The sequence below is a fragment of the Apium graveolens genome, chromosome 3, assembly GCF_009905375.1.
Source record: "Apium graveolens cultivar Ventura chromosome 3, ASM990537v1, whole genome shotgun sequence".
NCBI classification, from domain to species: Eukaryota; Viridiplantae; Streptophyta; class Magnoliopsida; order Apiales; family Apiaceae; genus Apium; species Apium graveolens.
This window is the reverse complement of record NC_133649.1, coordinates 182,207,065-182,279,153: the sequence shown is the minus strand read 5'-3', so window position 1 is coordinate 182,279,153 and position 72,089 is coordinate 182,207,065. Positions and strand designations below refer to the sequence as shown.

General features: G+C 37.4%; 1 protein-coding gene and 1 non-coding gene across 2 annotated transcripts; both read left to right on the top strand.

Moving 5' to 3' along the window:
* Window positions 1-31,074: 31,074 nt before the first annotated feature.
* LOC141712966 (eukaryotic translation initiation factor 3 subunit A-like) lies at window positions 31,075-38,687 on the top strand. Its single transcript, XM_074516120.1, has 14 exons — window positions 31,075-31,205; window positions 31,702-31,765; window positions 31,851-32,332; window positions 34,118-34,333; window positions 34,457-34,825; window positions 34,934-34,963; window positions 35,345-35,572; window positions 35,681-35,842; window positions 36,051-36,272; window positions 36,356-36,562; window positions 36,639-36,845; window positions 37,128-37,208; window positions 37,425-37,626; window positions 37,876-38,687. Exons 2-14 carry the CDS (start codon window positions 31,720-31,722, stop codon window positions 38,370-38,372), a joined length of 2,949 nt encoding a protein of 982 aa, XP_074372221.1. The 5' UTR covers window positions 31,075-31,205; window positions 31,702-31,719; the 3' UTR covers window positions 38,373-38,687.
* A 32,362-nt stretch (window positions 38,688-71,049) lies between these two features.
* On the top strand, window positions 71,050-71,156 carry LOC141716382 (small nucleolar RNA R71). The gene has a single exon (XR_012573094.1). It is a non-coding gene; the product is annotated as a small nucleolar RNA R71 (small nucleolar RNA).
* The last annotated feature ends 933 nt before the right edge of the window (window positions 71,157-72,089 follow it).

Below are 72,089 nucleotides of genomic sequence, written 5' to 3'. Positions count from 1 at the left end.
AGACCTTCAACGGATAAGAAATAAAGCTTCAACGGATGTCTCTAATGCTTCAACGGATAATATCCATCAACGGATAAGTGCTTCAACGGATAAAAGACTTCAACTGATAATGTATCAACGGATAAAAGCTTCAACGGATAAAGCCTCGACGGATAAGGCATCAACGGATGAAAGCTTCAACGGATGCTTAGTTCATTAGCAGTTAACAGTGCAATTCACAAGCTGACAGAGGCACATGGGTTGACAGAGACAAACTGGAATGTGGAAGACTCTAGGAGGAATCAAGAAAATGCAGCATTTCCATTCTGATGCAAACAAGGAAGTATTCAAAGATCTACAGCCAAGCCTAAATTGCATTTGATAGAGAAATGAAGAAGACACATGTGAAGAATCTTTTTAATTGTATTTTACAGTTTTGTCTTCACTTGTAAACTTGGTGATATATAAACCAAGTAGCAGCTAGTAATTAGATATGAATTTTTAAGAGCTGTTTAGAAATATCCAGAGAGAAAATCATCTAGTTTGTACTAGGAAGCAGCTGTGATTTAATTCTTTGAATCACAGATTTTCTGAAATAACACATCTCTGGTGGAACAACAAATCCACCAGAAAAGTTTTTAAGTTCTTTGTGTTCTTTACATTTGTGTTTAAATATATATATGTCTGTATCAGCTTCAAGCAATTCACACACATTTGTTTACTTAAACACTTAGCCTTAGAAACTGCTCAAAACTTGAAAAAGTTTTGAGATTTACATTCAACCCCATTCTATAAATCTCATTGTTAGTCCATTGGGAATAACATCAACAACTAGCTGAGAAAATAGTTAGAGTCTGGGTTGTAATTCTAAGAGAAGTAAGAACCTGCTATGAAGATGGATCCTTCATATTTTTAGGTTGTACCTTAATGGACACTCTATATCCCATATAAATTAAAACAGTGATAAGCCTACTCAAGGATAAGAATACTGCTACAAGAGCATGGAGATCTGTTTTAGCTGAATGGTTGATTGAAATGGAGGAAAGAAGAGCAAGGAATAAAGTTGAATCTGAGGAGAGGATAAGGAAATACAATGAGGAGATTGAAATGTACATGAAAAGGTCAGAAGAACTCAAGGCCAAATAAATAAGCAGAATTTCTAAAGATGGAAAATTTTTAAACTTCAAAGCTGGCAAATTTACAAGATTTAGGATTGATTTGCTAAATGGTTATCCAAAGACAGATAGACTCAAACTTGTAGAAGCTCTAAGTGAGACACCAATCATAGAAGAACTTGAAATTCTTTTTTACTTAAAGGATCTCATTAGAGAAGAAACAGAAGCAAAAATTGTCTTTACCTAAATGTTGTAACTGTTTAAACTCAAGAAATCTCCTAATGTATAAATGTTGTAATTGTGTCAATTTTTATGTATTAATCTTATTTTCCATTGAAGCTCGGGGTTAGTCTTGTTAACAGGCATGAATTTGTGATAAGCAATCTTCTCACAAATTGTGGGAGATTGTTGTGCAAGACATGTCTGTACTATAACAAGACTAAGTCAAATTGACAACCCTATGTAAGTTGTATTGTAATCTTAGTTTGCATTTTGTATTGTAACATTTAAAGTCTGTAAAAATGTCAAAGAGTAGACTAGAGTCTTTTTCTGTAAACAGTATCAAGCCTAAAAATTCTATATGGAAGAAGATCAAGAAGATCATACCTCGGAAGAATTATGAAGAAGCTTGGAGTTGAATAAATTTGTTTTGAGAAAAATGTTCTAAGTCAAGATCTCTACAAGTCACAGATTTATTGTTATAGAGAAGTCATTCGAGAACTTCATAAATGACTTATAGAGAAGTCAAGAAAGCTACTAGAGAACTCAGAGATATCGACAAGTTAAATTAAAGACATGAAGATTGGAGATATCGACAAGTCATTTCTTCACTAGAGAACTCAGAGATATCGACAAATCAAATATCAATAGAGAACTCTAAGATATCGACAATTAAATATCACTAGAGAACTCTGAGATATCGACAAGTCAACTAGTCACTAGAGAACTCAGAGATATCGATAAGCCAAAGTGAAGACATGATGATGAGATATCTCGACAAGCTAAATTCTCTTATAGAGAACTTAGAGACCTCTACAAGTTAAAATAATTATAGAGTAATGAGAGATCTTGATAAGCCATTATACTTTTCGAGATGTCAAGTTCTCTATATACCAAACTGGAGATCTTGAGGTAAAACTCAAAGTACAAAGTGCAGACCAGTTCAATATCCAAGATTAACAATCAACAAACAATCCAATCAGTTGGATTGACAAGTCTACAAAAAGCAGCTTGAAGAGTACAAGATCAAAGGCCAAGATTAACTGATAGAGTAAAGTCACAGGCGTGCAAGATTATAAAAGATACACTAAGCCAGAAATAGAAAAAATTGATTATCTAAAAATAGGGTTTAGTACATGCTGTTGCATGTTGTGTAATAACCAGTGTTTACTGTTCTATTATCCGCAACTTTTGATTTCTTTTTACAATTTAGAAAGTAAACACTGGATGCTTTGTTTAACAATTTAGATCAGAAAAATCTTGTATTCTCTCAAGAAAGAAGCTAAGCTCTTTATCAAAAAAGAGCCTAGAATATTTTTAGCAAAACATTCTTAATTTTAATATAAAATTAAGTGAGTTTTGAAAGATATGTGTTCTTTACTGTTACTTGTTTAATTTTAGTTTTAACACATTTCACTACAAGGTTTAATTTACTTTGTTCACCATCATAAAACAAATCAAGAAAAGCAGAAAAACACTAAAACACATTCACCCCCCTCTCTGTGTTATTTATTACCTAACAACCCGCTCTACTTTAAAGCACTCCTCTTTATCCGTGGGTAACTTTATTGCCTTGAACACATTAAAAGTGACCTTCTAATCTTGAACCTTCATCGTAAGCTCTCCTTTTTGCACATCGATGATAGTTCAGCCTGTAGCCAAGAATGGTCTTCCCAAGATGATGGAAATCTTCTCATCTTCCTCGAAATCCAGAATTACAAAATCAGCAGGGAAGATGAATGTGTCCACCTTGACCAAGACATCCTCCACTATACCTCGTGGATAAGTGATGGTCCGATCGGCCAACTATAAGGACATGTTTGTCGGTTTTGGCTCAGGCAAACCAAGTTTCTTGAAGACAGATAAGGGCATCAGATTTTTGCTAGCTCCCAAGTCACATAAACACTTTTTGAAAGACAAGTTTCTAATAGTGCAAGGAATAGTGAAGCTTCCAGGATCTTTAAGCTTCGAAGGTAATTTCTGTTATAGCACAACACTGCACTCTTCCATTAGAGCAACGATTTCCAACTCCTCAAGCTTCAACTTCCGAGATAGAATACCCTTCATAAACTTAGCATAGCTCGACATTCATTCTAGAGCTTCTACAAAAGGTATATTGATATGTAGCTTCTTGAAAACCTCCAAAAACTTGGCAAATTGCTTGTCGAACTTATGTTTTTGAAGCCTTTTAAAAAATGGGGGAGGCATATAGCCTTGTTTCTCCCATGAATTCTGCTCAAGAGTAGTGTTTGTAACACCCCCAAATCCGGGGTCGGGGATTCGGGTTGTCACGAGTTCCATTTCCCTTATCAATACTTAATCTTAACAGTCAACCAACTACTGCGTACTGTGACCCCACAATATACACACACACCACAAGTTATAGTCTCAGAGATGAATACCAAAAATAACACAAGTTATTTTATTCCACAATTATAAGTCATTACACCTCAAAAGGGTTTCTGAATAATTTACATATTCCTTGCCATTATTACAATTAATAATATACATAAGTCTGGTTCTTCAATAGTTGAAAACCTAGCCTATTGGTGGTTCCTACCTCAGCTACGGCGGCATCAACGCCTACAGGAAACTGCGAAACGTTTCCTATCCGCTCGCGAATTGGGAGCTTGATCATGTTCATCTTGTCTAGTTGTTGTTGTGTGATGAAAGAAGAAAGCAAGGGTGAGCAACAAGCCCACCAAAATAATATGTATAATGATTAACAATATTTGAGCATTCTCATAGCACTCATGAAAGTCTTGGTCAAGAAGAATTGGACCAAGTTTGACCTCTTAATGCGACCAAGTCGCATTAATATTTAGTATATATGTATATATACTTTTCAAAATCTTTGAAATCCTCGGCCATGCATAGTATACACAGAGTTCCAGTTTATAACTGTATAAAAATATCGTTGCAAGGTGATCTCATATATCTAACCTTGTCTCAACATTTTTCTCATATATAAGATAATCATTAACCAGATATAAGTTGAAAAGGTGAAGTTACGAGATACTCCAATATACTTATATCTTTTCCGAATACTACTTGAACTACCACCGTTCAAGGTATAATCTGTTTCAAAAGTTCATCACATAGATGAGACTACAAGATAAGATTTGAATAGATTCAATCCTTGAAATATCATTATAAATAATGAAGTTACGAGATAATTCATTAAGTCCCGATATATATATACACCTATATATATACATTTCATACACTCCTTGAAAACCTCTGTTATGAAAATTATAAACAGAGTTGTAATATCCAATGAATTTGGAAAGGAGAAAACCTTGGCATAAACCTGATATCTTGCTGATCAGGAAAAGATACCAATAAGTAACCTTTTCTACTAGTAGATGGACGAATTCCCCACTGGTCATCACCCTGGCCGCATTTGGACCTATGCTGGACTGCCACTCAGCCACTTACGCATTGATGGACTCCCACTGAGCCACTTACACTTTCATGGACGCCCACTGAGCCCATGTTGCTTATGCCGACTCAAATAGATGGACTTACTTTCCGAATGTTGGGCAAGTAATCAAGATGTTTTCTCAAAATAGCAACCTCGTTGCGAATATAAAATACACCACAGAGCCGGATCCCTCAGGTTTTGAGCGAGTATTTAAATCCCCTTCGAAAGGAAGATCTTAAATATAAAAATGAGTTTTGGGATCCGCTCTAACTTTTAAAATCATTTTGAAGACTCGAAAACATTTTTAAGAACGTTTGGAGTAATGCTGATTTAATGAAATAAATCAGTCCCGATACATTAGAAAATATCTGAATATTATTATTTAAATAATATTCCCATAAGGATAATCCTTATAAAAATAATTGAAGTAGAAGTTTTAAAACTCATACTTGAAATGAAAAATAAATAATCAAAGATATACTTATACGAAAATACGATCTTTATTTGAATGCTCGAAAATAAGTTTGAAATATCGAAACATTATTCTTTAATAAAATAAAGAATATTATTTAATAAAATAAGCGGAGTCATAAGTGCTCAAATGAATATTCAAAATAATATTCATTAAATAAAATAAGCGGATTCATAAGTCCTCGAATGAATATTCAAAATAATATTCATTAAATAAAATAAGCTGAGTCATAAGTCCTCAAATGAATATTCAAAATAATATTCATTAAATAAAATAAAGTTATCGAATAAACCTTATTCGATTAATAGTTTTGAAAACTATATCCATATATATATAAATATATATATATATATATTATACTCGGGAACATCGACTCCCGGTTTAGAAATATGTTAACCTTTGGGTCCCATATACTAAGGGTATACGCAACTACTGCTTATCTCTAGCATAGGTATTATGCAACTTATAAGCATTTGAATCAACAATTAGATATCAAGATTACGAAACAGACATGCATATATACCATATCACATGCTCCAATATATCGCAAGATTTGCTAATAACAATCATGCACTTATCACAAGATAATGCATATACATATATTTACATCACAACAACAGTATAACGGGTAGAAAACTTGCCTGAGCGACTGGGGGTGGTAAAAGGCCTGGGACGAGTCTGGTAACCTATAAACAACATATAAGTTGGAATTAAACCAAAGTCGCTTAAGAATCTAGACTTTAACCAATTAGACCCTAACGTTCACTTTTGCGCTTAACGATTCACTTAAGTCGCTCGAGTACCCTCGGCTCCACCATTTTTAATAAATTAACCGTTACAAATTTTAAGGCGACGCTTTCTCGAATACCCTACCAACTGCCTAGTACACTTTACATAATTGTTTCATACTCCAATTAGTCATTTAAGGGCCTTAACCAAGGTTTCAAAGTAAGGCGAGGGGTAATGGTTCGTTCGCGAAACGCCGTTACTTAAAACGGTCGTTTCTCCTTAACCGTACATCGGATTCAAGCGAACCACATATCAATACGAAGCTCGTAACATGAACTATCTAAACATGGCAATGGTCAGAATCTAACAGTGAGTGCACGGGTCCTGAAGTTAAGAACAAAAACAGTCTAAGGAAAATTGGGCATTACGACGGCTATAACTTAGCAATTCCCAAATTTTTACCCAATCAATTCAATATTAAATCACCACCAATCAACACCATTCCACCATCATTCAACCACAAATCAACCATACAACCAAACTTCATCCAAATCCTATTAAATCAGTCCATTACTTCATGTTTTATCCATCTTATTCAATCACAACAAGAGCTACTAACTATACTTAAGGTTCATTAACCACTAACCAAGATTTACAACCCAAACTCATTACAAATCCAACCAAACTCTAAATATACATGAATCATGCTCTCATGAACTATAATCAACAAAACCGAACCTAATACTCAAAGTAAAGCTAGGGTTTGGAGGGGTTATACCTTCCTTGGAGTGATTAAAGTAGCTAGGAAGCCTTAAGAAGCCTTGAGATAGCTTAGGAATGCTTGGATCTTAAATGAAATCAAAGAAAATAAAGTTAGTAATCTTGAAAACACTATTCATCATCTTCTTCCTAGATTTATTGGAAGAGATTCATGAAGAATTGGAGGCTTAAACTTCTAGGATAGCCATAACTAATCATATGGAACCTTTGGTAATTACCTTGCAAATTAACAAAGCTTGGATCTTGATTTTTGGAATTTTTCTTCTTAAAAATAGTGAAGAAGCCGAGAGCAATGTTCTTGGGAGGGTTTGTTATTTGTTGAATGTATTTGTGGTGGAAAAATGAAGTGAATAGGATATTTGGATGATATGTTGGTTGATTAAAGTGAGTGGAGTATGACTAAGCATGACATCATCCTAGTGCTTCATCTTTTGCCACTTCTCATCACTTGGTGGTGGAAGCATCTTTTATGCTAATCCTTGCTTAGTTGCTTGATTATCATCCTTCATCCTTGCATTAATCTCTCTTGCATTACCTGTCGTTTAATTGTTTTACGACTCGTTTATCGTTTGAGGGATCATACCCGGGATCTCATTACTTAGGTTCCCTTAAACCTTTCTCAATATTTTATATTCCGTTTATGATCCTCTCTTATAATCCTTGAATTAAAATCCTTTTAATCATGTTACCTTATACTTAATTCTTTCTGTATCTGGTGGGTTTTCGGGAAAAATCAAAGTGTTCTAATTTGGATTCTGACGATCTTTACATACACTTATATACCATATAGAGTACTAATAAGATCTCAGAATATCAATAAAAGAACCCCTACATAGTGTGGCATGAAAAGTTTTCTTATTCAGCATAATCAACAAAATCACTATTCATAAGGGTTACAAAAAGTTCAAAATTTTTGGGGTTATTACAGTCTCACCTCCTTAAAAGGATTCCGTCCCGGAATCAGATAGAAAATGAATAGGGATACTCTCTTAGCATTGCACTTTCTAACTCTCGAGTAAATTTTCCCACATTGTGGTTCTACCATCAAACTCTGACTAGTTTGATAACCCTTCTCCTAAGCACTTGTTCCTTTTCAATCTATAACCCTTTTTGGTTGCTCCATATAGGTTACGTCTGGTAGCATGTCTATGCGCTCATATGCCCCTATTTGTCTGGAATCCGAATTACACTTCCTTAACATTGATACGTGGAACACGTTATGAACTTGCTACATGTACGGGGGTAGGGCTAGCTCATATGCTAACTTCCCAATACGTCTTAATATCTCCAAGGGTCCAACACTTCGAGGGCTTAGCTTTCCTTTCTTTCTGAACCACATCCATCTTTTCCAAGGGGATACCTATAACAGCACTAGGTCCCCTACTTCCTATTCCTTGTCCTTTCGTGTCAATTCAACATACTTCTCATGTCCATCTTGGGCTACTACCAGCCATCTTCTGATTAGATCTATTATATCCCTGGTCCTTTGGACCACTGCTGGTCCGAGCATCTTGCGCTCTGCAACTTCATCCTAACATAAGGGAGATCGACATTGTCTTCCCTCAAGGATCTCATAAGGCGACATCTCAATAATGACATATGATCTATTGTCGTAAGAAAACTCAATCCGCGTTAAGTGATCATTCCAAATTCTTTCAAGTCTATTGCACAGACTCCCAACATAGCTTTTAGTATTATAGCTTTTGCATCTCAATACTCCTTCTTTTCTGGTTCGTAAGCGTTACTATCTTCTGTATAGAATACTATTCTAGATATACCTTTACTCGCTAGAGTTTTGTAACCTTTTAATAAATGTGTCAACCTTAGTATCACGAATACGTTTTCATTCCGAATACCACCATACTTGGTACCACTTCATCTCTAGCTGCCTCCATCTTCGAAAGCTTGGTCCTTCGTGTAGAAGTAAAAGAATTTATTGAGAGATCACTATGATCATGAACACTTGTTCTATTGCATAGTTAGTACAGAAGGTGGCCAGCCTTTACTACTTGACAAGCAATTAAACAACATGTGGTATCCTACTAGGCATCTATCACACAGATAGATAGTCATTCGGCAATACCTCCCCTTCTGGAAGGGTTGTTCTTCTCAGCTTATACAAAATGAAAAGAAAAGAACGAATTGAAGAGAATTATATATATGAAAAAAAATATACTGCCATAAAATATCTGGCTTGGAGTCTACCTCTGAACTATAGAGGTTTGTCATAGGAGAACAAAACATATATGTATATATATCAACATCAAGTATTATAGCATCGCATTTCACGTGCTTAAAGATTTTTTTGCTATTCCGTCCATCATTCTACGGACCCATGCTCTTGCTCGAGCTCATAAACACTCACCTTTGAAACTCCCTCGACATCAAAACTCGAATAAGGGATTTTATTCTAGACATCATTGTTACTAGAATTCTATGCTTGCACCGCAACCTTCCTCGTATAGCAATACGACTCTCTATTGGAAAGAAGGAATAAGTATTCAATAGGTAGATAATCGACTTAATTAGCCTATCAATGATAACTTATACACCACCACGACCCGATTAGTGGTACTCACTCTCAACATCCATTCCAATACAACTCTCGCGGTTGTAAGTAATCGGCTCATTACTCGCAGAATCATTCCTTCATTACTATGGCCCACCGTTGACCTACTGTAGTCATTCGTTTTCCATAAAGTTTTAATAGCTAACCATACAGAGTCCATTCATATCATATCGAATCCTTCTAAGGAGGTAACACAATCACCATTCATGATTCGTGAAGAACATTCCAGATCCTGACGTACATACATGACATGAAGCAGATAAAATTGCAGAAGAGTTTCAATCAAAGCAACGATAGCAGGCTAATACCATTATTAACCATATTTCTTTACTGGGAGACATGGAGCTCAAAGGTTCATTTAGTCCTTTCGTAACATGCTCTTGGCTAATCTCAAGATAGGACCTTCTAAGATAGAAAGCCCGCTCACGGCGATTACATGAATTAAATCGTTACCAAACTACTATTACGGTTGAGTACCGCACAGTCATCAGATGGAATATCAATCTTTCACACCATAATACAACCTTCACGGAATTAACCATTATCACTGTATTCCTCTGGCACGAGCGCCGATAATTGTCCTCTTACACTTAAAGTGTTGGCCACCTCTTTGGCCTTTCTTGATAGTAAAATTTCCTTACAATCAATGTCATTTTAACCACCTCCAACTAAATTTTCTACCTCATTTTAATCATTGCTTATGTGAAAATGCTTCTCTTAAGTCCTGGTGAGAAAAAAATCACCATTTTTCCATAAGTTATTGCCTTAGTCTTTAGATGTGAACATTGCCATGACTGACTCTCGATCATACTTAGGACGTCTCTTATCTTGGGTCATTCTTGTTTTCACCAATCTCGACCCACATTGGATCGATCTATACTTTCTTATGGTTCAACACGTGCCCCACATGGCATTATTATAATTACGTCATATTTCCTTCATCAAAATTTCTATTCTTGAGAACTTTGAATATTACCTTTCTCCTTGTAAAACCTCTAAGGTTATCCTTAAATCCTTCATCAGGTACACCCTAGGCACAGGACATATCAAGATACCATTTACTAATACCAGAATCATTGTCTATATACTTCTGAAAAATTTCTCTACTGATCTTTAAAGGTTGTTGTTACCTTAGTCCTTCGTTCCATACTACCCAACTCATAATGTCCCTATTCAGGGTGATATACCAACCTTTATGCATTCCTCTATGGTTCATCTCAAGTTATCGAGGTTCCATCCTTAATTCCGCCTTTTTTTAAAAAGGTACTTGCATCCTTCCATAAATAAATCAAGTCATGTATCCCTGATAAGGGTGTCTTATTCAATCATTCCCATCTTGATAGTATATGCCTAATTTCACAATAACATCTGTATTCAAAATGAGGTCAATCAATATGGCCTCCAAAAGATAACAACGGTTATCCGCTTTTCTTGCCTGATTTAGTAATGATAACAGGGATGTTCTAGAAGATATTGGTCGTGTTCAACATGAACTTCTTCTTAATAAATCCTTATTTACTTTTGTTGTTTATCTCAACAGTCATCTCAATGTTGGGATATCTTTCATACCTGGCGTCTCCCTTTATGGGTATCAAGCCACCGGTCTTTCACTTCACATTTTTGAAGGTCACTTCCTTCATCAAATTTTCCTAATTTCTTACTTTCTTGTCTCCTCAGTCTATCCGTGTCTCCTTGTTTATCCTTCGGACTATCTCAAGGTTTACTCAAATCCTCCCAACTTAAAGGGGATAAAATATATGTATCTTTCATGCCTTCATCCATCGGCTTTAACTCATGGTGAATCACTCTCATCCTGATGATTACATACTTTTCTATTTCTATTGCTACGAGTCTTTAGGGTTTCCTCGTATCTAACTCCCTTATCATTCCTCCAACTCTATTTCCTTTATATTCCTTTCCACTTCAGTTTTTTTTTATCTACCTCTCTCTTGCAATCATTTCACGAACCCACTAATCATTGACTTCAAACATCACGTCGTTTTGGGATTCTAGTCCTCAGAACAAATCTTGACAACTTTTACAATCTTAGATTCATAATTTATCATACTCGTCCGCCTTTGTTTCGGCTCTAAAGCTTCTACACTATTTCCATAACCTTGGGAAGTACTTTCCCGAAACAATTGACTGAACTTTAATCAGTTTATTATAACCTCTGGCTCCGTGCCTTTCTTGGTCTTTCACCAGCGGGTGGCCTCTCTCTTAGGAGGGTAAGTGACAAAAACAGACTTTTGTGATTCGTCCATCATTTAGAATCTCAAATGATTCCTATATTTCCTTTAGCCAGGCTCTCGCCTCTACTGGGTTAGCTTGTTCCTTGGAACTCTGAGAGCTTAGCGACTTAAAGGTCCTGAAAGAATTTCTCACCGCATTATTTCCTCAGGGTGGTGGTTGGGGATAATAGTCTAAGTTCTGTCTAGAAAGGTCCATAAATTGTCGTATAGGAGTACCGTCTCGGGTCTCCTTTCCTTACTCGACTTCTGTTTCCTTAGTCTGAACGTTCCCTCCTCCTCCCCATAATCGGGGTCATCCTACATGTTTTAAATCCTCATTTTCCACTTCATTATGTTATGGGTTCCTTCTATCTTGATGGCGACCTCCCTGACTATCACGTTCAGGGTTTGCTCTAAATCTTATTCCTCAAACTAGCTTTCATCTAAGATCTCATCTTTAAGCTCTTGAACATTTGGAACCCAAATTCTGTAGGAATACCTCATTATTCCCTTATCATCTTTCTCGGTATTAATCTCTTATCTATTTGTTGGCTCTCTGCCTTCATTCATCACTTTTTCTGGCATAATATATTCTTTTCCAATAATTTGGGTTGTATTGCAATCTCAAGCAGCTTTTCGGTACCGGCTCCGGTTACCCACTTCTATTTCCATTTTCTCAAAATCTCTTATCAACTCTCCATAAGACATTTTCATCTTGAGTCTCTCCTTTATACTAAGGGCATTAGCCACCATTTTGGCTTTCCCTGGATGATAAAGAATCTCATAATCGTAATCCTTGATTAGCTCTAACCACCTCCTCTGGCACATGTTGAGCTCTTTCTGCGTGAAAATGCATTAGAGCACTTATGGCTTGTGTAAATCTCGCACTTCTCTCCATACAAGTAGTGCCTCCAATCTTTAGGGCAAAACTATTGCCACGAGCCCAAGCTCATGGGTGGGGATATCGAATTTTATATTCCCTTAATTGTCTTGACGTGTACGCGATTACCTTGTTGTGCTGTATAAGAAGCACCCTAATTCATTATGCGAAGCGTCACTACAAATCACAAAATCTCCTTTTCCATCCGGCGACGCCAACATAGGAGTCGTCACCAACCTTTGCTTCAGTTCTTGAAAGCTGTTCTCGCATTTCTCTATCCATTTGAACTTCTCAGTCTTATGAGTAAGCCGCGTTAAAGGGGATACTATCTTTACGAACTTGAACGAACCTCCTGTAGTGACCGGCCAATCCTACCTCTGGTAGTCTCCCTAACCATGGTCATCAATTCCTCAGTGGTCCTTTATTCATTCTTGTCAGGATCCTTCACGGGATCCTTCTCAGCGATAATCCCTTCTAGGACAACATCCTCAACCGCTACATCCTCAATATGAACATCATCTGGTCCCGTGTTAGGACGCTCTATCGGATCCACAATCTGATCTCCAATAACTAATAAAACATCATCGCGTTGTTGCTCCTCAACCTCAGGGTTCGGAGTCCCGCTACCATATACGATAACGAACTACGCTCCTATCATGATATTCATAAGGGTTCCCATAAGGGTTTTAACTGTCAGTACTACGTTAGGTAGTCCGACTATGAACTTGGCAAGAGTTCTTATTTATCTTAGTGAACTTATTATTTTAACGTCACTTCATCTCTGAGGTTTATAACGCTTAGCTCTGATACCATTTCTGTAACACCCCAAAATTCGGGGTCGGGGATTCGGGTTATCACGAGTTCCATTTCCCTTATCAATACTTAATCTTAACAGTCAACCAACTACTGCGTACTGTGACCCCACAATATACACACACACCACAAGTTATAGTCTCAGATATGAATACCAAAAATAACACAAGTTATTTTATTCCACAATTATAAGTCATTACACCTCAAAAGGGTTTCTGAATAATTTACATATTCCTTGCCATTATTACAATTCATAATATACATAAGTCTGGTTCTTCAATAGTTGAAAACCTAGCCTATTGGTAGTTCCTACCTCAGCTACGGCGGCATCAACGCCTATAGGAAACTGCGAAACGTTTCTTATCCGCTCGCGAATTGGGAGCTTGATCTTGTTCATCTTGTCTAGCTGTTGTTGTGTGATGAAAGAAGAAAGCAAGGGTGAGTAACAAGCCCACCAAAATATATGTATAATGATTAACAATATTTGAGCATTCTCATAGCACTCATGAAAGTCTTGGTCAAGAAGAATTGAACCAAGTTTGACCTCTTAATGCGACCAAGTCACATTAATATTTAGTATATATGTATATATACTTTTCAAAATCTTTGAAATCCTCGGCCATGCATAATATACACAGAGTTCCAGTTTATAACTGTATAAAAATATTGTTGCAAGGTGATCTCATATATCTAACCTTGTCTCAACGTTTTTCTCATATATAAGATAATCATTAACCAGATATAAGTTGAAAAGGTGATGTAACACCCCCAGATCCGGGGTCGGGGATCCGGGTCGTCACGGTCTTTCTTTCCATAATATCACTTCACTTAATTAATAATAAATAACCTTATACTGTGACCCCACACTAACACACACCACAACCCGTTATAGTCTCAGAGATGAAATTTAAATAAGTACAAGTCTTTGAATCCACAATTTAAAAGTTATTACAACCCAAAATGAATACTTGATAAATTTACAGTTAATTGCCATTATCTGCCACAAGTTATAATTATACATAATTGATTCTCAAAAGTAGATGGTCTGATCTACAATAGATCTACCTCTGCAGATATAGCAGCTACAACATCAACGGGAAGACGCGGGACGCTTCCCACGCGCTTGCGCTGGGTCTGCTGGAGTCTGGCCATCTTTCCTAACTGTTGTTGTGTGATGAAAGAAGAAAGCAAGGGTGAGCAGCAAGCCCACCAAAATAATATGTATAATTATTTACAATATATGAGCCTACTCATAATACTCATGAAAGTCTTGGTCAAAAGAAATGAACCAAGTTGATAACTTAATGCGATGAAGTCGCAAAATATTCAGTATATATACATATATACTTTTCAAAATATTGGAAGTCCTCTTCCATGCATAATATACACAAAGTCCTAGTGTGTAACTGTATGAAAAAAATATCGTTGCAAGGTGATCTCATATATCTAACCTTGTCTCAACGTTTTTCTGAAAATCTTTGTCATACATAAGACAATTATTAATTAGATATAAGTTTAAAAGATGAGGTTACCAAATACCCCAATATACTTATATCTTTCCCAATACTACTTGAACTACCACCGTTCAAGTTATAATCAGTTTCAAAAGTTCATCACATAGATGAGACTACAAGACAAGATTTGAATAGATTCAATCTTTGAAATATTATTGAATGAAATAAAGTTACGAGATACTTTATTTAGTCCCGATATATATATCCACATATATATATCTCTTAAACATTTCCTGGAACCTCTGTTATGTAAAGTATGAACAGAGTTTGAAACATCCAATGAATTTTGGAAAGGAAAAGAATTTTGGCATAAACCAGATATCTTGTTGATCAGGCAAAGATACCAATAAGTAACCTTTTCTACTGTAGATGGATGAATTCCTCACCGGTCATCACCCTGGCCGCATTAGGACCTCGCGCTAGACCGTTACCCGGCCCCTCACGCGTTGATGGACTGCCACCCAGCCACTTACACATTCATAGACCGTACCCCGGCCTGTCGCTTATGCCGACTCAATTAGATGGGATTACTTCCCGAACGTTGGGCAAGTAATCAATTCATTTACCAAAACTGCAACCTCGTTGCGAATATAAAATACACCACAGAGCCGGATTCCCCAGGTTTTGAGCGAGTATTTAAATCCCCTTAAAAAGGAAGATCTTAAATATAAAAATGCGTTTTGGGATCCGCTCTGACTTTAAAAATCATTTTGAAGACTCGAAAACACTTTAAAGAGTGTTTGGAGTAAAGCTGATTTAATGAAGTAAATCAGTCCCCAGAATATTTAGAAAATGACTGAATATTATTATTTAAATAATATTCCCATAAAGAATAATCTTTTATAAAAATAATTGAAGTAGAAGTATTAAAACTTATACTTGAAACGAGTATTAAATAACCAAAGATATACTTATATGAAAGTATTATCTTTATTTGAATAATCGAAAATAAGTTTGATTATTAACAGTTTATTCTCTAATGAAATAAAGAATATATTTCAGCAAATAATCGGAGTCATAGATCCTCAAATGAATATTCAAATAATATTCATTAAATAATATAAACTGAGTCATAAGCCCTCGAATGAATATTCAAATAATATTCAATAATAATATATAAAAGAGTCATAAGCCCTCGAATGAATATTCAAATAATATTCAATATAAAAGAGTCATAAGCCCTCGAATGAATATTCAAATAATATTCAATAATAATATAAAAGAGTCATAAGCCCTCGAATAATATTCGAAATAATATTCAAATAAATAAATAAAGTTAAAGTTATGGAATAAACCTTATTCGATTAATAGTTTGGAAAACTATAACCATATATATATATAAATATATATATATATATATCCATTTCCATATATACAAAATCTACTCGGGATCCTCGACTCCCGGTTTTAGAAAATATTTTCACCTTTGGGTCCCTATACTAAGGGTATATGCAAGTTAGCGCTATCCTCTAGCATAGGTATTATCAACTGAACCAACAGATATATTTCAAGAATATGAAACAGGCATGCATATATACCATATCACATGCTACAATATATCGCAAGAATTTTCTAAATAACCAATATGCATTTATCGCAAGATCATGCATATACAAATGTATACATCACAACAACAGTATAACGGATAGAATACTTGCCTGAGCGACTGGGGGTTACGAATGGCTCGGGACGAGTCTGGTAACCTATAAACAACAAGTAAGTTGGAATTAAACCAAAATCACTTGTAATTCTATACTTTAACTAACTTAGACTCTAACGCTTGTTTTGCGCTCACTGATTTGCTTAAGTCGCTCGGGTACCCTCAGCTCCACCATTTTTAATAATTTAACCTTTACGAGTTTTAAAGCGATTCCTTCGCGAGTGTCTTACCAACTGCCTAACACACTTACCATAAATGTTTCATACATTAATTAACCCTTTTTGGTCTTTAACCTATGTTTCAAAGTAAGGCGAGGGGAAAAGTTTCATTCGCGAAACGCCGTTACTTGAAACGGTCGTTTCTCCTAAACCGTGCATCGGAATCGAACGAACTACATATCAAAACGAAGCTCGTAACATGAGCTATCTAAACATCGCAGTGGTCATAATCTAGCAGGGGGTTCTCGGGTCCTAATGTTATGCACAAAAACAGTCCAAAGAAAATCGGACGTTACGACGGCTATGTTTACGCGATTACCAATGTTTAAACTACTCCAATTAACCACCAACCAACTCATAACCATCAATACAACAAAACTTCACCTAAACCATACCACATCAGTCCATAATCTCCAAGGTTTTCAACTCAAACAACCACAATCAAGACCTATGAACTATAATCAAGCTTCAATTACCAAAACACTTCCAAATCAAACCAAACTACTAATAATCACAATCCATGCTTCTCATTTCACAACACCAACCATTAAACTTACTAACAAATAAAGTAAAGGCTAGGGTTTGAAGTTTATACCTTCCTTGGGAGGTGTTAAGTTGCTAGGAAGCCTTAGGGAGCCTCCTACAAGCTTGATCTTTCCAAAGAAATCAAGAACACAAAGTTAGGCTTTGAAGTTTCTAAAAGTCCTATTTAAAGAACTGTAAAAATGAGGGTCTTACCATGATTATTTGGACGAGACTTGTGAACAAGAGTTGTAGGCCATCTCAATACCTTTCCAATGAGCTATAGAACACAATATTTGAGTGAGAAATGAAGGAGATACAGCAGTTTTAGTGTTCTGATTCTGTTTTGGCCGAGAGCATGAAGAACAATGCCTTGGTTTCTTTTTGATTTTGATGAAAAATGATTTGCTTGGCTTGGTTGCTTGGTTTTTGTGCTTGCTTTAGTCAATTACCTTCTTGCCCTTGAATTTGTGTGGTTACAAAGCCACCACACCTCCTTCCTTCCCATGTCATGCTTATATCACCTTGCACATGTCATAATGCTCCCACTTGTCCACACCTTGTGGTTTGATGATGTCACAATCCCTGGCTTCTTGTACAAGCTTGTCTCTTGGTCACTTATTTGTTTTACGGTTCGCTTATCTTTCGTTCTCGTTTATCGTTTGAGGGATCATACCCGGGATCTTATTACTTAGGTTCCCTTAACCTTTCTCAATATATTATATTCCTTTTATGATCCTCTCCTATAATCCTTTAATTTAAATCCTTTTTATCCTGTTACCTTATACTCAATTCTCTCCGTATCTTGTGAATTTCCGGGAAAAATCAAAGTGTTCGGATTTGGATTCTGACGATCTTTACATACACTTATATCCCATATAAAGTACTAATAAAATCTCAGAATATCCATATCAGAACCCCTACATAGTGTGGCATGAAAAGTTTTCTCATTCAGCAAAAATACTATTCATAAGGATTTCAAAAATTTCCCAAAAATTGGGGTTATTACAGTCTCCCCTCCTTAAAAGGATTCCGTCCCGGAATCAGATAGAAAGTGAATAGGGATACTCTCTTAGCATTGCACTTTCTAACTCTCGAGTAAATTTTCCCACATTATGGTTCTACCATCAAACTCTTACTAGTTTGATAACCCTTCTCCTAAGCACTCGTTCCTTTTTACTCTATACCCTTCCTGGTTGCTCCATATAGGTTACGTCTGGTTGCATGTCTATGCGCTCATATGCCCCTATTTGTCTGGCATCCGAATTACACTTCCATAACATTGATACGTGGAACACGTTATGAACTTGCTACAGGTTCGGGGGTAGGGCTAGCTCCTATGCTAACTTCCCAAACGTCTTAATATATCCAAGGGTCCAACAAATTGTAGACTTAGCTTTCCTTTCTTTCCGAACCTCATCAATCCTTTTCAAGGGTTTCCAAGGGGATACCTATAACATTACTAGGCCCCCTATTTCATACTCTTTGTCCTTTTTTGAGTCAAATCAGCATACCTCTTATGTCCATCTTGGGTTACTACCAGCCGTCCTCTGATTAGATCTATTATATCCCTGGTCCTTTGGACTACTGCGGGTCCGAGCATCTTGCGCTCTACAACTTCATCCTAACATAAGGGAGATCGACATTATCTTCCCTCAAGGATCTCATAAGGTGACACCTCGATAATGACATATGATCTATTGTCGTGATATAACTAAATCCGCGTTAAGTGATCATTCCAAATTCTTTCAAGTCTATTGCACAGACTCTCATTATAGCGTTTAGCATTAGAGCTTTTGCTTCTTAATACCCATTCTTTTCTAGTTCGTAATCGCTACAACCTTCCGTTCCTAATATTATACTAGTTATACTTTTGCTCGTTAGCGTTCTATAACCTTTTAATGACCACGACAACCTTAGTATCACGAATGTGTTTCCATTCCGCATACTACCACTACTTTATTACTCCTTTTTCAGTTGTTTCTATTTTCCAAAATTTGATCAATCAAATAGAAGTAAAGGAATTTGTTGAGAGATCACTATGATCATGAACACTTGTTATATTGCATAGTTAGTACAGAAGGTGGCCAGCCTTTAGTACTTGACAAGCAATTAAACAATAGATGGTATCCTACTAGGCTTCTATCACACAGATAGATAGTCATTCGGCAATACCTCCCCTTCTGGAAGGGTTGTTCTTCTCAGATTACATGAAATGAAAAGAAGAGAAAAGAACGAACTGAAGAGAATTGTATATATATAAAATATATATATATACTGCCACAAAATATCTGGCTTGGAACCTACCTCTGAATTATAGAGGTTTGTCATAGGAGAACAAAACATAAACGTATTTATATCAGCATCAAGTATTATAGCATCGTATTTCCCATGCCTAAATATTTCTATTCCGTCCATCATTCTATGGACCCATGCTCTTCTTCGAGCTTATACACAATCACCTTTGAAACTCCCTCGATATCGAAAATCGAATCTGGGATCTCATTCTAGACCTCATCGTTACTAGAATCCATTTCTATACCGCAACCTTCTTCGTATGGGTAATACTACTCTTTATCGATAAGAAGGAATAAATATATCATAGGTAGATAATTGACTTAATTAGTCTATCAATGATAACTTATACACCACCACGACCCGATTAGTGGTACTTACTCTCAACATCCATTCCAATACAACTCTCACGGTTGTAAGTAATCAGCTCATTACTCTCAGAATCATTCCTACATTACTATGGCCCACCGTTGACCTACTGTAGTCATTCGTTTTCCATGAAGTTTTAATAGCTAACCATACGGAGTCCATTCATATCATATCGAATTCTTCTAAGGAGGTAACATGATCACCGTTCTTGATTCATGAAGAACACTCCTGATCCTGACGTACATTCATGACGTGAAGCAGATAAAATTGCAGAAGAGTTTCAATCAAAGCAACGATAGCAGGTTAATACCATTCTTAATCATATGCCTTAAATAGAAGACTTAACTCAAAGGTTCGTCTAGTCCTTTTGGAAACATGGTCCTGGCTTATCCCAAGATAGGACCTCCTAAGATAGATAGCCCGTTCATGGCGATTACACGAATTAAACTTTTACCAACTACTATTACGGTTGGGTATTGCACAGTCATCAGAAGGAATGTCAATCTTCCAAACCATAATACAACCTTCACAGTTTTAACCATCATCACTGTATTCCTCTGGCACAAGCGCCTATAATTATCCTCTTACCTTTAAAGTGTCGGCCACCTCTTTGGCCTTTCCTGATATTAAAATTTCCTTATAGTCAATGTCATTTTAACCACCTCCAAATAAATTTTCTACCTTATTTCAATCACTGCTTTTGTGAAGATGTATTCCTTAAAATCTGATGAGTAAAAAAAAATATCACCATTTTTCCATAAGTTATTGCCTCAGTCGTTAGAGGTTAATCACTGTCACGACTGACTCTCAATCATACTTAGAACATCTTTTATCTTAAGTCTTAATTGCCCTGAATAATTTCGACCTTTACTGGTTCGATCCATACTTTCTCGTGGTTTAACACGTGCCCCACTTGGCATCATTATAATTATGTCATATTTCCTTTATCAACATTTTTATTCTTGAGAATTTCGAATATTTCCTTTCTCCTTGTAAAACCTCTAAGGTTATCCTTCAATCGTTCCTCCTGTATTCCCTATATACAGGGCATATCAAAATACCATTTACTGATACTAGAACCATTGTCTATATACTTCTGAAAAATTTCTCCACTGATCCTTAAAGGTTATTATTACCTTAATCCTTTCCAATTCATACTGTCAAAACTCATACTATCCCTATTAAGGGTGAAATGCCAACCTTTATGCATTCCCCTAGGATTCATTTTAAGTTACCGATGTTCTATCCTTAATTCCACCTTTAAAAAGGTACAAGCATCCTTCCATGGATAAATAAAGTCATATATCCCTGATAAGGGTATCTTATTCAATCATTTCCACCTCGATAGTCTATACCGAATTTCACAATAGCATCCTTATTCAAGTTAAGGTCAATCCACATGGCCTCCAAAAGATAAAAATGGTTATCCGCTTTTCTTTCCTGATTTGGTAATGATCACATGGATGATCTGGAAGATATTGGTCGTGTTCAACGTGAACTTCTTCTTAATAAATCCTTATTTACTTTTGTTGTTTATCTCAACAGTCATCTCAATGTTGGGATATCTTTCATACCTGGCGTCTCCCTTCCTGGGTATCAAGCCACCGGTCTTACACTTCACATTCTTGAAGGTCACTTCCTTCATCCAATTTTCTTGATTTCTTACTTTCTTGTCTCCTCAGTCTATCCGCGTCTCATTATTTATCCTTCGAACTATCTCAAGGTTTCTTCGAATCCTCCCAACTTACAGGGGATAATATATATGTATCTCTTATGCCCTCAACCATCAATTTTAACTCATGGTGAATCACCCTCATCCTGACGATTACTTACTTTTCTATTTCTATTACTACGAGTCTTTAGGGTTTCCTCATACCCAACTTCCTTATCATTATTTCATGAACTAACACAACATAAGCATTGATTTCAAACATCCCGTCATTCTGGATTCGTATCCTCAGAACGAATCTTGACAACTTTTACAACTTAGATTCATAATTTATCATACTCGTCTGCCTTTGTTCTGACTCTAAAGCTTTTACACTATCTCCTTATCTTTGGGAATTACTTTCCCGAAAACAATTGACTGGACTTAAATCAGTTTATTATAATCTCTTGCTCCGTGCCTTCCTTGGCCTTTCACCAGCAGGTGGTCTCTCTCTTAGGAGGGTGAGTGATAAAAACAGTCTTTTGTGATTCGTCAATCATTTAGAATCTCAAATGATTCCTATATTTCCTTTAGCCAGGCTCTTGCCTCGACTAGGTCAACATGTTCCTTGGAACTCTGAGAGCTTAACGATTTAAAGGTCATGAAAGAATTTCCTGCCGCATTGTCCCCTCAGGGTGGTGGTTGGGGATAATAGTCTAAGTTATGTCTAGACAGGTCCATAAATTGCCATATAGGAGTACCGTCTCGGGTCTCCTTTCCTTACTCGACTTTCTGTTTCCTTAGTATGAAATGTTTCAACCTTCTCCCATAATCGGGGTTATCTTATACATTAAAAACCTTGTTTTCCACTCTATTATGTTATGGGTTCTTTCTTTCTTGATGGCAACCTCCCTGACTATCACACTCTGGGTTTGCCCTAAATCCTATTCCTCAAACTATGGCTCTCATCTAAGTTCTCATCCTTAAGCTCTTGAACTTTCGGAACCCAAATTCTATAGGAATACCTCATTATTCCCTTATCATCTTTCTCAGTATTAATCTCATATTTATTTGTTGGCTCTCTGCCTTCATTCATCACCTTTTTCTGGCACAATATGCTCTTTTCCAATAATTCGGTCTCTATTACAATCTCAAACAGCTTTTCGGTACCGGCTCCGGTTACCTTCACTACTATTTCCATTTTCTCAAAATCTCTTATCAACTCTCCCAAAGACATTATCATCTTGAGTCTCTCCTTTTTACTAATGGCATCAGCCACCATATTGGCTTTCCCCGAATGATAAAGAATCTCCCAATCATAATTCTTGATTAGCTCTAACCGCCTCCTCTGGCGTATGTTGAGCTCTTTCTACGTAAGAATGTACTAGAGCACTTATGGCTTAGGTAATTCTCGCACTTCTCTCCATACAATTAGTGCCTCCAATCTTTAGGGTAAAACTATTGCCACGAGCCTAAGCTCATGGGCGGGGATATCGAATTTCATATTACCTTAATTGTCTTGACGCAGACGCGATTATCTTGCTGTGCTAAGAAGCACCCTAATTCCTTATGCGAAGCGTCACTTACAAATCACAAAATCTCCTTTTTCCATCCGGCAACGCCAACATAGGGGCCGTCACCAACCTTTGCTTCAGTTCTTAAAAGCTGTTCTCGCATTTCTCTGTCTATTCGAACTTCTCAGTCTTGTGAGTAAGCCACGTTAAAGGGGCTACTATCTTTACAAACTTGAACGAACCTCTGGTAGTGACCGGCCAATCCTACCTCTGGTAGTCGACCCAACCAGGGTCATCAATTCATCAGTGGTCCTTTATCCAATCTCGTCAGAATCCTCCATGGGATCCTCCTCAGCAACTATCCCTTCTAGGACAACATCCTCAACCGCTACATCCTCAATATCAACATCATCCGGTCCTGCGTTAGGACGCTCTATTGGATCCACAATCTGATCTCCAATTAGTAATAAAACATCATCGCGTTGATGTTCCTCAACTTCAGGGTTCGGAGTCTCGCTACCATATACGATAACGAACTACGCTTCTATCGCTACATTTATAAGGGTTCCCATAAGGGTTTTAACTGTCAGTACTACGTTAGGTAGTCCGACTATGAACTTGGAAAGAGTTCTTATTATCTTAGTGAACTTATTATCTTAACGTCCCATCATCTCTGAGGTTTATAACGCTTAGCTCTGATACCATTTCTGTAACACCCCCAGATCCGGGGTCGGGGATCCGGGTCGTCACGGTCTTTCTTTCCACAATATCACTTCACTTAATTAATAATAAATAACCTTATGCTGTGACCCCACACTAACACACACCACAACCCGTTATAGTCTCAGAGATGAAATTTAAATAAGTACAAGTCTTTGAATCCACAATTTAAAAGTTATTACAACCCAAAATGATTACTTGATAAATTTACAGTTAATTGCCATTATCTGCCACAAGTTATAATTATACATAATTGATTCTCAAAAGTAGATGGTCTGATCTACAATAGATCTACCTCTGCAGATATAGCAGCTACAACATCAACGGGAAGACGCGGGACGCTTCCCACGCGCTTGCGCTGGGTCTGCTGGAGTCTGGCCATCTTTCCTAACTGTTGTTGTGTGATGAAAGAAGAAAGCAAGGGTGAGCAGCAAGCCCACCAAAATAATATGTATAATTATTTACAATATATGAGCCTACTCATAATACTCATGAAAGTCTTGGTCAAAAGAAATGAACCAAGTTGATAACTTAATGCGATGAAGTCACAAAATATTCAGTATATATACATATATACTTTTCAAAATATTGGAAGTCCTCTTCCATGCATAATATACACAAAGTCCTAGTGTGTAACTGTATGAAAAAAATATCGTTGCAAGGTGATCTCATATATCTAACCTTGTCTCAACGTTTTTCTGAAAATCTTTGTCATACATAAGACAATTATTAATTAGATATAAGTTTAAAAGATGAGGTTACCAAATACCCCAATATACTTATATCTTTCCCAATACTACTTGAACTACCACCGTTCAAGTTATAATCAGTTTCAAAAGTTCATCACATAGATGAGACTACAAGACAAGATTTGAATAGATTCAATCTTTGAAATATTATTGAATGAAATAAAGTTACGAGATACTTTATTTAGTCCCGATATATATATATCCACATATATATATATCTCTTAAACATTTCCTGGAACCTCTGTTATGTAAAGTATGAACAGAGTTTGAAACATCCAATGAATTTTGGAAAGGAAAAGAATTTTGGCATAAACCAGATATCTTGCTGATCAGGCAAAGATACCAATAAGTAACCTTTTCTACTGTAGATGGATGAATTCCTCACCGGTCATCACCCTGGCCGCATTAGGACCTCGCGCTAGACCGTTACCCGGCCCCTCACGCGTTGATGGACTGCCACCCAGCCACTTACACATTCATAGACCGTACCCCGGCCTGTCGCTTATGCCGACTCAATTAGATGGGATTACTTCCCGAACGTTGGGCAAGTAATCAATTCATTTACCAAAACTGCAACCTCGTTGCGAATATAAAATACACCACAGAGCCGGATTCCCCAGGTTTTGAGCGAGTATTTAAATCCCCTTAAAAAGGAAGATCTTAAATATAAAAATGCGTTTTGGGATCCGCTCTGACTTTAAAAATCATTTTGAAGACTCGAAAACACTTTAAAGAGTGTTTGGAGTAAAGCTGATTTAATGAAGTAAATCAGTCCCCAGAATATTTAGAAAATGACTGAATATTATTATTTAAATAATATTCCCATAAAGAATAATCTTTTATAAAAATAATTGAAGTAGAAGTATTAAAACTTATACTTGAAACGAGTATTAAATAACCAAAGATATACTTATATGAAAGTATTATCTTTATTTGAATAATCGAAAATAAGTTTGATTATTAACAGTTTATTCTCTAATGAAATAAAGAATATATTTCAGCAAATAATCGGAGTCATAGATCCTCAAATGAATATTCAAATAATATTCATTAAATAATATAAACTGAGTCATAAGCCCTCGAATGAATATTCAAATAATATTCAATAATAATATATAAAAGAGTCATAAGCCCTCGAATGAATATTCAAATAATATTCAATATAAAAGAGTCATAAGCCCTCGAATGAATATTCAAATAATATTCAATAATAATATAAAAGAGTCATAAGCCCTCGAATAATATTCGAAATAATATTCAAATAAATAAATAAAGTTAAAGTTATCGAATAAACCTTATTCGATTAATAGTTTGGAAAACTATAACCATATATATATATAAATATATATATATATATCCATTTCCATATATACAAAATCTACTCGGGATCCTCGACTCCCGGTTTTAGAAAATATTTTCACCTTTGGGTCCCTATACTAAGGGTATATGCAAGTTACCGCTATCCTCTAGCATAGGTATTATCAACTGAACCAACAGATATATTTCAAGAATATGAAACAGGCATGCATATATACCATATCACATGCTACAATATATCGCAAGAATTTTCTAAATAACCAATATGCATTTATCGCAAGATCATGCATATACAAATGTATACATCACAACAACAGTATAACGGATAGAATACTTGCCTGAGCGACTGGGGGTTACGAATGGCTCGGGACGAGTCTGGTAACCTATAAACAACAAGTAAGTTGGAATTAAACCAAAATCACTTGTAATTCTATACTTTAACTAACTTAGACTCTAACGCTTGTTTTGCGCTCACTGATTTGCTTAAGTCGCTCGGGTACCCTCGGCTCCACCATTTTTAATAATTTAACCTTTACGAGTTTTAAAGCGATTCCTTCGCGAGTGTCTTACCAACTGCCTAACACACTTACCATAAATGTTTCATACATTAATTAACCCTTTTTGGTCTTTAACCTATGTTTCAAAGTAAGGCGAGGGGAAAAGTTTCATTCGCGAAACGCCGTTACTTGAAACGGTCGTTTCTCCTAAACCGTGCATCGGAATCGAACGAACTACATATCAAAACGAAGCTCGTAACATGAGCTATCTAAACATCGCAGTGGTCATAATCTAGCAGGGGGTTCTCGGGTCCTAATGTTATGCACAAAAACAGTCCAAAGAAAATCGGACGTTACGACGGCTATGTTTACGCGATTACCAATGTTTAAACTACTCCAATTAACCACCAACCAACTCATAACCATCAATACAACAAAACTTCACCTAAACCATACCACATCAGTCCATAATCTCCAAGGTTTTCAACTCAAACAACCACAATCAAGACCTATGAACTATAATCAAGCTTCAATTACCAAAACACTTCCAAATCAAACCAAAATTGGGGTTATTATAGTAGTTTGGTTTGATTTGGAAGTGTTTTGGTAATTGAAGCTTGATTATAGTTCATAGGTCTTGATTGTGGTTGTTTGAGTTGAAAACCTTGGAGATTATGGACTGATGTGGTATGGTTTAGGTGAAGTTTTGTTGTATTGATGGTTATGAGTTGGTTGGTGGTTAATTGGAGTAGTTTAAACATTGGAAATCGCGTAAACATAGCCGTCGTAACGTCCGATTTTCTTTGGACTGTTTTTGTGCATAGCATTAGGACCCGAGAACCCCCTGCTAGATTATGACCACTGCCATGTTTAGATAGCTCATGTTACGAGCTTCGTTTTGATATGTAGTTCGTTCGATTCCGATGCACGGTTTAGGAGAAACGACCGTTTCAAGTAACGGCATTTCGCGAACGAAACTTTTCCCCTCGCCTTACTTTGAAACATAGGTTAAAGACCAAAAAGGGTTAATTAATGTATGAAACATTTATGGTAAGTGTGTTAGGCAGTTGGTAAGACACTCACGAAGGAATCGCTTTAAAACTCGTAAAGGTTAAATTATTAAAAATGGTGGAGCCGAGGGTACCCGAGTGACTTAAGCGAATCAGTGAGCGCAAAACAAGCGTTAGAGTCTAAGTTAGTTAAAGTATAGATTTACAAGTGACTTTGGTTTAATTCCAACTTACTTGTTGTTTATAGGTTACCAGACTCGTCCCGAGCCATTCGTAACCCCCAGTCGCTCAGGCAAGTTTTCTACCCGTTATACTGTTGTTGTGATATAAATATATGTATATGCATATTTGTTATTAGCAAATTCTTGCGATATATTGTAGCATGTGATATGGTATATATGCATGCCTGTTTCGTATTCTTTTCATATATATCTGTTGATTCAGTTGTTAATACCTATGCTAGAGAATAACGGTAATTTGCATATACCCTTGGTATAGGGACCCAAAGGTGAAAACATTTTCTAAAACTGGGAGTCGAGGATCCCGAGTAGATTTTATATATATATATATACTTATATATATATATGGTCATAGTTTTCAAAACTATTAATCGAATAAGGTTTATTCGATAACTTTAACTTTATTTTATTAATGAATATTATCTTGAATATTCATTCGAGGACTTATGACTCCTTTATTTTATTTAATGAATATTATTTCGAATATTCACTCGAGGGCTTATGACTCAGCTTATTTTATTTATTGAATATTATTTGAATATTCATTTGAGGATCTATGACTCCGATTATTTTCTGAGATATATTCTTTATTTTATTAAAGAATAAGGTGTCGATAATCAAACTCACTTTTGATTATTCAAATAAAGATAGTACTTTCGTATAGGTATATCTTTGGTTATTTAATATTCATTTCAAGTATAAGTTTCAAAACTTCTACTTCAATTATTTTTATAAAGATTATTCTTTATGGAAATATTATTTAAATAATAATATTCAGATATTTTCTAATATATTGGGACTGATTTATTTTGTTAAATCAGCATTACTCCAAACATTCTTAAAAATGTTTTGCGAGTCTTCAAAATGATTTTTAAAAGTTAGAGCGGATCCCAAAACTCATTTTTATATTTAAGATCCTCCTTTCGAAGGGGATTTAAATACTCGCTCAAAACCTGAGGGATCCGGCTCTGTGGTGTGTTTTATATTCGCAACAAGGTTGCTGTTTTGATAAATGAATTGATTACTTACCCAACACTCGGGAAGTAAAATTCTTGGAACAAGTTAATCCATTAACAGGCATCGCCTGGGAAATATCGGTGAGTTCTCCTTTCCAAATAGATACGACTTCTTGGTGGAGCCGTATCAACAAGTTTCTACTTGGGGAAAGTGGGGACGAGCTTTACGTTTCAGAGTCATGGATTTCATCTGAACTAGGAGTGGTGTAAGTGGCCGAGTAGCGCCGGCCCAGCCTTATTATATTGGCCCAAATGGCCTGGAAGTTCCGCTAAGGCGGTCCATTCCTTAGGAGTTTAGTGTTCGGTTGACAAGTAAATCCGACAGGTTCTCCTCTACATGTAGAAAATGGTGGGGTTGTACTACTACGACTGATCATCGTAAGTGGTCTTCCTGGCGCGGAAAACTCCCGTAATGAGTTCATCATCCAATTGGATAATTTCTGCAACACTACCCAGAGCACTTCGATAGAAAGGCTACGGTTGGGCGATTGTTGAGTGTTGGCAGGGTCAAGTTTTCAAAATGATGTTTACATCAAATGAAGTATCTCGTAACTTCATTTTATTTTGATAATATTTTAAAGATTTAATCTATTCAAATCTTGCCTTATAGTCTCATCTATGTGATAAACTTTTGAAGCTAATTATAACTTGAACGGTGGTAGTTCAAGTAGTATTTGGGAAAGATATAAGTATATTGGGGTATCTTGTAACTTCATCTTTTAAACTTATATCTAATTAATAATTGTCTTATGAATGACAAAGATTTTCAGAAAAACGTTGAGACAAGGTTAGATATATGAGATCACCTTGCAACGATATTTTTTTTTTACAGTTATAAACTGGAACGTTGTGTATATTATGCATGGAAGAGGACTTCCAATATTTTGAAATGTATATATGTATATATATATACTGAATATTTTGCGACTTCATCGCATTAAGATATCAACTTGGTTCATTTCTTTTGACCAAGACTTTTATGAGTACTATGAGAAGGCTCATATATTGTTAATCATTATACATATTATTTTGGTGGGCTTGCTGCTCACCCTTGCTTTCTTCTTTCATCACACAACCTCAGATAGACAAGATGAACCGGACCAAGCTTCCGATTCGCAAGAGGTTAGGAGACGTTCCGCAGTTTTCTTGAAGCACTGATGCCGCCATAGCTGAGGTAGGAACTACCAATAGGCTAGGCTTTCAACTTTTGATGTATCAGATTATGTATATTATGAATTGTAATAATGGCAAAGAAATGTAAATTTATTCAGAAACCTGTTTAAGGTGTATTGGCAGATAATTGTGGAATAAAATGACTTGTGGTTATTTTTGGATGTTCATCTCTGAGACTATAACGTGTGGTGTGTGTGTTTATTGTGGGGTCACAGTACAGAGTAGTTGAGTAATTATTAAGATTGGGTGTTATTAAGGGAAATGGAACTCGTGACGACCCGGATCCCCGACCCCGGATCTGGGGGTGTTACATGAATTCTGGGGCACGGGCGCGCCGCTCTTCTGGATTTTTGACTGCAATTCTTCTTTTGGCCATAACATGAGCTCTGTACATCGGAATTTGACGATTCAACTGCCCACGCGAAGCTAACGAGATTCTCTACAACTTGAGAATGATCTTGACTTCAGAATCTGACCTCTTTTCAGCATATTTCCTTGAAAAACTCATTTATTCATCCAACTAATGCATGTAATGCAATAACACAAAAACACATCAAAAATACCAATAACTTGAGTCCAAAATACCAACTTAAGCCTGTAATGAAGCGTTCCAAGTAGATATAAAATCCACTTATCAATTACATCATCAACCGAGACCAAATACATAAATGCACACACAAGCAAAATAGTTAATCACAGACAAATCAGACCACGACTGATGTTGTTGAATCGTCGAGGAAAATATAGAAATTAGATTCGATTAAATGCTTGTAAAGTTGTAATAATACATGTGAGTGACTGAGTTACCTAATTTTTATGAATGATGTTTGGTGGACTAAATATCATAGTCTGATCTCAAGCCCGTAATAACAATACAATTATAAATTTTAAAAATTCATAAATTAAATATTATATATGTAAAATATAATATATATTTATTAACAGAGAAAAATGCCCATAAGTACGTGTTAGGGGGCTTACCTAGGTACATAGGGTATTTTTAATGGCAGAGTTATAATTTTTTAAATAAATTATGTAATTACAATAATACCACTCGTTAATTCACATTAAAAATCTCTCTGTACTCATCTAATTTACGTGAGTACGTATTTAGAAGTATCAAGCTCTTACTAAAATTAGTAACCGATTCGTTTTTTATCGGTTTAGTAAGGATGTATAACCAGAACCGAGTCATTTATATTGATTCAATTTTTTATTTTCCAATTTTGATTTTGGATCGATTTTATTCGGTTCGATTTTCTCCGGTTTCCATTTTAATTTGTTTTTTCTGTGCTGTAGTAAATAGTACAGGGTCGAATATGAGAGTATAACAAACGTGGGGACTACTAACATAATTTGATAAAATCTCAAGTGACTAAATTGCATAGTCATGTAAAAACTATGAAGCCCTAGAAGTAAACATATATACTCGTTCACAAATATACACTCTCCTTTGCGATACAATCGGCGGCGTAGAAATATCTATCTACATATACATACAATACATACAGAGCTCTTGAATCTCGAGCAAAGGTATGATTTAATCATTCTTTCTGCATCTCAATTCACGTTTTGTAATCTCTATTCGATTTTACACTCTGTATGTATTTTATATATGCATATATGTGCGTTGTAAACTGTTTAATTGTAATTCAATCTTTTTGTTTGTGAAGATCTGTGTTAAAATCGATTAGTATGTTCAATTTTATTCAATTACTGTGTTGACATTGCTATGTTTTAATTAGTGTGTGTGTGTGTATGTGCTTATATCATATGTGCGTATATTTGTTGCGTGGCTCAATTCGATCGAGTTCGATTATTGTGTGGAGATTTATCACTAATCTGATTTTCGATTTTGTCGTCATTTAATTTTTCTCTGATAGTAATTTAGGTAGATTTTGCAATTGGTCGATGATGATTAGATTTGTGTTTTTTTTGGAATTTGTTTGTGGTTAGTATTTTTAGTGTTTTCCGTGTAAGTGTGCTATTTTTTGATAATATGTATTGGCATACTTGATGATTTTACCAGGATTATTGGTGAAGAAATATGGCGAATTTTGCTAAGCCGGAAAATGCTCTAAAGAGAGCTGAGGGTAAGATGCAATTTTATATGTTGATGTGATTTTGGATTTAGTGTATTGTATACTTGTGCTGATGTTTTGGTATGAATTAATACAGAGCTAATTAACGTGGGTCAAAAGCAAGATGCGTTGCAATCGCTTCATGATTTGATTACTTCGAAGAGGTATCGTGCGTGGCAGAAGACGCATGAGAAGATCATGTTTAAGTATATTGAGCTTTGTGTGGACATGAGAAGGGGCAGGTTTGCAAAAGATGGGTTGATTCAGTACCGTATAATATGTCAACAAGTGAATGTCAGTTCTCTGGAGGAGGTCATTAAGCACTTTATGGACCTTTCTACTAAGAAAGCTGAGGCAGCTCGTAGTCAGGCACAGGCCTTAGAAGAAGCTCTTGATGTTGATGACTTGGAAGCTGATAATAGGCCTGAAGATCTTATGTTGAGTTATGTCAGTGGTGAAAAGGGAAAGGAGAGGTCTGATCGTGAGCTTGTCACCCCTTGGTTTAAGTTTTTATGGGAGACGTATAGGACAGTTCTTGAAATACTGAGGAACAACTCCAAGTTAATGGCACTCTATGCGGTAATTCTTCTTTGTGCTCGATTCTCTTGAAAATGGAGTGAAGTCTGATGTTTATTTGTTATTAGAATTTGACCAAGGAGGCTCAATGTTTTAATCATTTGTGTTAAATCTGCTAGACTACGACTCGGATCTGGTTGATTTGCATCTTCTGTGCAATAAACAAACCTTTAAACAACAGTGGAGTAGCTTCGTTATAATATCACAAATGAGGATGGGAGAAGTATCCACCGGATGCTAGTATGATCTTAAAGTTTTTTACATGCCCACAACTGGGCCAAATTATGTGGCATCATTTAATACTTATATTGATTAAAGAACAATGAACCTTGGCAAGTAAACCTGTTAAATCTAGGAGTCTTTCTGATTAATGGCCAAGAGTATGTGTACTGATTAATTTACAAGCTTCTGGAATACATCTTAAAACACATTTGACTAAGGAAATAACAAATATGCAAAACGTACACCCTGGTATAATAGTATGTAGAATAGTCTCGCCCCTGTAGGCTTGTACACATGTTTTTTATGTGAAAATGTGACTAAACTTATATTCTCTGTTGGAATTTAGTATGTCCCTAATGCATTAGTCTTAATTAAAATTCTGAAATTATTAAAATTTAAGTTTAGTTCCAAGAATAGAAAAAGAAAGATTTAAATGTGGAGAATAGAAATATGGTAGTAGATAGTCTTACCAATGACGATTTGATATCGAGAATCACGATGAATAGGTGGACATGTAATAGATCACCACTTTCTGTCTTACAAATTTGCCTTGTGATTAATCTCCTTGTTCACAACACGGAACTTGTTCGAGTTTTAAGAGTCCAGAAGTGAACCTGTGTTTCGTAAAAGCGAAGTGAACTTTTGCAACTTAGTGTCATTTGAACAAATTTTCAAAAATTGTACCCTAATACCCTGTAACAATCTTTTGAAATTTTTGATTGTTGATTTAGGACTGAAACACTCTGACTTGATGAAGTGTAGGGGGCAATACCTGAAGGAAAATATGAACATGCTGGGTACTCGACAACTAAGTTAATTTACAATATAATGATATTAGAAGATTAGAAGATAGACTAGCGATATACAGTTCAATATTTGGAGATATTAAAAAAGTTACAAATGGTTTAGAATGCTAAAGTTTTAAAATATCTATCTAGGATGAGTACGCATAATGTATTGTAAATGGAAGCTAGTAACACACAAACATTAAGGAAGTTAAAGCCTCTTCAATTATAAGTGACGGACTATGCGTTTCTGTGCAATTGCCAATATTCAGCATGAAGATTTCTGCTGCTACACACCTCACTTTTGATACTCTTCCTATCATTTTCTTTGCTGGACCTGTCATAAAAAAATGGCACTTGTTCATGTTTTTGACTCCTCTTCTATATCAGTATCTTTCCCATAATATCCTTTCACAAATTTTCGTTCCTTTCTTTCTAACTAAATGGAGCAGAGATGCAGATGCAATTGCTTCTATGCTTTTTGAGTTTTGACATTGAAGAATGCAATAGTAGATAATATTGGGTTCGACACTGTATAGACTAATGCCCAAATTAATCAAATAAAGTATGAATTAGCAAGATGTAGGGTTGGTTTTTACTGATTGACATGGGTAAGATATAATGTAATAGTTCTTATTGACTGATTGTGTTAGAATATAAAGCGGACCTCTCTTTGTTATCCCTGATTTTTTAATTTGATAATGTACTTGCCAGTTACCATTTAATATGAATGTGGCTTCATTTAGCAGTGCACAACTAATTATTTCAAAATTTTGTTCAGGATACTGCACACCGTGCTTTCCAGTTCTGTAAGCAATACAAGCGAACCACAGAGTTCCGTAGGCTGTGTGAAATCATCAGAAATCATTTAGCAAATCTTAACAAATATAGAGACCAGAGAGATCGACCTGACCTTTCTGCTCCCGAAAGCATGCAATTCTATCTTGATACAAGATTTGAGCAATTAAAGATTGCAACTGAACTTGAACTTTGGCAGGTTTGTAATTTTTATTCGAAAACACGGGAAATAAATTGCTGCAGATGTTAATATCTTTTTCCCTGGTGGATTATTGTGGATAATGATAATTTTTTGTTTCTTTGATTGTATTTTCTCCTGCAGGAAGCTTTCCGTTCTGTGGAGGATATATATGGGTTGACATGCATGGTGAAGAAAATGCCTAAAACATCCTGGATGGCTGTATATTATGCTAAGCTAACAGAGATATTCTGGATCTCTACTAGTCATCTTTATCATGCATATGCATGGTTTAAACTCTTTCAACTTCAGAAAAGCTTTAATAAGAACCTCAATCAGAAGGACTTGCAGCTAATTGCATCCTCTGTTCTCTTAGCTGCAATGTCAGTCCCCCCTTATGACCACACACGCCGAGCATCTCATTTGGAACTTGAACATGAGAAGGAGCGCAACTTGAGAATGTCTAATCTTATTGGTTTCAATCTTGATACCAAGATCGAGGGTAGAGACATGGTATCATCCCTAGATATTTGGATCTTATATTTAAAGTCTGAATTGTAATTTCTTAGATTCTGAAGTATAATTTTCTTCTAATTAGTAATTTTCTTCTTTTTTTTACAGCTCTCGCGATCATCACTAATTTCAGACTTGGTGAGTATACAGTTTTGTGACTCAATTTTCTAACATGACGTGTGTACAACCCAGTTATACATCACATCTGCTTTTCATAAGATATTAGTACATGTATTTGTACGTTAATTTATGTATATATTCTCTATGGCTGCAAGTAGATATACTTACGTTAGACATTAGTGTTTGTCTGTTTGACAAAGGTAGTATATTTGCAAGATGTACAGTTTTGTGTATATAACTTACAAGTCTCCAGCATTTTGTCTTTAAGTTGAGGCTGATATATTCCTTTTTTGGTTTCTGTGATGGCGGCTAGTTATACTTCTATGTTGCTTTATGCACCTGAATTAGAGGAATGATTTCTTTTTCTTTGTTTAACATTTGTTTCTTTTTTTTTTATAGATCTCGAAAGGTGTAATGACCTATGTTACTCAGGAAGTGAAAGATCTTTATCATCTTTTGGAGCATGAATTTCTGCCTCTAGATCTTGCATCGAAAGTTCAACCATTATTGGCAAAGATTTCAAAAGTCGGGGGTAAGATTTCATCTGCATCATCCGTACCAGATGTACAACTTTCTCAGTATGTTCCTGCGTTGGAAAAGCTGGCTACCTTGAGGTTGCTGCAGCAGGTAGGATTTCTTCATTTGCTCTTTGTTATATAGTACTTTGGTAGTGGCGTAGTGCCACACATTGTTACTGCTTGCATTTTATCTAATTGTTTTTTAACAATTTTGCAGGTGTCTCAAGTATATCAAACAATGAGCATCGATAGTTTAGCCAAGATGGTCCCCTTTTTTAATTTCCCGGTAGTGGAGAAACTATCTGTAGATGCTGTCAAACATGATTTTGTTGCAATGAAAGTTGACCATATGAAGGGTGCTGTCATATTTAGTACTTTGGTTAGTTAAGATAATTATTTTTTGTTGGCTACCCATATATTAAATTGTCTTAACTGATGTTCTCTTTATATATACACATGCATGTATATATCTATAATCATATATTATTTACTCGAGTCTAGAATTGTTGTTCCATCATGCAAGTTTGGTCTTTGTTAACATCATTTAGAATATTGTTTTGAGGCTACTAATATTTTCTTTTTTGCAGGGTCTTGAGTCTGATGGTCTGCGTAGCCATCTTAGCTTATTTGCTGAATCTTTAAATAAATCAAGGTCTATGATATACCCTTCTGAAAGGAAAATATCAAACCTAGGTGAAATGCTGCCAAATTTAGCTGAAGTTATTGACAAGGAGCATAAAAGGCTGCTTGCTCGAAAAACAGTTATAGAGAAGAGAAAGGAAGAACAAGAACGTCATCTTCTGGAACGGGTATCTTTAATTGATGTTTTGACATTTTTTTCCTAAGTAATAACATTTTTTAGAGGGTTCGCTGAATAATTTTCTTTTTTTAGGAACGCGAGGAAGAATCCAAAAAGCTTAAGCTGCAGAAAATAACTGAAGAGGCAGAGCAGAGAAGGCTTGCATCTGAAATTGAACAGAGGAGAAACCAAAGGATTTTAAGGGAAATAGAAGAGCGAGAGCTCGAGGAAGCACAAGCCTTGCTTCAAGAGGCTGAAAAGCGTGGTAAAAAGAAGGGAAAGAAGACAGTCATGGATGGAGTAAGTAATACTTGTTTTCTTTACTAATTTGATAGAACCAGGGAAGTTTACAATTTACCTTTTCTCGTGTATTCAGGAAAAATTGACAAAGCAATCATTGATGGAGTTGGCTCATAATGAACAATTAAGAGAAAGGCAAGAAATGGAGAAAAGATTGCAAAAGCTAGGTAAGACGATGGATTATTTGGAAAGGGCAAAAAGAGAAGAAGCAGCACCTTTGATTGAAGCAGCATTTCAACGTCGTCTGGCGGAAGAAAAGGTGCTTCATGAACATGAACAACAGGTATATTGTGTAACTTTGGATACACTGCTTGCAGTATCATTTTGAGTTTGAACTTAAGTTTCGCTACAGAGTTCCTTATACTATTAATCAAGGTTCCTTTAAAGCTTGAAGGGCAAACCAACTGTTTTCATATCTCTGAAATATAGCTATGCCTGACATGATCTGCACATTGACAAAAGTTACATATATTGTAAAATTAGCAGGTCCTTGGCCAATGACTAAAAAAGAACCCTAAATACAGTTCCTTAAGTGCTAACTTGTGCTTTATGTGCTATTCTTCAGCAAGAGATAGAGCTAAGCAGGCAGCGTCATGATGGAGACCTTAAGGAAAAGAACAGGCTGCTAAGGATATTGGATAATAAGGTTCGTACTGTATACGTTGTGCACAACTGCCCCCAACCCCTATTGTTTCTGGCACATGGTTTGTCCTAACCGTACAAAAGAAGATTCTTCTGTTCTATATGTATTGATTTTACTTTGTATAAATATTGTTCCCCTCCTATCCTGGGATTAAGGCAGTTTTCCTGCTCTTGGCATAGACGGAATATTTGATTCTGTTGTATCTGGTTCTTTTTGCAGATACAGTTTCAGAATAAAGTTGTAGAAAGTCGGGAAGCTGAGTTTGAGAGGTTGAGAAAGGAAAGACATGACCGAATTGAACAAATCCTGTTGGCACGTAAGGAGGAGAGAGAAAGGAAGAGGAAAATGTTATTTTATTTGAGCGTCGAGGAAGAAAGACAAAATAAGCTGAAAGAAGAGGAGGAAGCTCGCAAGCGTGAAGGTACATTTTTGACCAAACTACTAAACCTAGCTCACAAGTGTGAAAGGCAAGAAATTGGTGCAACTACCCTTTTCCTACTAATGGAGAAGACTAATCTACAACAGAATGTGGGGTAGTAGTAGCGGTAGAGTACTGCAAATGCCTTGTGTAACAATACTCTATTATAGGGATTGAACACTACTGTGACTTTTATTGTCAAACTGCTCATGTTTAATCTCTGATGCATATTTCATAATATACTGCATGCAGCTGCTGAAAGACGCAAGAGGGAGGAGGCTGAGCACAGGGCTAAGATGGATGAAATTGCAGAGAAGCAGAGGCGAAGGGAGCAGGAAGTGGAAGAAAAGAGGAGAAGTGAAGCACTTGCCAGGACTTCTGAACTTCCTGTAGCATCTCGTCCAGTGGAAACACCAATTGCTCCTGAAGTAGCACCCGTCGTTCCCGCTGTTGCAGCACCAACCCCAGGAAAATATGTGCCTAGGTTCCGCCGAGCTGAAGCACAGGCTCCCCCTCCAGAACCTGACCGGTGGGGTAGTGGCCGACAGGATGATCGGGCGCCCCCTCCTGCTGGTGGTGATAGGTTCCGCCGAGCTGAAGCGCAGGCTCCCCCTCCAGAACCTGACCGATGGGGTAGTGGCCGGCAAGATGATCGTGCACCGCCTCCTGCTGGCGGTGATAGGTGGCGTGGTGGGGGTGGTCAAAGACAACCTTGGACATCATCCAGGATCCCTCCAAGGGGCAGCTAATTTTCTTGAGCTTGTGTGCTTCAGAGGCTGGTGAATTAATGATCTTTTGTCAAATAGTTGGGGTAGACTTCAAATTTAATGATAATTGCTGCTTCAAATTTTGGTGTTGAATTTGACAGCCATCTCTTTCTGCAATATTTCACTGGAGTTGGTGTCCTAAAGCCAAGGATAATTATATGTTTAGACTCAGATGTGTTAACTCTTGGAACTTAAAACACTTGTTAAAGTTTTGTGGGAAACACCACTCTTAGGTCGGAATCAAATTCATAAATACTGCCTTTGCGTATTGATTTTAGTCGAGAGTATCTTTTTTTTTACAAGGTGCGGAACTTTGCTATTATTTGCTCATGGATGGATAATAATGTTCTGCATAGTATTTTCTGTTATGGGCTTTTCAAACGTTGAAAAAAATGATATTTTCTATATATGCTGTTTTTTGTTAGTTTTTTATATTTACTGTTAATCATTTTTGGCATCCTTCCCTTGAAATTGACATGACTAATGATGTTCTCATGCCTTTTAAACAAAGTAACCAGGATCATGAAAGGTAACCAAAACCTACAATCATGTACAAAAATTCCTCGACTAAACTCTTCACCCAGTTACCCAAATTACTCGGCCATATTGTGTACATTTGTGAAAAGAATGAATGAATAGCTGGGAAATGGTATGGGAATTTAGGCTCTATTTGGTATTGCTGTTGCAGACAGGTACAACGGTTTTTTTGCTGAAAAACTGTCAGATTGTTGTTTGGTAAATTTAAAAATTGATGTATGGAAAAAAGCTTTTGATCTAAAATCTGCTGTTACCAAAAGCATGCCCCTATGTTTTTGAAAAAAACTGTTTTCAGCTTTTGCAAGAAGTAATTATCAGTTTCACCATCAAACCTTCTCAAAAACATTATTTTTATAATTATATCTTAAAAAAATCATAAATAAAAAAAATTACTAAACAGTCATCTAATTTTTCTGATAGCACTTTTTTTACCGGCACCTTTTTTCATAAAACAACAGTTTTCAATAGCACTCCCGAACGAAGTCTTAAGCAACTAGGAGGGAATTACTCTAATGAGATGTACGACATTAGCCTGTTGAAAGAATTCTATAAGGGCTTATTGGTTCTCCGTAATCTGAAATCACGTATGAGTTTCAGTCATTGCAACCGTATACCTGACATTTGGTTAAAAAAAATAAAATTTCATACCAATTTCTCAAACTCCTAAGGTATGGGTTTTCATACCCAAATAGGGGTATGAGAAAGGGGCATGTGTATCAACTTTTATTTCACTATTTTAATTTTTATTTAAGTAATTAAATATAAGTGTTTAGTTCTAAAAGAAATCTATGAACCTAAAAAATATTAAAATAATAATAAAATTAATATATTAAATTAAATTAAAATTATTGACTAAACACTTAAAAATTAAAAATATTTATCACAACACTTAATCAAACACATGATATCAGATACCTAATCCACACACAAACAGTCAAACTTGGGATGATTGGAGGACAAAAACATCTTCTTTGCAATTCGTAGATGAACTGTGTTCTTGAATGCTGATGATGAGACTATCCCAGCATGGATTCGGTTGCAATTTATGATCGGAAGTGAAACAAACGATTTGTTTTTTTTTTTATTTTTCAAATTTGATTTGATTCAAATTTTAATGATTTCAATCGGAGTATGATTTTATATCAACTTTTTACTCGACCCTCCGACCGATTATTATACAAAATTATATTTCCTATAAGGATGAGAATTTGTATCAAATCAATGAATTTTCAATCCTAACCGACCCGATCAGGTTTAACTGAATCCGAATATTTCAGGTTTGGGTTTAATTTGTTAACTTAAACTATTTTCGGGTCGGGTTTGTGTTTAGAGCATACGTTTCGAATCCGGCCCAAAAAATTCAAAACTCATTTTGTTCCAATTTGAAACTAAACACGACCAGAAACCCGTATTAATATATATATATATATATGTAATTTATTATATATACATAAATAATCCTATAATTTAAAATCGTATTAGTATAATATATCTATATTATTATGTTAAAGACGAAATATTGAAATTTGGAACCGTCGGGTCAAACTGATGAGAACCGTTATATATGATCGAATCTCATCAACGACATATTAAATTTATAATTTATAATATATAATGATAAAAATAACCATGCATCGCACGAGTTATATACTAGTAACATATTATATTACTAATATTATTATTAAAAAAAATACTTTATACAAACTATTACATTAAAGTGTTGCATAATAAGTATACATTAAGCCAAGATTTTGACCGAGGTAGCAAACCTGATCACACGTGGGTTTAAATTACGGGTTAAATATAAATTAGGTGACTCATTGCATCCGAATGACTCAAGTAGGTCACTGACTGTAAATTTGGCTCATACCAATCACCGATTAAGTTTATTTAATACAGTCAAACAATTTACTTAATGGTCAAACATATGACTCGGATGAGTTGGAGCATGTGGACTCCTTGTAACGACTGCATAGACATATAGCATACAAACTTGCTAAATATATGAGTGTAAAAACTAGGGTTCTTGACAAAAAATTAGAATAACAACACAATCATCTTTCATTTCTCTAATTCCTTCTAGATGTAGCTTCAATCCGCACTAAAAATTTCATTTCTCTAATTTCTTTTAGGTATAATTTCTATTCACAATAAAGATTGAAAGCCCCATGGTAACAAGTTTAGCTTATAATACAAAATCACTACACACTAATTAGCATATACTAATATGCATGACACTCAAAATATGTAATACGAAATCAAATCATATATAACACGAGATTGAGATGATTATCAGTTGAACTCCGAAATGTACGACTGCACAATACGGCAATTTGACTTGCTCCACTGAAATATGATAGGGTTTTGGCGAGAAATTAGGGTTCTGGTCGTTCCCTGCTCTTCTCGCTTCATGAAGTGTGAGTAATATTTTTGTTTAAGTGTTTTTTTGACCCTCAACTTTCTTACGGAAAAGAAAATCAATTTTCAGGCCATGCAGAACGTAATAGCATCATTATGGAGGCCAAAAGAGGGCATGGAAATACATGATTTAGGCGGTCAGAGGTATTCATTTACATTCTTTCACGTTCTAGATCTTTAGAAAGTTATGAAGGGAGGCCCGTGGACTTTCGAACAGAGTTTACTGGTGTATAAAAAACTGGAGAATCATGAAGATCCCCATCTAGTGCCGTTAAACACAATTGATATATGGGTTCAACTCTATGATCTGCCAATATGGATGAACTCAGAGAAAATCTTGCTACAGGGTCGTTTATTAAGGTGTACTCAAAGAATACTACAGAGGCATTACGTTTGTTTGTGCGAATAAGAGTAAAAATGGATATTACTAAGCCATTGAAAAGAAGAATGAAAATCAAAAGAGAGGGAGGTGCATGGAGTTGGGTGAACTTTAAATATGAAAGGCTGAGTACTTTTTGTTTTGTCTGTGGCATATTGGGTCACTCGGAACGGGACTGTGTAGTCATGTATGCAAATCTAGATAAAGTTATCGATATAGCGTATGGTGTATGGTAACGAGCACCCATGGGAAATATGAAGAATCAAAATATTGGATCTCGATGGCTGAGAAATGGGGATGATAGTAGTCAGGGTTGGACATCGCGTGGGGACAAGATGAAAGGTACAGACGGCGGTCATGGCGGAGTTACAGAGGCAACATGTTTCATGGAGGTGGATGGTAGAGTAGGCGAAATTCCAGGAGCTAAAGGTGGGATTCGTTATGTGTCGCGAGATTTGGGGAGTAAGGTAGGGGATCGAGACACGTTAAACACGGAAGAGATAGCACAAGGCGGGAACAAAAGTAAAGATGATATAATTATTTTGGATTCAAAACGAAAGCGTGTGGATATGACAACAGTTTTGGAGGAAAATGGGCCTACAATCCAGTCAGATAAGGACAAAACAAGTGGGCCAAAAAATGAGTTGAAGGCGGGACCTGTTTTACAGAGCCGCCTAGACAAATGAGTATATTGGCGTGGAATTGCCGTGGGCTGGGTAAACCACGTGCAATTCAGTTTCTTAAGGAGATTACCTAACAAATAAAACCTAATATTATTTTCTTGTCGGAAATATTAGCTAAAGAAGGAAAAGTTAAAGAGGTCTGTAAAGCTATTCAGTTTACGGAGTACTGGGTTGTGGAGGCACATGGGCACAGTGGAGGACTAGCATTGTTATGGAGAACTGAGGGTGGATGTCAGGTAACAGATAGTGACACTCGTTACATAATATTTGAGGTAGAAAATGAACAAGTGGGATGGTGGAGGTATACTGGGTACTATGGGTGTCCTGAGCGTGGAAGAAGAAGATTTTCTTGGGAGATTTTACGGGGTTTGGCTGGAAATTCGACGCTTCCATGGTGTATTCTTGGTGATTTTAATGATATGATGGAGGTAGGGGATAAACGAGGTGGGCGTGAATAACCACTTAGTTTGCTGACAGGTTTTTCAGAGGCGATTAATGACTGTGGGTTGATGGATATGGGGTTCAACGGGGAAAAGTACAATTGGGAGAAGTACAGAGGTAAGTCAAATTGGACGCAAGAAAGATTAGACAGGGCGTTTATAAATCAGCTGTGGCGAGATTTGTTTCCACAGGCAGAGTTAAGGGTGATGGATGTATCTACGTCAGATCATTTACCAATATATATTCAGTTGAATAAGCAAGTATATTTACCAAAAAAGCGTAGATTTAAGTTCGAAAATGTTTGGCTACGAGAAAATGAGTGTAAGCATATTGTTGTAAGCGGATGGGAAGAAGTCACAGACAAAGAAATTATGGAAAAATCGAGTATTGTGGACTTAAGCTACAAGAATGGGGAGGGGGACTGAGTAATGAATATAAAGAAAAATTGAAGTTGTACAGAGAGAGGCTTCGAAAATTATGATCTAGAAGGGATGCTCATGGTATAAGCGTGTAAAATGAAGTTAGATGGGAGTTTTTGCAGCTCTTGGAAAAGCAGGAAATATATTGGAAGTAGCGAGCTAAGCAATTCAGGTTAAAGGAAGGAGATCAAAACATGTGTTTTTTTCATCGATATGCATCGCAAAGGAGAAAGTCAAATGCTATAGACCAGATTAAAAATAATAATAGGGAATGGTGTGAATCAAGGTAGGAAATACAGGAGGTTATTCAGAGTTACTTCTCAATAATATTTACTGCATCAACGTTAAATGGGACCTTGTCAGAACGTGAGAAAGTTAACCAGGTGGAGGAACAAGATAATATGGCACTGGTGGCAGAAATAACAGAGGAAGAGGTGAAGAATGCGGTGTTCTCGATGCAACCTGAGAAAGCGCCAGGGATAGATGGCTTTAATCATGCATTTTATTAGTCATTCTGGGGAGTGGTTAAACACGATGTGGTTGATTTTTGTCGAAAGTTCATGGGTATAGGAGAGTTGCCAACGGGAGTAAATCGAACTTTAATCTGCCTCATTCTGAAGGTTAAGGGTCCTGAAACGATGGCAGATTTGCGCCCAATATCATTGTGTAATGTTCTTGTGAGAATTTTATCAAAAGTTTTGGCAATAGATTGAAAGGGTGTCTTGGCTCTATTATTTCGGATAAGCAGAGTGCTTTCTTAGAAGGGCGGCTGCTTACTGATAACGCACTTGTGGCTTTTGAGGTTAATCATTATATGAGATGGAAGAAACAGGGGAATAATGGAGTGGCGGGATTAAAAATTGATATATCGAAGGCGTACGATAGATTAGAGTGGGGATTCATTGCCAGCATGATGAATAAATTCGGGTTTCAACAAACGTGGATTGACAGAGTGATGAAGCTAATCTCTTCGGTGTCATACAACTTTATGCATAATAGTCAAGAGTTTGGTAGTGTTATCTCATCTCGTGGTATAAGGCAGGGGGACCCAATATCATCATATATTTACATTCTTTGTGCTGAGGGGTTGAGTGCGATGATTAGGCAGAATGAAAGTGTAGGGTTGTTACATGGATGTACCATTGCACGAGGGGCACCCACGATATCGCATATATTATTCGTCGATGATTGTTATTTTTTCTTTAGAGCCGTGGAGGGGGAGGCAAATATAATGAAGAGAATCTTCAACATATATGAAGAGATTTCGGGTCGGGTTGTTAATTATAATAAATCCACGGTGGTGTTTTCTCCTAATACAAGTGAAGAAAATAGAAGAAGAGTGTGTGTTCAGTTGGGAGTTCGAGCAGTTAACAATCCAGGAGATTATCTGGGTATGCCAATGATGGCGGGTAGGAGGAAGGTGGCGAAATTTAAATTCTTGTTGGATAAGATTGATCAGAAATTAAAGAATTGGGGGAATCAAGTCATCTCGAAAGGAGGCAAGATCACGCTTCTAAAAGTAGCAGCACAAACCATCCCAAATTTTTGGATGAGTATCAGAGGGTACAGATCACCAAAGGAAACTGGGGCGTTTCTTCGAGCTCGACATAGTAGAATCAGAGGGTACAGTTCACCAAAGGAAGCTGAAGGAATGAGTATGCGAGAGGCGCTGTCATGGGTGAAGAGTTGGAGAAACCGTAATTGTGTGTTTGAGTCAGACTCAAAGCTGTTAATAGATGCGATACATGGACAAAATGGAGGTTCGTTGTTTCACACGATTGTTGAAGATTGTAGTGAGTTAGCTAAACACTATGAGCATGTGTTATTTAATTTTATGCCGCGATCTGCGAATAATGTGGCGCACGAAATTGCAAGAGCTGCTTATTCTAGTTCAGGTCCAAGGGAATGGTATGACACACCACCTGAGTTTATTTTGTGTAATCTTTTGATGGATGATTATTAATACAAGCAAGTACTTTTATTTCAAAAAAAGTGCTTTTTTTTAATTTAAGTCTTTTCTGTTACAACCTATCATGCCCACCCAGCGCCAGGTGGATCAATTTCACTACCAACATACCTACTAACCACCATGTTAACATTTAACATTAATATTAATTGATTTTTAGTTTGACTCTAACAAACTGATTAAATTAGCTTAATCGATAATTACTACTAACCAAATTTGTAATCAGTGACATATTTGAGTTATTTGGCCGCAATGAGTCATGTAATTAATATTTAACCCTTTAAATTACCAAAGATAACTAGTTGTATAAGTTAGAAGATACTACAACCTTATTTTTAACTTTCCAATGATTTGTACTTTGTATTATTAAATTCCCTCATTCTGGTAGTTTTTCTATATGCACCCCTTTCCTTTTTCGGCAACTTTGTCTGCTGTCGCTTTTTTCATGGTCTTGCTTCAGAAACAATTTCATCATCAGGAGTCTGGTCCATTGTCTTTGATATGGGCCTAAAATTAGCCTAGAAATATAATTAATGCTGAATTAATTAGACCAGATGCGGTCCAATAACGAAGCCCATTTAATGAGGCCCAAAGCCCTGATTATTTATTAATTTCATAATTAATAAATAGGGAGGATTACCAGCTCATTAAATAAGTCCTAACGGTGATGTAATTCCATGAAAGATAGCCTCAAGGGCACCTACACCAACTAGGAATCCGATTCCTCTATTTTAGGACTTCTAAGTCTATCCAAAGTCTGAGAACTTGATCAACAAGTCTCATATCCCTAGTCTAATTCAAGGACTCTCAACATCTATATAAAGGGATCTACCCCTCAATCAGAACTACTTTTTTGGCTTGATTCTCTAATTCACAGAGATACGTAGGCATCTCGTAAAGGCAGAGTTAAGCTACGAAACACGAGAGCAACCATTAAAGGCCTTGAGCTTTCGAACCTTAGTAATAAATATAGTAGTTAATACACCATAAGTTTGTATCCATAACATTTGGAGCCATTTGTGGAAAGCACAACAACAACCATGGCGAAAACACAGAGAATGATTAGAGCTCTTGAGGAAGGAACACCATCGGGGACAACCCAAGTGATTTCGTCAAACGTGGAGGTACCTCCTCACTCAACTTATGCAGCCACCCAAGGAGAAGCCCAGATAGGGGCAACTGAACCTCAGCCACAAGGGATAATTCCCTCGGCTACTCAAGGTACGAATTCCCAACTTCAAAAACTACATGCACCTGTGACTTCTCGACCCATTGGGTATGAGTATTCAACTGTTATGACTACTAACCCCCCATATGGGATGCCCCTTACCCCGAGGTTGGAGGAAGTGGACATGTTGGGCGAAGTGAAGCATGAGGATGATCGCTCCCTATATACGTGGTTTGACTCCTATACCGGAGGATCAAGAATTCTCTGGCCCTTATACTAAGAGAGACTCCGAATCTTCGGATGATGAAGTGGCCCCAAGAAGGAGGCGTGCTGGCAAAGAGCTGATGGCTGATGGTCGCCAACGTCCTAGGAGCACCCAAGGGACGAATTCCCAAGAAGTGCAAGAAAGGATCAGGGCTCATGAGGCTGAGATTCAAAGGCTGAAGCGCGACTTGGAGGCACACCAGAATACCAGACCCCCACTGCCTCTAAGGGGGAGGAATATTCCCCCTATCATAGACCTCGATGGTTCAATACAAAGAAGGGCTGTTGTCCCAAGGGCTGATCCAAGCAATCTTCTCCCCCTTGGAGATCCTGATGATCCTACTCCGCCCTTCACTGAAGAAATAATGAATGCCCATATCTCAAGGAAGTTCAAGATGCCAACTATCAAAGCTTATAATGGCACGGGAGATCCCGCTAATCATGTTAGGACATTCTCTAATGCACTGCTGTTGCAGCCCGTGAATGATGCTATTAAGTGTCGAGCCTTTCCTCAAACCCTGTCGGGTATGGCTCAAAGGTGGTATAGTCGTTTGCCCCCAAACTCTATTGGGTCGTTCAGAGAATTAAGTCAGGCTTTTATTAAGCAGTTCATCAGTGGGAGAGTGCATGAGAAAAGTTCAACATCCCTCATGAGCAGTGTACAGGGAACAAAGGAATCCTTGAGAGACTACCTAAATTGTTTCACAAAGGAGGCTTTAAAAGTCCTGGACCTTGATGATAAGTTAGCCATGATAGCACTGCAACAAGGAACTAGGGATGAGTTCCTCAAGATGTCCTTGGCCAAGCGCCCCCCTAAAAGCATGTTGCAGCTCCAAGATAGGGCCGGGAAGTACATCAAGGTGGAGGAGAGCATGAGGAAGACCGTAGTGAGTAATGAGCCCACTGGAGGTAAGAAGCGGAAAACTGACCTGGAATATATCGCTAAGGACAAGTATCCTAGAACCGAGTAAAACCCTGATTCAACCCCCAAAAAGGGAGGACCTGGGCAAAAGTTCACTGAATACGCTAAGCTGAATGCTCCTAGAAGCCAGATCTTGATGGAAATCGAGAAAGATCGAGATATTCTTTGGCCTAAGCCCTTGAAGGCTGATCCTGCCAAGCTAGATAAGAGCAAGTATTGCAGATTTCACAAAGATGTTGGTCATGACACCGATGAGTATAGACAACTGAAAGATGAAATTGAGTTCCTCATTCGAAAAGTAAGATTGAACAAATACACTGGAGAAGGAGGGGATAGGAATAATAATGGAAGGAAGAACTTTGAAGATCGTAGGAGGGACCAAGACGATCAGGGGCGGAATCCCCAGCCTAGAGGACCGGTTATAAATACAATTTTTGGAGGCCGCGACCTCGAGGCCTTGTGATAAACACGATCTTTGGAGGACCAACTGCTGCTGGATTATCCAGGAACTCCAGGAAAGCATATACTAGAGAGGTTATGCATATTGTTGGAGAAGCCCCGAAAAGGGCCAGGACAGAAGTAATATTGGCTTTTGATGATTCTGACCTAGAGGGTGTGAAATTTCCTCATGACGACCCGCTGGTCATTACACCGATAATAGGAAATAGCCAGGTCAAGAGAGTCCTAGTGGATAATGGTGCTTCAGTGGATATCTTGCTCCATGACACCTTTTTAAGGATGGGATATAATGACTCCCAATTGACCTCAACCGACATGCCGATATATGGATTTGCGGGAGTAGAGTGCCCCGTGGAAGGGATAATCAAGTTGCCAACAACCATAGGACAAGAACCAAGATAAGCAACTCAGATGTTGGACTTTGTGGTGGTGAAGGCTAGTTCAACTTACAATGATATCATGAGAAGAACTGGGATACACGTATTTAAGGCAGTCCCTTCTTCCTACCATTCAGTTATGAAGTTTCCCACTCAGAATGGGATTGGAGAAGAGAGGGGTGATCAAAAAATGGCTAGAAGTTGCTATGTGGTCTCACTGAGGGCAGATGGAGTTGGGGGGAAAGTTCAACCTATTGAAGATCTGGATATTCGAGAGAATGATGAGAAAAGAGGGAAACCAGCAGAAGACTTGGTTTTGATTCCTTTAGCTACCAAGGATCCTGAGAAGGTGACTTTCGTTGGAGCCACACTAGAGGAGCCCCTTAGAGGGAGGTTGGTGAAATTTTTGCAAGAAAATAGTGACGTATTTGCATGGTCGGTAGCTGATATGCCAGGCATAGACCCGGAACTAATTACTCACAAGCTGAATGTGGATTCGAGTCGGAAGACGGTGAAGCAAAAGAAAAGAAGTTTTGCCCCAGAGAGGCAAGAAGCTATAAAGCAAGAAGTGGAGAAGCTCTTAGAAGCTGGTTTCATTGAGGAGATACAATTTCCGGAATGGTTAGCAAACCCTGTAATGGTGAAGAAGGCCAATGGAAAATGGAGGATGTGTGTGGACTTCACTGATCTGAATGACGCATGCCCTAAGGACTATTTCCCGCTGCCAATGATGGATACTTTGATAGATGCCACTGCTGAGCATGAGATGCTGAGCTTCATGGATGGATTTAGTGGATACAATCAGATCAAGATGCACAAGGGCGATATCCCAAAGGTATCATTCATCACTGACTTTGGTGTTTATTGTTATCTTGTTATGACATTTGGTCTCAAGAATGCAGGAGCCACCTATCAAAGGTTGGTAAATAAAATTTTTTAAAGATCTTATTGGCAAGACCATGGAAGTTTATGTTGATGACATGTTAGTCAAGAGTCTAGTGAAGACTGATCATATAACCCATTTGAGGGAAGCTTTTGAGGTCTTGAGATATCATAAGATGATGTTAAATCCTACGAAGTGTGCTTCCAGAGTAGGGTCTGGAAAGTTTTTGGGATTGATGGTCTCCAAGAGAGGGATCGAGGCCAATCCCGATAAAATAAAAGCAATCCTGGACATGGAGCCCCCAAAAACTATCAAAGATATTCAAAAGCTCATCGGAAGGGTTGCTGCATTGGGACGATTCATCTCAAAGTCTGGGGACAAGTGTTTGTCGTTCTTCAAGTCCTTAAAGAAGGTTAAGGATTTTGTATGGAGTGCGGAAAACCATAAGGCATTCGAGGAATTAAAGACATATATGGCCCAGGCCCCGTTGTTGGCCAAGCCAGCTTTGAATGAAGTCTTATACTTGTACTTGGCCGTTTCAGAGAGTGCCTTAAGCGCTGTATTGGTTAAGGAGGAGCTGAAAATCCAGAAACTCGTATATTATGTCAGCAAAATTCTGCATGGAGCTGAGTTGAATTATTCAAATATTGAGAAGTTTGCTTTAGCTTTGGTGATGGCTTCAAGAAAGTTACGTCCTTACTTTCAGGCTCATCAAATTGAGGTGCTAACAAATCAGCCCCTGAGAAATATCATTCATAGTCCCAAGGCTAGTGGGAGGTTGATCAAGTGGGCAATAGAGCTGGGAAAATTCGACATCAAGTATAAGCCACGAACGGCAATAAAAGCCCAGGAATTGGCTGACTTCGTGGTGGAATGTACCATACCCAACCAAGAAGTCGGGGGGCGGGAAGATACCATACCTCAAGACAAGGAAGTTGATAAGGGGGATAAAGAAAAGGATGATGGAGCATCAAAAGCAAATTCAAGTGGAACAGGTTTGGTTTTACAAAGCTCTGATGGGTTCTTGATTGAGTATGCCATGAAGTTAGACTTCCCGACCACGAACAATGAGGCAGAATATGAAGCTCTGATAGCTGGCATCGGTCTAGCAGGGACACTGAGAGTCAAGAACTTGAAGGTCTGTGGAGACTCGAAGTTGGTTATATCTCAGGTGAAGGGAGAGTTTGAGGCAAGGGATGATACAATGGCTAAATATGTCCACCTAGTAAGGGCTGTGATGACCCAATTTGATGAATGCCATGTTGAGCACATTCCGAGGGAGGAAAATGCTAAGGTAGATGCATTATCAAAGTTTGCTTCATCTGAGGTAGAGGAAAGTTCTGGAATGTGTACTTCTGCGTTCTGAAGACACGGAGCATTGATGTTAAGCTTGTAGCTCCTGTAGGACTGGGGACTTCATGGATAGATCCCATTAAGACTCATATTCAAACCGGATGGTTGCCAAACGATGCTACTGAAACACAGAAGTTAGCTGTTCGAGCACTAAGATACTCTTTGATAGATGAAATTTTGTATAAAAGATCTTTTGTGGTTCCTTACTTAAGGTGTCTCAGACCCGATGAGGCACGTTTGGCTCTTGAAGAAGTACATGAAGGTATTTGTGGGCAACACTTGGGGGGCAGAGCATTAGCTCATAAGATAACCCGTTTAGGCTTCTATTGGCCAGAAATGATGGCTGATTCCAAAGAATATGTAAATAAGTGTGACCGCTGTCAGAAGCATGCACCTGTCATTAGACAACCCCCCCCCCCGAGATGCTGACCTCTATCAACTCACCCATCCCCTTTCCTATGTGGGGAATGGATATACTCGGGCCTTTTCTCATGGCCACGACACAAAGGAAGTTTTTGATTATAGCCATCGATTATTTTACCAAGTGGATTGAAGCCAAGCCCTTGGCCAAAATCACAACTAAGCAGGTTGGGCAATTCCTGTGGGAAAATATCATGTGCCGGTATGGAATTCCCCGCATCCTAGTCACTGACAATGGAACACAATTCAACAATGAGGAATTCAAGAAGTATTGTGAGGAGAATGAAATTGAATTATGATTCACCTCTGTGGCTCATCCGCAAGCCAATGGGCAAGCAGAAGTGGCAAATCGGATAATCCTGGATGGACTAAAGAAGAGGATCGAAAAGTCGATGAATAATTGGGTGGATGAGATACTTCCAATATTATGGGCCTATAGGACTACTTGTAGAGTGATGACCGGAGCAACTCCCTTCATGTTAGCATATGGGGGAGAAGCAGTTGTTTCTGTAGAAATATCACATTCCTCCCCCAGAATTCAAGCTTTCAATGTTGAGGAAAATGAGGAAGGGCAAAGGTTAGCCCTAGATCTAATTGATGAAGTACAGGATGAGGCACATGCGAAGATAATTGAATATCAGAAAAAGGCTTCGTTCTACTATAACCTAAGGGTTAAAGAAAGGTTCTTCAAACAGGGTGACTTAGTCTTAAGGAAGGTGGAAGCTTCTGGTGTAGGGCAGAAAGGGAAGCTTGCCCCAAATTGGGAAGGGCCATACAAGGTCAAAAGTGTTCAAGGTAGAGGAACCTACAAGCTTGAAACTATGGATGGTTTTGAAGTTCCGAGAACTTGGCATGCACAAAACCTGAAGGTTTACTACATGTAAAATGATTAAGTACGATTCACACTTATCAAGATGACAAGTAGGTTGAAAAGCACCTTGAAGCTTTGCTCGCTTAGGATTTACATGTTTTAGTTTGAGGATTATTAAGACTTGTGTAAGGGATGAATCCCAAGAGTTTCCATAAACTTGTTTTAGAACTGTTTGGTTCATCTTTATCCTAGAACTATTTGGTTCATACCATATATGGTTGAGTTTGCTCATCTATTCTAGTACAAGTACGAGGAAAAATAAGGGACAACTTTTTAAAAGGCTAGCAAACTAATAGTACAAGTACTTGAAAGAGATAGTAGAAAAGCAAACAAATAACTTAAAATAACATAATAAACCCCGAAGGGTAATAAGTTCCAAATACGAATAAGTTAATACATAAAAAGCCACGATGGGCCAAATAAGAAAAACAGACTACTCAAGATCCTTGAAAAAGTCATCATCATCGTTTCCCCCATCGGCAGCAGTAGAAGGGGGAATTGGCTTATCTCCCATTGGATTAGCATCTCGAGGAGAAACAGTTGTGGCCTCAGCGGAAGTAGTGAGAGTAGGAGAGAGAGGAATATCCTCAAGTAGAGGCTCTTGCCCAGGAATAGCGGGGACTGGATAGGCTGTGAGAGTCACCTACGGGATCTTCTTCCCAATCTCCTCCACTATCTGCTCCCAGCAGCTAGAAAAGGTCTCCAGAAAGTTAGCATCATACTCAACATTCAGGACATCCTGAAAGTCCTGAGATGTCTTATACTCAGCTATCACCTCAACCCGGGCCCTCTGAGCATCCAGCTTCAGCTTACGAACTTTCTCCTTTTCATCCGCCAGCTCCTTCTCTACCTCACGGAAATGAGTGAAGTTGGCCTCCGAAGCCTTGAGGTATCTATCCCTATCTCTCTCAACAATGGCCAGGCTAGTCCTCACATCCTTCAGATTGTAAAGGGCATCCTGGAGATAGGTATTCATCTGCATGAGCATATCCAAATACAGTAAGTAAGTATGAAAGAATTGAAAAACAGTCAAAAAGGAGACAAGGAAGAGGCTTACAGAAGCCACGGCCTGAGCACCCAGATGCTCAATCTGTAGGTTATCAGAAGACTCTACTATCTCGGCCCTGTCACGAAGCGTAATCACACTCTCGGACCAAACAGCGGCAGCCTCGAAACTCCCTACCACAGTGTCCCCCCTCTGAAGGCCCCAAGTGACGGTAAAAGGAGAGGTATCCTCATCAAGGCTAAGAGGCCTCTGGGATATAAAGGTAGGGACGGCCTCCTTAACCGTGACTAAAGGGCCGTCACCAATCCTAACCCGCTTGTCGCGGTGGGTCTCAACAGCGGAGCCCTTGGCAGCACGGGTCTCCCGCTTCTTGAAAATCGTGTTCAGAGCTGCCCTAGATGCAAAAAGATAAAGGCACGTAAGAAGAAGGACAAAAATAAGGAGTTAAAAAATGGAGCATAAAGGGGAAAGAAATACCCTCGGGTGCTAGGTCACTTAGACCTAAATTTTGCAAATTGCCCTCTGAAAGGATGAGAGCGCAATGATGCAAGTTATCAGCTGTGATGGCCTTGATGGCCGCATCTTCATCTATCCCCAATTTTAGGTCTCTTAAAGACCCTTCTATACTTTTTGAGAAGTTGGACCTGAAAAAATGGTCCCAACCCTCCTCGGAATCCAGAAACACATAAAACCACTCGCTCTTCCAAGTTGGATACGAGTCAGGATTGGTGCCAGAAACAAAGCATGAGCGGGCCAAGGATCTATGAACTATTTTGACCCATCCTTGGTCCTCATAAACATTTACAAAATTAAATAAATAGTGAAAGTAACAAACGTTGGGCTCAAAACCGTGTTTACGTGATTGGGCCATATAACAGTGAATGAAACGCCAAGAATTGGGTGTGAGTTGGGTCGGACAGACTCGGGCTTCAGCTAAAAGGCGAAAAATGAATGGATGAGGAGGAAGACAAAAACCAGCATAAAAGGTTTCCTTATAGACCCGAATGGCCCCAGGCTTTGGGTAACAGGCCCTATCATTTGGGCCTGGAGCCACTGCCCTATAAGGGTGAGAAATACCAAAAAGGCGAGCTATGGTGCCTACTTGTTCCGAGTCAAATCTAGAAGGATAATTATATGCATCTAAGTGTAACATATTAGGGAGGACTTGCCCAAATTCGGTTAAAAGATCCCTAAATGAAATAACTGAGGAATGAACGAGAGATTTTTTACCTCGGCTGGCCCTAGATGGACGGGGAACAACTTGGGGAACCTGGGAGTGGGATGAATCGGAGTCCGCCATGGATGAAGACTGAAACCCAGAAAGCTCTTGAAAATAATTCAAGAAGATGAAGATTTAAACGGAATCTTCAAAATGAGCCCAGAAAGCGGTGATGTGGAAAGCCGGAAATCGCTTTGTGGTGGCTATTCTTGAGAGAATATTTGCAGAGTAGAAAAATATTTCTCACACTTCACTCCTTATATAGATGAGCGTGTGGAAGCTCAAACGTGTCTGGGCCAAAAGAAATGGGCCTAATAAAGGCGGGAAGCCCATAAAGTTTGAATTTTGAAAAGACGTATGAACCTCCAACAACGCCCAGGATGTAATAACCCCAATTTTTGGAATTTTTGAAACCCTTATGAATAGTGTTTTGCAGATTATGCTGAATAAGAAAACTGTTCATGCCAGACTATGTAGGGGTTCTTTTATGGATATTCTGAGATTTTATTGGTACTCTATATGATATATAAGTGTATATAAAGATCGTCAGAATCCAAATTTGAACCTTTTGATTTTTCCCGAAAATTTACCAGATATCGAAAGAATTGAGTATAAGGTAACAGGATAAAAAGAATTTAAATTCAAGGATTTTAATAGAGGATCATAAAAAGGAATATAATGTATTGAGAAAGGTTAAGGGAACCTAAGTAATAAGATCCCGGGTATGATTCCTCAAACGATAAACGAAAACGAAAGTTAAGCGAACCGTATAACAGATCAGCGGTCATTAGCCAAATAATTAAAAGCTAATCAAAGAGATTAGTGGGGATGATGTCATCAAACCAATGAGAAGAGGACAAAGGAGGGAGGGTGGCATCACATGGTGACATAAGCATGACCAATCAAGTGTGTTGTTGGTTGAATTAGAACCACACAAAAGTTACCATGGTAAAAAGGTAATAAAACAAAACAAAACAAATCAAAAAATAAACCAACCAAGCCAACAATTCATTTTCACCAAAAACACAACATTTTCTCACCTTTCTTCTTCCATGCTCTCGGCTTTTTCTTCTTTTCCAAAGCAAGAAAATTAAAAATCAAGTTCCACGCATTGTTAAATCACAAGGTAATTATCTAAGACTCCTTATGCATAGTTATGGATATCCTATAAGTTTAAGCTCCTAAATCATTCACAATCTCTTCCTAAAAATCATGGAAGAAGATGGTGAATAGTGTTTTTCAAGAACTAAAATTTTTGTTCTTGAAGTTTTGTTTAGTTTAAGCTTGGATAAGGACTTTAAGGGTGATTCCAAGCCATTCTCTTGATTCTCCACTCTCCAAGGAAGGTATAACCCCTCCAAACCCTAACTTTATTTGAGTAATTAGGTTTAGTTTTGTTGATTTTAATTCATGGGATGCTTGCTTGTTGTGAATGTAGAGATTAGTTAGTTTTGTGAAGTTTTGGAGTGGTAATTCTTGGATTGTTGATTAATGAACTTAAGTGTAGTTAAATTCAAGTTTAAGAATAAGTATAAATTGTTAATGTTGAGTTTTTGGGGCTGTTATGATGTAGTATGGATGGATTTTTGATTGGGTTGTGATTGTGGATTGATTGTGGGTTGAATTGGGGTGTTTTAAATTTGGATAATCGCGTAAACATAGCCGTCGTAATGTCCGATTTACTTTAGACTGTTTTTGTTCTTAACATTAGGACCCGTGAACTCACTGCTAGGTTTTGACCATTGCCATGATTAGATAGTTCATGTTACGAGATTCATTTTGATATGTAGTTCGTTTGATTCCGATGTACGGTTTAGGAGAAACGGCCGTTTTAAGTAACGACGTTTCGCGAACGAATCATTACCCCTCACCTTACTTTGAAACATAGATTATAGACCTAAAAGGACTAATTGGAGTATGAAACATTTATTTAAAGTGTGTTAGGAAGTTGGTAAGACACTCGTGAAAGAATCGCCTTAAAACTCGTAATGGTTAATTTATTAAAAATGGTGGAGCCGAGGGTACTCGAGCGACTTAAGAGAATCAGTAAGCGCAAAGCGAGCGTTAGAGTCTAAATTGGTTAAAGTATAGATTTATAAGCGACTTTGGTTTAATTCCAACTTATATGTTGTTTATAGGTTACCAGACTCGTCCCAAGCCATTTATAACCCCCAGTCGCTCAGGCAAGTTTTCTACCTGTTATACTGTTGTGGTGATGTATATATGTATATGCATTATCTTGTGATAGATGCATGTTGGTTAATTAGCAAATTTTGCGATATATTGAAGCATGCTGAGATGGTATATATATGCATGTCTGTTTCATAATCTGGTTATCTATCTATTGATTTCAATGCTTATAGTTGCATAATACCTATGCTAGAGATAAGCGGTAATTTGCATATACCCTTAGTATAGGGGACCCAAAGGTGAATTTTTTTTCCTAAAACCGGGAGTCGATGCTCCCGAGTATAATATATATATTTATATATATATGAATAATTTTTAAAATTATGAATCAAATAAGGTTTATTCGATAACCTTATTTTATTAATAATATTATTTTGAATATTCATTCAAGGGCTTATGACCCCGTTATTTTATTAATGAATATTATTTTGAATATTCATTCGAGGGCTTATGACCCCGTTATTTTATTATTGAATATTATTTTGAATATTCATTCGAGGGCTTATGACTCTGTTTATTTTAATTAATGAATATTATTATTTGAATATTCATTCGAGGACTTATGACTCCGATTAACTACTAATTATTATTCTTTATTTTATTAAGGAATAATGTGTCGAGGATCAAACTTACTTTTGATTATTCAAATAAAGATATTACTTTCGTATAAGTATATCTTTGGTTATTTAATATTCATTTCAAGTATAAGTTTTATAACTTCTACTTCAATTATTTTTATAAAGATTATTCTTTATGGGAATATTATTTAAATAATAATATTCAGATATTTTCTAATATATTGGGACTGATTTATTTTATTAAATCAGCATCACTCCAAACATTCTTAAAAATGTTTTGCGAGTCTTCAAAATGATTTTAAAAGTTAGAGCGGATCCCAAAACTCATTTTTATATTTAAGATCCTCCTTTCGAAGGGGATTTAAATATTCGCTCAAAACCTGAGGGATCCGGCTCTGTGGTGTATTGTATATTCGCAACAAGGTTGCTATTTTGATAAAAGAATTTTTGATTACTTACCTAACACTCGGGAAGTAAAACTCTTGGAACAAGTTAATCCATTAACAGGCATCGCCTGGGAAATATCAGTGAGTTCTCCTTTCCAACTAGATACGTCTTGTTGGTGGAGTCGTATCAACAAGTTTCTACTTGGGGAAAGGGGGAACGAGCTTTACGTTTCAGAGTCATGGATTTCATCTGAACTAGGAGTGGCGTAAGTGGTCGAGTGGCGCCGGCCCAGCCTTATTTTATTGGCCGAAATGGCCTGAAAGTTTCGCAAGACGGTACATTCCTTAGGAGTCCAGTGTTCGGTTGACAAGTAAATCCGACAGGTTCTCCTCTACATGTAGAAAATGGTGGGGTTGCACTACTACGACTGATCATCGTAAGTGGTCTTCCTGGCGCGGTAAACTCCCGTAATGAGTTCATCATCCAATTGGATATTTCTGCAACACTACCCAGAGCACTTCGATAGAAAGGCTACGGTTGGGCGATTGTTGAGTGTTGGCAGGGTCAAGTTTTCAAAATGATGTTTGCATCAAATGAAGTATCTCGTAACTTCATTTTATTTTGATGATATTTTAAAGATTGATTCTATGCAAGTTTTGTCTCGTAGCTTAATCTATGGGATGAACTATTTATACATTGAACGGTGTTAGTTCAAGTAGTATTCGGAAAAGATATAAGTATATTGAAGTATCTTGTAACTTCATCTTTTAAACTTATATCTAGTAAATGATTATCTTGTGCATGTCAAAGATATTCAGAAAAATGTTGAGACAAGGTTAGATATATGAGATCACCTTGCAACGATATTTTTTATACAGTTATAAACTGGAACTCTGTGTATATTATACATGTCAGAGGATTTTAAAGATTGTGAAAAGTATATGTATATATATACTGAATATTTTGCAACTTGGTCGCGTTAAGATATCAGCTTGGTTCATTTCTTCTTGACCAAGATTTTCATGAGTACTATGAGAATGCTCATATATTGTTAATCATTATACACATTATTTTGGTGGGCTTTTTGCTCACCCTTGGTTTCTTCTTTCATCACACAACAACAGATAGAAAAGATGAACAAGACCAAGCTTCCAATTCGCAAGTGGTTAGAAAATGTTCCGCAGTTTTCTGGAAGCATTGATGTCGCCGTAGCTGAGGTAGGAGCTACCAATAGGCAAGGTTTTCAACTATTGATGAACCAGACTTATGTATAATATAATTGTAATAATGGCAAGGAATATGTAAATTATTCAGAAACCCCTTTTGAGGTGAAATGGTTTATAATTGTGGAATAAAATGACTCGTGTTATTTTTGGATATTCATCTTTGAGACTATAACTTGTGGTGTGTGTGTTTATTGTGGGGTCACAGTACAGAGTAGTTGATTGTTTATTAAGATGGGGTGTTATTAAGGGAAATGGAACTCGTGACAACCCGGATCCCCGACCCCGGATTTGGGGGTGTTACAGAAGTGGTATCAGAGCTAAGCGTTATAAACCTCAGAGATGATGTGACGTTAAGATAATAAGTTCACTCAGATAATAAGAACTCTTGCCAAATTCATAGTCGGGCTACCTAACGTAGTACTGACAGTTAAAACCCTTACGGGAACCCTTATAAATATTATGATAGTAACATAGTTCGTTCTCGTATAGGGCAGCAGGGCACTGAACCCTGAGGTTCAGGAGCATCAGCATGAGGATGTTTTATTACATGTTGGAGATCAAATTGTGAATCTGATAGAGTACCCTAACGAGGGACCGGATGAGATTCATATTGAGAATGTTGCTGTTGAGGATGTTATCCCAGAAGGGATTGTTGCCGAGGAGGATCTCGTGGAGGATCCTGACGGGAATGAAGAGAGGACCGTTTGAGGAATTGATGACGGTAGTCAGGGCGACTACCAGAGCAAGAATGGCCACGAGGGTGGCACTAGAGGATGAAGAGTTACCAAGGGCACAAAGGTTAATGAGGGCAGAAGGAGTGGGGCCTTCCACGACACCAATTATACCAATATCAGACCCTCTTCCCGAGGTTCCTGAAGACATCCATGAGGTTCCACCAATTCCTTGTTCCCTCCCCTGTACAGAGCCCAGCACCTACTGAGGAAATGCCACCTTTATCTCCTGCACCATTGTCACCTGATACCGTGCTTGGTTATCCATTTGGATCCCCTGGGCCTGCACCACCTGCACCCCATGGACTGCTAGATGCAACCACTCAGGCTTCTCTTATCGCCGATTATTACATGACTTTGGGTGGCCTGTCTGAGGCCCGTAATGTTAGGAGTGATCTGTTGGATCGACTTACTACACCTAGGATTGAGGGCTGGGTACTTCCGGCAGGGATTAACTCATAGCATGGAAAGGATTGAGGCTACCACCCGTGTTACAGCTAGAGGCCATCTTGAGGGTCAGATTGATCCAGCTCTACTTGCAACTATCTTAGACCTCATCACCTCTGTGATGGAGCAGGTTAGGGATGTCGTGCGTGCCCGCATTTCTTGATCCATGGTAGTGTGCAGAGCCAGAGCGATCAGACAAGGGTTTCATGTAGCACCGCTTTTGGAGGATTAACCTAAGTTATGAATGATTAGTATTAATGACTAGATGATTATCTATGGTAGTACTTTTGGGATAGAAGCGATCAGATCAAATGATGTAATTCTCTTTAATGTGTTCAGTTGTTGTACCCTCGAACAAATGGTTATGTATATATTCGTTAATTTCAGTTAGATCAGTTTGTTTGTGATAAGTTCATATTGTTAGTTGTACTATCAGCACTTAATAGTGTCATGAAAGTTTATAGAACTTGAGAATTCATAATTTGCAATCATGCAAGGACTATACGAGGGAAAGATTTAAGCAAAGTAAGTAAGACAAATATTCAGAGGTTCTCAAAATTTTTTTCCCAAGCATTATGCCCCATGAGGAATAATATTAGGGGCAAACCTTGAATGTAATAATCAGGGAGGTCATAATTAAGGTATAAGGAACCCAGAATATAATGAAGTGGAAAATGAGGATTTTAAATTAAAAGATGACCCCAATTATGGGGAGTAGGAAGAAATATTTAGACTGAGAGAACAGAAGTCGAGCAAGATAGGAAGAACCAGGATGGTACTCCTATTGGGAAATTCATGGACCTATCTAAACAGAACTTATACTATTATTTCCAACCACCACCTTGAGGAAACAATGCGGTGAGAATTTTTTTCAGGACCTTTAAGTCGTTAAGCTCTCAGAGTTCCAAGGAACAAGCTGACCTAGCCGAGGTAAGAGCCTGGCTAAAGGAAATAGAGAAATGATTTTATATTCTAAATGATTGATGAAGCTGCAAAAGACTAGTTTTAGTCGCTTACCCTCCCAAGAGAGAGGCCACCCGCTGGTGAAAGGCCAAGAAAGGCACAGGAGCAAGAGATTATAATTAAACTGATTAAAGTTCAGTCAATTGTTTTCGGGAAAGTAATTCCCAAGGTTATGGAGAGAGTGTAAAAGCTTTAGAGCCAGAACAAAGGCGGACGAGTATGATGAAATATGAAGCTAAGTTGTAAAAGTTGTCAAGATTCGTTCTGATGACAAGAATCCCAGAACGATGTGATGTTTGAAGTCAATGATTAGTGGGTTCATGAAATAATGATAAGAGAAAGGAAAATAAAAAGAAACTGAAAGTGGAAAGGAATATAAAGGCAATAGAGTTTGAGAATGATAAGGGAGTTGGGTAGGAGGAAACCCTAAAGACTCGTAGAAATAGAAATAGAAAAGTATGTAATCGTCAGGATGAGGGTGATTCACCATGAGTTAAAGTTGATGATTGAAGGAATAAGAGATACATATATTTTATCCCCTGTAGGTTGGGAGGATTCAAGGAAACCTTGAGATAGTTCGAAGGATAAATAATGAGACGCGGATAGACTGAGGAGACAAGGAAGTAAGAAATTAGGAAAATTGGATGAAGGAAGTGACCTTCAAGAATGTGAAGTGTAAGACCGGTGGCTTGATACCCAGAAAGGGAGACGCCAGGTATGAAAGATATCCCAGCATTGAGGTGACTGTTGAGATAAACAACAAAAGTAAATAAGGAATTATTAAGAAGAAGTTCACGTTGAACACGGCCAATATCTTCCAGAACATCCTTGTTATTGTTACCAAATTAGGCATATACTATCGAGGTGGAAATGATTGAATAAGACACCCTTATCAGGAATATATGACTTGATTTATCCATGGAAGGATGCATGTACCTTTTTAAAGGTTGAATTAAGGATAGAACATCGGTAACTTAAAATGAATCCTAGGGGAATGCATAAAGGTTGGCATTTCACCCTTAATAGGGATAGTATGAGTTTTGACAATATGAATTGGAAAGGATTAAGGTAATAACAACCTTTAGGAATCAGTGGAGAAATTTTTCAGAAGTATATAGACAATGATTCTGGTATTAATAAATGGTATCTTGATATGCCCTGTATCTAGGGAATACAGGAGGAACGATTCAAGGATAACCTTAGAGATTTTACAAGGAGAAAGGTAATACTCAAAATTCTCAAGAATAGAAATGTTGATAAAGGAAATATGACGTAATTATAATGATGCCAAGTGGGGCACGTGTTAAACCACGAGAAAGTATGGATCGAACCAGTAAAGGTCGAAATTGTTCAGGGCAATTAGGACCTAAGATAAAAGATGTTCTAAGTATGATTGAGAGTCAGTCGTGACAGTGATTAACCTCTAAAGACTGAGGTAATAACTTATGGAAAAATGGTGATATTTTTTTTTACTCATCAGATTTTAAGGAAAACATCTTCACATAAGCAGTGATTGAAATGAGGTAGAAAATTTATTTGGAGATGGTTAAAATGACATTGACTGTAAGGAAATTTTACTATCAGGAAAGGCCAAAGAGGTGGCCGACACTTTAAAGGTAAGAGGATAATTATAGGCACTTATGCCAAAGGAATACAGTGATGATGGTTAAAGTTGTGAAGGTTGTATTATGGTTTGGAAGATTGACATTCCTTCTGATGACTGTGCAATACCCAACCGTAATAGTAGGTTGGTAAAGGTTTAATTCGTATAATCGCCATGAGCGGGCTATCTATCTCAGAAGGTACTATCTTGAGAATAAGCCAGGATCATATTTCAAAAAGGACTAAATAAACCTTTGAGTTAAGTCTTCTATTAAAGGCATATGATTAAGAATGGTATTAACCTGCTATCGGTGCTTTGATTGAAACTCTTTTGCAATTTTATATGCTTCATGTCATGTATGTATGTCAGGATCAGGAGTGTTCTTCATGAATTATGAATGGTGATTATGTTAGCTCCTTAGAAGAATTCTATACTACATGTATGGACTCCGTATGGTTAGATATTAAGATTTCATGGAAAGTGAATGACGACAGTAGGTCAGTGGTGGACCATAGTAATGCAGCAATGATTCTGCGAGTAATGAGTCGATTACAACCATGAGAGTTATATTGGAATGGATGTTGAGATTGAGTACCACTAATCGGGTCGTGGTGGTGTATAAGTTATCATTGATAGACTAATTAAGTAGATTATCTACCTATTGAATAGAGAGTCGTATTACTATACGAGGAAGGTTACGGTGCAAGCATAGAATTCTAGTAACGATGATGTCTAGAATGAGATCCCAGATTCGATTTTCGATATCGAGGGAGTTTCAAAGGTGATCGTGTATAAGCTCAAGCAAGAGCATGGGTCCATAGAATGATGGATGGAATAGTAAATATTTAAGCATGTGAAATGCGATGCTATTATACTTGATGTGAATTTATATACATATATGTTTTGTTCTCCTATGTTAAACCTCTATAGTTCAGAGATAGATTCCAAGCCAGATATTTTGTGGCAGTATATTTTATATATATACAATTCTCTTCAATTCGTTCTTTTCTCTCCTTTTCATTTCATATAAGCTGAGAAGAACAACCCTTCCAGAAGGGGAGGTATTGCTGAATGACTATCTATCTGTGTGATAGAAGCCTAGTAGGATACCATCTATTGTTTAATTGCTTGTCAAGTACTAAAGGCTGACCACCTTCTGTACTAACTATGGAATAGAACAAGTGTTCATGATCATAGTGATCTCTCAACAAATTCCTTTACTTCTATATGATGGATCAAGCTTTTGAAGATGGAAGCAGCTAAAGGAAGTAGTATCAGTACGGTGGTATTCCGATTCTAACGCGTTAGTGATACTAAGGTTGACGTGGTAATTAAAAGGTTATAGAACGCTAACGAGCAAAAGTATAACCAGTATAATATTAGGAACGGAAGGTAGTAGCGATTACGAACTGGAAAAGAATGGGTATTGAGAAGCAAAAGCTCTAATGCTAAAAGCTATAATGAGAGTCTGTGCAATAGACTTGAAAGAATTTGAAATGATCACTTAACGCGGATTGAGTTTTCTCACGATAATAGATCATATGTCAGGTATCGAGATGTCGTCTTATGAGATCTTTGAGGGAAGACAATGTCGATCTCCCTTATGTTAGGATGAAGTTGTAGAGCGCAAGATGCTCGGACCAGCAGTGGTCCAAAGGACCAGGGATATAATAGATCTAATCAGAGGACGGCTAGTAGTAGCCCAAGATGGACATAAGAAGTATGTTGATTTGACACAAAAGGACAAAGAATAGGAAGTACGGGACCTAGTGCTGTTATAGGTATTCCCTTAGAAAGGATGGATGAGGTTCGGAAAGAAAGGAAAGCTAAGCCCATGAATTGTTGGACCCTTGGAGATATTAAGACGTATTGGGAAGTTAGCATATGAGCTAGCCCTACCCCCGAACCTATAGCAAGTTCATAACGTGTTCCACGTATCAATGTTAAGGAAGTGTAATTCGGATGCCAGACAGATAGGGGCATATGAGCGCATAGACATGAAACCAGACGTAACCTACATGGAGCAACCACGAAGGTTTATAGATCAAAAATGGACAAATGCTTAGGAGAAGAGTTATCAAACTAGTCAGAGTTTGATGGTAGAACCACAATGTGGGAAAATACTTAAGAGCTAGAAAGTGCAATGCTAAGAAAGTATCCCTACTCATTTTCTATCTGATTCCGGGACGGAATCCTTTTAAGGAGGGGAGACTGTAATAACCCCAATTTTTGGAATTTTTGAAACCCTTATGAATAGTGTTTTGCTGATTATGCTGAATAAGAAAATTGTTCATGCCACACTATGTAGGGGTTCTTTTATGGATATTCTGAGATTTTATTGGTACTCTATATGATATATAAGTGTATGTAAAGATCGTCAGAATCCAAATTTGAACCTTTTGATTTTTCCCGAAAATCCACCAGATATCGAAAGAATTGAGTATAAGGTAACAGGATAAAAAAGATTTAAATTCAAGGATTTTAATAGAGGATCATAAAAAGGAATATAATGTATTGAGAAAGGTAAAGGGAACCTAATTAATAAGATCCCGGGTATGATTCCTCAAACGATAAACGAAAATGAAAGTTAAGCGAACCGTATAACAGATCAGCGGTCATTAGCCAAATAATTAAAAGCTAATCAAAGAGATTAGTGGGGATGATGTCATCAAACCAATGAGAAGAGGACAAAGGAGGGAGGGTGACATCACATGGTGACATAAGCATGACCAAGCAAGTGTGTTGTTGGTTGAATTAGAACCACACAAAATTTACCATGGTAAAAAGGTAATAAAACAAAACAAAACAAATCAAAAAAATCAACCAACCAAGCCAATAATTCATTTTCACCAAAAACACAACATTTTCTCACCTTTCTTCTTCCATGCTCTCGGCTTTTTCTTCTTTTCCAAAGCAAGAAAATCAAAAATCAAGTTCCAAGCATTGTTAAATCACAAGGTAATTATCTAAGACTCTTTATGCATAGTTATAGATATCCTATAAGTTTGAGCTCCTAAATCATTCACAATCTCTTCCTAAAAATCATGGAAGAAGATGGTGAATAGTGTTTTTCAAGAACAATTTTTTTTTCTTGAAGTTTTGTTTAGTTTAAGCTTGGATAAGGACTTTAAGGGTGATTCCAAGCCATTCTCTTGATTCTCCACTCTCCAAGGAAGGTATAACCCCTCCAAACCCTAACTTTATTTGAGTAATTAGGTTTAGTTTTGTTGATTTTAATTCATGGGAGGCTTGCTTGTTGTGAATGTAGAGATTAGTTAGTTTTGTGAAGTTTTGGAGTGGTAATTCTTGGATTGTTGATTAATGAACTTAAGTGTAGTTAAATTCAAGTTTAAGAATAAGTATAAATTGTTAATATTGAGTTGTTGGGGCTGTTATGATGTAGTATGGATGGAGTTTTGATTGGGTTGTGATTGTGGATTGATTGTGGGTTGAATTGGAGTGTTTTAAATTTGGGTAATCGCGTAAATATAGCCGTCGTAATGTCCGATTTACTTTAGACTATTTTTGTTCTTAACATTAGGATCCGTGAACTCACTGCTAGGTTTTGACCATTGCCATGATTAGATAGTTCATGTTACGAGCTTCGTTTTGATATGTAGTTCGTTTGATTCCGATGTACGGTTTAGGAGAAACGGCCGTTTTAAGTAACGACATTTCGCGAACGAATCATTACCCCTTGCCTTACTTTGAAACATAGGTTAAAGACCTAGAAGGACTAATTGGAGTATGAAACATTTATGTAAAGTGTGTTAGGCAGTTGGTAAGACACTCGCGAAAGAATCGCCTTAAAACTCGTAATGGTTAATTTATTAAAAATGGTGGAGCCGAGGGTACTCGAGCGACTTAAGAGAATCAGTAAGCGCAAAGCGAGCGTTAGAGTCTAAATTGGTTAAAGTATAGATTTATAAGTGACTTTGGTTTAATTCCAACTTATATGTTGTTTATAGGTTACCAGACTCGTCCCAAGCCATTTATAACCCCCAGTCGCTCAGGCAAGTTTTCTATCCGTTATACTGTTGTTGTGATGTATACATTTGTACATGCATTATCTTGTGATAGATGCATAATGGTTACTTAGCAAATTCTTGCGATATATTGAAGCATGCTGAGATGGTATATATATGCATGTCTGTTTCGTAATCTGGTTATCTATCTGTTGATTTCAATGCTTATAGTTGCATAATACCTATGCTAGAGATAAGCGGTAATTTGCATATACCCTTAGTATAGGGGACCCAAAGGTGAATTTTTTTCCTAAAACCGGGATTCGATGCTCCCGAGTATAATATATATATATATATGAATAGTTTTTAAAACTATGAATCAAATAAGGTTTATTCGATAACCTTATTTTATTAATGAATATTATTTTGAATATTCATTCAAGGGCTTATGACCCCGTTATTTTATTAATGAATATTATTTTGAATATTCATTCGAGGGCTTATGACCCCGTTATTTTATTATTGAATATTATTTTGAATATTCATTCGAGGGCTTATGACTCCGTTTATTTTAATTAATGAATATTATTATTTGAATATTCATTCGAGGACTTATGACTCTGATTAACTACTAATTATTATTCTTTATTTTATTAAGGAATAATGTGTCGATGATCAAACTTACTTTTGATTATTCAAATAAAGATATTACTTTCGTATAAGTATATCTTTGGTTATTTAATATTCATTTCAAGTATAAGTTTTACAACTTCTACTTCAATTATTTTTATAAAGATTATTCTTTATGGGAATATTATTTAAATAATAATATTCAGATATTTTCTAATATATTGGGACTGATTTATTTTATTAAATCAGCATCACTCCAAACATTCTTAAAAATATTTTGCGAGTCTTAAAAATTATTTTAAAAGTTAGAGCGGATCCCAAAACTCATTTTTATATTTAAGATCCTCCTTTCGAAGGGGATTTAAATACTCGCTCAAAACCTGAGGGATCCGGCTCTGTGGTGTATTGTATATTCGCAACAAGGTTGCTATTTTGATAAAAGAATTTTTGATTACTTACCCAACACTCGGGAAGTAAAATTCTTGGAACAAGTTAATCCATTAACAGGCATCGCCTGGGAAATATCGGTGAGTTCTCCTTTTCAACTAGATACGTCTTCATGGTGGAGTCATATCAACAAGTTTCTACTTGGGGAAAGGGGGAACGAGCTTTACGTTTCAGAGTCATGGATTTCATCTGAACTAGGAGTGGCGTAAGTGGTCGAGTGGCGCCGGCCCAGCCTTATTATATTGGTTCAAATGGCCTGGAAGTTCCGCAAGACGGTACATTCCTTAGGAGTCCAGTGTTCGGTTGACAAGTAAATCCGACATGTTCTCCTCTACATGTAGCAAATGGTGGGGTTGCACTACTACGACTGATCATCGTAAGTGGTCTTCCTGGCGCGGTAAACTCCCGTAATGAGTTCATCATCCAATTGGATATTTCTGCAACACTACCCAGAGCACTTCGATAGAAAGGCTACGGTTGGGCGATTGTTGAGTGTTGGCAGGGTCAAGTTTTCAAAATGATGTTTGCATCAAATGAAGTATCTCGTAACTTCATTTTATTTTGTTGATATTTTAAAGATTGATTCTATACAAGTTTTGTCTCGTAGCTTAATCTATGGGATGAACTATTTATACATTGAACGGTGGTAGTTCAAGTAGTATTCGGAAAAGATATAAGTATATTGAAGTATCTTGTAACTTCATCTTTTAAACTTATATCTAGTAAATGATTATCTTGTGTATGTCAAAGATTTTCAGAAAAACGTTGAGATAAGGTTAGATATATGAGATCACCTTGCAATGATATTTTTTTATACAGTTATAAACTGGAACTCTGTGTATATTATACATGTCAGAGGATTTCAAAGATTGTGAAAAGTATATGTATATATATACTGAATATTTTGCGACTTGGTCGCGTTAATATATCAGCTTAGTTCATTTCTTCTTGACCAAGATTTTCATGAGTACTATGAGAATGCTCATATATTGTTAATCATTATACACATTATTTTGGTGGGCTTGTTGCTCACCCTTGCTTTCTTCTTTCATCACACAACAACAGATAGAAAAGATGAACAAGACCAAGCTTCCAATTCGCAAGCGGTTAGAAAATGTTCCGCAGTTTTCTGGTAGCATTGATGTCGTCGTAGCTGAGGTAGGAGCTACCAATAGGCAAGGTTTTCAACTATTGATGAACCAGACTTATGTATAATATGAATTGTAATAATGGCAAGGAATATGTAAATTATTCAGAAACCCCTTTTGAGGTGAAATGGTTTATAATTGTGGAATAAAATGATTCGTGTTATTTTTGGATATTCATCTCTGAGACTATAACTTGTGGTGTGTGTGTTTATTGTGGGGTCACAGTACAGAGTAGTTGATTGTTTATTAAGATTGGGTGTTATTAAGGGAAATGGAACTCGTGACAACCCGGATCCCCGACCCCGGATTTGGGGGTGTTACAGTAATAATAAGAATTTCAGGCATACGTAATTAGTGGGAGAATCACGCTCATCGGTTGGAGGATCAGATGGCCAATCAACCTCGCCACCAGTGTCTCAAACAACAGTACCGAAAATGTGTGTCAAATCTTCAGTAAAATATCGGTGGATGACATGCATGGCCTCCATACGCCTAGTCAATCTTCTATACTGCGCATCACCAACATCAGTCCTATCAACTACATATTGCACATGAGGAGAACCCTCTATAGGCACAGGAATATCCGTCCAGCCACTCTCTACATCATCAAAAGTATATCACAACCCCTTATCATGGGGTGCACCTAAGAATGAATAGCTCAAGTGATCTGGCATTTGGTTGAGCTCAAGTGTGGGAGCTTCTTGAATAAATGGTTCAAAACTCTCCTGAGAAATTTTCAGCTCTGCTAACCCAAGAGAATCGAATGGCATATCCAACTTCCTCATCCACGGAGGTGCATTCAAATCCTGCAATTGCTCTGCTCCTTCTTTATCTTCAATAACTGATTCCCCTATTAAGGATCTCTCTAAGGTATCTGACTTTGGCAATTGCTCAGGCTCTGAATTTACTACAGAGTCGACCCACTCTACTTTAAAGCACTCCTCTTTAGCTGTGGGTAACTTTATTTCTTTGAACACATTAAAGTGACCTTTTGATCGTAAACCTTCATCGAAAGCTCTCCTTTTTACACATCGATCATAGTTCGGCCTGTAGCTAAGAATGGTCTTCCCAAGATAATGGGAATCTTCTTATCTTCCTCAAAATCAAGATTTATAAAGTCAGCAGGGAAGATGAGTTTATCCACCTTGACCAAGACATCCTCCACTATACCTCGTGGATAAGCGATGGAACGGTTAGCTAGTTGCAATGACATGTATGTTGGTTTCGGATCAGGCAAACCAAGCTTCTTGAAGATAGATAAGGGCATCAGATTGATGCTAGCTCCTAAATCACATAAACACTTGTCGAACGATAAGTTTCCGATGGTGTAAGGAATAGTGAAGCTTCCAGGATCTTTAAGCTTCAGAGACAACTTCTGTTGCAGCACAGCAGTGCATTCCTCCATTAGAGCAAAGGTTTCTAAGTCATCGAGCTTCACTTTTCGAGAGAGAATACCTTTCATAAACCTCGTATAGCTAGGCATCTGTTCAAGAGCTTCAGTGAAAGATATGTTGATATGAAGTTTCTTGAACACCTCCAAAAACTTCTCAAACTGCTTATCCAGCTTTTTCTTCTGCAGCCTCTTAGGGAAAGGAGGTGGAAGATAGATCTGTTTCTCCCCTGTATTACCCTCAGGAGGAGTGTGTTCCACAGTAGTCTTCCTTGGTTCCACCTCTGCTTCCTTCTACACTTCTTATTCAGCCACAACTGTATTTTTCAAAACTTGAGATTTTCAGGCTCTTCGTCTTGCTGAATTTGGGGGCTTGTGACCTTTTCAGACCTCAAGGTGATGGCGTTCACCTGTTCTTCAACTTCCCTCTTGCCTGGATTTATTTTCGTATCACTAGGAAGCGTTCCTGGTGGTCGATTCAATAAGGCATTAGCAATTTACCCTATTTGGTTCTCCAGAGTCTTGATAGAAATAGCTTGGCTTTGGCATATAAGATCCTGGTTTTCGCACATAAGCCGCAACTCCTCCAATTCAGATTTTTTATTCGAAGATAGACAAGCACCATGAGTTTGTTGTTTTGGTTTAATTTGTTGCTGAAAACCAGGAGGGTTGAATAGCTTATTTCTAAACTACGGGAACGGATATTGCATCACATTCTGATTGTTTCTCTAGCTGAAGTTTGGATGATTCCAGTTGTCAGGATCATAAGTGTCTGGAACTGGTTGTTGCGATCTCTGAAAGTTGCTCACAAACTGAGCTGAGTCACTATATATAGCGCATTGCTCCGTTACATGCGAACCTGCACACAGCTCACAAACACTAATTATCTACTTAAGACCATAGTTAGCCAGAGAATTGATCTTCATAGACAACGCCTTTAGTTGAGCAGTGATAGCCGTAGCTGTATCCACTTCAAGAACTCCTGCTACCTTTCCTTGTGGACATCTCTGGGCTGGATACTGATATTCATTAGCAACCATCAGTTCAATTAGATCATAAGCTTCCTCATAGCTCTTTGCCCATAATGCTCCGCCTGATGCTACATCGAGCATGGGTCTGGACTGTGCTCCAACCTATTGTAAAAACAATTGATGATCATCCAATATGGCATTCCATGATGAGGACGGTTCCTAAGCATCTCCTTGTAGCGCTCCCAAGCTTCACATAGTGATTCACCCATTTGCTGCATAAAGTGAGTAATAGCATTCCTGAGTTCAGCTGTCTTCGCCATAGGGAAGAATTTAGTAAGAAACTTTTGAGCAAGATCTTCCCAATTAGTAATTGAACCAGCTGGTAGAGAGTGTAACCAGCTCTTAGCCTTGTCCCTTAGAGAGAATGGGAACAGTCTCAGCTTCACAACATCTACAGAAACACCGTTGAACTTGAAGGTGTCGTAGATCTCAATGAAATCCCTAATGAGCATATTGGGATCTTCAGTTGGAGAACCCCCAAACTGGATTGAATTCTGCACCCATTGAATTATGTCAGGCTTGATCTCAAAGGTATTAGTTGTGATAGCTGGCCGGACAATGCTAGATTGAATGTCATTGATCTTGGGTTGAGAAAAATCCATCAAGGCTTTCGTTCGTGCTGCTAGATCTCCCATTGTACTGAATACCTGAAACACAAACAAATAAACCGTGAGATTAAAAGAGTCCGAGTCAGTAAACTTTAACGACCACTGATGACAAGCACATAAACTAAAAATTAACACCGAGTCCCCGACAGCGGCGCCAAAAACTTGTTAGGGCGAAAACACGCGCTAAAATTACATGCAAGTATACGCGTTCGCAAGTAGTATAAGATATAAATCAGATTCGTTCCCACAGAAACTGGTTTAGGTTAAGTTCAATTTATGCACCTATGCAACAATATATGGGTATCGCTCAATGCTAAAACAAATAACAAATTGGGTTTTGATTAAACTAAGAGATTATACTAAATAACATTAACTAAGAGAATTGAGGTTGAATTACTATATATGACAAACATGGGATTCTAACTTCATTAAATACTTCATTCAATAGCCTTATTGTTCTTAACCTTAGCATGTAATGGTGATGACACTAATCAGATAACACGAAACTAGTAAACGCCAACTTTCATTGTACGAATACCCTACTATCAAGCATCCACAAAAGAGATAGAA

Excerpts from the sequence above, each read along its gene's own strand:
- LOC141712966 (XM_074516120.1), top strand. The coding sequence starts at position 31,720 with ATGGCGAATTTTGCTAAGCCGGAAAATGCTCTAAAGAGAGCTGAGG. Across the intron at positions 36,563-36,638 it reads AGAAGACAGTCATGGATGGA|GAAAAATTGACAAAGCAATC; the intron begins GTAAGTAATACT and ends TCGTGTATTCAG. Across the intron at positions 37,209-37,424 it reads TAAGGATATTGGATAATAAG|ATACAGTTTCAGAATAAAGT; the intron begins GTTCGTACTGTA and ends TTCTTTTTGCAG.